General features: G+C 41.4%; 1 long non-coding RNA gene across 1 annotated transcript; it reads left to right on the top strand.

Annotated features, from left to right (window-relative positions):
- Window positions 1-15974: 15974 nt before the first annotated feature.
- Window positions 15975-64504, top strand: LOC133047480 (uncharacterized). The gene is made up of 3 exons (XR_009690761.1): window positions 15975-16096; window positions 27570-27796; window positions 64097-64504. It is a non-coding gene; the product is annotated as an uncharacterized LOC133047480 (long non-coding RNA).
- Window positions 64505-72089: the final 7585 nt, after the last annotated feature.

Here is a 72089-nt window from a genome sequence, read left to right as displayed (position 1 = left end):
GCTTTAATTATATTGAAATAGGAAGAAGTGGCAGGTATCAGAAACTCAAAAGTGAGAGACAAAGACATGGCACCTTCAGTTCAGTTCAGTCGCTCAGTCGTGTCCGACTCTTTGCGACCCCATGGATCGCAGCACTCCAGGCCTCCCTGTCCATCACCAACTCCCAGAGTTTACTCAAACTCATGCACCTTGGCAAATTATTTATAAAGATAGATGTGAATGCCAAGAAAAGCAAGTAAAAATGAGAGAATGATATTTTAAGAAGAACTGGGGAAAGGTATGGCAAGTTTCTGCTGGTTTTTGTTAAAACTCATTTAGTTTATTATTGGATTAAAATTCATGACAATATCAATAGGTTTTTTGGACACTGAAAAAATGGTCATGAAAGTCTAAAAATATCAAGAAAATTTTAATTTGTGAAACTATGGAGAATTAAGTTTAAAAAATTAACAACTTAGATTTTTATCTCAAGCTGATCATATTTTTTTTTTTTTTTTTTGACTGCACTACAGTACATGGGCTTTCTCTAGTTGCAGCACGCAGGGGCTGTTGTTGGGGTACGCTCAGTAGTTGTGGGGCAAGGGCACTCTAGTTCCATGGTATGTGGGATCTTCATTCCCCGACTAGGGATCCAACCTGCGTTGGAAGGTGGATTCTTAACCACTGGACCATCAGGGAAGTCCCTGACCACATCCTTTTAATCTGGTGCATGATGAACAGTCTGATTATCCTGGCCACACATAACAGACTTGGGCCACATGAGAGACACACAAAAAAATCTATATTAACTAAAGCATGAGCATATTGAAATTTTTTCCCAAGCCCTACGTCTATGAGAATATTTTAAAGCCAAAGTCATGTCAAATGCTTTTACGTGCCTCCGGGCCGCCCTCCCCAGGCAGTTCCTGTTGCCTGAAGACCCTCACATTCAGCTACAACCCCTCTCCCTTGCTTACTCTGCTCCACTGACCTCTGCGGCTTCTTCAAAATGCTATGCCTGCTGCTGCCTCTGGACCTTGGCATCTGTGGTTTCCTTCTGCCTGGAACACTCTTTCCTTGAATATCCATGGAGCTTGCCACCTCACCTTGTCTAAGTGCCATTTTTGTGACCATCCTATTTAAAATCACAAGCCCCCCTCTCAGAGGCATTCCCATCCTCCTTTCCTGCTTTATTTTCTTGAAAACATTTACTACTTACTTTACTAGATTTTAATCTTTGTTGTTGCTATTTGTCCATCTCTTTCAACTGAAAATGTATGCTCCAATAGAGACACAGGCATAGGAAACAAACATATAGACACCAAGAGGAGAGGGAAAGGTGGGTAGGTTGAATTGGGAGGTTGGGACTGACATATCTACTCTGCCTGCCTGCCTGCTAAGTTGGCTCAGTCGTGTCCACTCTATGGACCATAGCCTACCAGGCTCCTCTGTCCGTAGGATTCTCCAGGCAACAGTACTAGAGTGGGTTGCCATGTCCTCCTCTAGGGGATCTTCCCAACCTAGGGATCAAACTTGCATCTCTGTAAGTCTCCTGCATTATCAGGGGGGTTCTTTACAACTAGCACCACCTGGGAAACCCCGAATATACACTACTATGTATAAGATAAATAATTAATGAGTACCTACTGTGTAGCACAGGGGACTCTACCAAATGCATGTATATTAGGGCTTCCCTGGTAGCTCAGATGGTAGAGAATCTGCCTTCAGTGTGGAAGACCCAGGTTCCTCCTCCCCTGGTGAAGGAAATGGCTACCCACTCCAGTATTCTTGACTAGAGAATTCCCATGGACAAAGGAGCCAAGCAGGCTACAGTCTTTGAGTTGCAAAGAGTTGGACATGACTGAAGCAACTTAGCACGCAGGCATACATATAGATGATTCACTTTTCCATACAACAGAAACTAATATAACAGCGTAAAGCAACTATACTCCACTAAAAACTTATAAAATAAAATAAATAAAATGTATGCTCCATATGGAGAGGTAATTTTTTTATCTGTTCATTAAGTATTATGTCCCTAAAACAGTGCCTGTCACATAATAGACACTCTGTACAGATCTGTTGAATGAATGATGATAAATTTTCTCTTTTCTATCAAAGAAGCAGTAGCAAAGCTACCACCCAAAGTTTCTGTTTGGCCTCTATTCAATTTCATATGAAGAGATTTGTGTTTGCTTGTCTGAGGAAATTGAAGAGAAAGATATGGAATGTTGCATGAATCTGTCCTTATAAAAGCTTCCACAAAATGGCTTCAGTTAAAAAGTGAAATTGACAAGTGATTAGTCTACATTATTTTTTTTTAGTTTACATCATTTTTTCCCCATTTTTGAGAAAGACATTGTGAAATTGGTTGAGACACTTCAGATTTGGCAAATATATCTAACAGTAATCACTATACATATGCGACTCTTTTCTACCTTTCTTCTTAAGCCAGAGTGCTGGCAATTTTTGATGTATTCTTTCAGTAAACCAATTGTATAGTTTAAGATATACACAAAATACTGAATCTTAGTATAACAGTAAGCTTTCTAATTAAAAGTGTCCCCATTAACATACATTTACTGTTTTATTTCTTTTCTTGTTATAGTTAAAATCTCTGATGTGCAACTTATTTTACCTTATTGTGTCTGACTCTTTGCGACCCTATGGACTGTAGCCCACCAGGCTCTCTGTCCATGGGATTCTCCAGGTATAACTCCTGGAGTGGGTTGCCATGCCCTCCTCCAGTGGATTTTCCTGATCCAGTGGTCAAACCCCCGTCTCTTGTGTCTTCTGCATTGGGAGGTGGATTCTTTACCTTTAGCACTACCTGGGAAGTCTAGTAGTTAGTATACTTAGGTTTTAATCTCTTATCTTAAAGAGAAAAGCATTTTATGCTCAGAATCATAGAGCAGAAAGATGGAAGGAATCTAGGTTCTAAGCACATTTCTGGGAAATATATATCATGATAGTTTAATATATCATGATAGTTTAATAAATACTAGGCAAAAATAGTGACACTTCTTTATGGGGATTTAACAAATATTAAATTGATGATGTTAAATTGGTTTTTCTAGCAACTTAATGGGCTATACAACTTCAAATGTAATAGTTCAATAACACAACACAACAAAAAAAGTCATAGAGTTGGTAAGGACATGTTATATCCCATACCCGGAGGTCCTAGGAAGAGCCCTTGTGGTTGAATCAGAAATGTGCTTAGAACCTAGATTCCTTCCATCTTTCTGCTCTATGATTCTGAGCATAAAATGCTTTTCTCTTTAAGATAAGAGATTAAAACCTAAGTATACTAACTACTAGACTTCCCAGGTAGTGCTAAAGGTAAAGAATCCACCTCCCAATGCAGAAGACACAAGAGACGGGGGTTTGACCACTGGATCAGGAAAATCCACTGGAGGAGGGCATGGCAACCCACTCCAGGAGTTATACCTGGAGAATCCCATGGACAGAGAGCCTGGTGGGCTACAGTCCATAGGGTCGCAAAGAGTCAGACACAATTAAAGTGACTTAGCATGCACGCACACACACACTAACCACCTCCCTTTAACCTTTGTAAGAAAGTTCTGTCTCATGTAGTTTCCTCCTGATTAGGGTTGGCCCTGGATAGGCAGCCCTTCCAAGTACTGATAGGTGAGCATCCCTAGATCAAAATTCACAAAGAGGCAGTTTACACAGAGGTGGGGAATATGTGTGATAGATTCAGTCTGTCAGAGTTCAAATACTGGACCCACTGCTCATTAACCACGTTATCTTGAGTAATTAACTTATTCATGTCTCAGGTTCCTTTATTTGTCAGGGAAGATAAGAGAATGTGGCTCAAATATATTTTAAGTGTTTAAAACTCTGCCTGGCATAGGATAAGTGCTCAATAAATGTGAGCACATTGTTATTTGCCAGTTATGATAGATCTCCCAAGTCCAATATCATATTGATAATTGGCCATTATGTGGACAACACGGACGATAGTTCAGGCCCAAATCATTACTTCCTCAATTATATGAAGCTTTTAGGGATTAGGTATGTCATTTGTTTAATTATTCTGAGTAGTACAATACACACTGCTATTGAATTAGCAATGAGGTTAAAACTAAGGAATAAAGATTAATAGGTATTTGGTAGACAAATGGATTGGGGTAATACCTGGAAGAGATACCTAATGAAACCATCAAATACTGTTCAACCCCACTACAAAGTTATGATACTTGTAGATCACATGGGCAGACTGACTTCAGAGGAAGTTTTATATTGTTTGGTATGTCATATATTACTTGAATTTAAATTTCTTGCATGTACACATATCTGAATATGTGTGTTTAAATATTCATGTACAAGTAGTAAAATGAATGAGAAAGAAAATAGTAGATCATGAGACAAAGATTATTGTTATTACATACTTTATCAGTTAAAGTTCTGGAGAGAACTACAGTAGGTTAATATATTTATACAAAACCTCTGAAGCAATGAATTTTTTTTTTTTAAGAAGCAATCCTGATCAAAGCAGCTTTGTCTTTTTAATTTATTTTTTCTGCTTAAAGTCCTCTACTTGCTATTCTTGTCCCTTGGACTCAGAAGTGGAGCTGATTTTACAAATGAGGATTGCCCACATGTTTTTTCAAAGCCACAAGACAATAAGTCAGCTTCTCTGCAGTTGACTCTAGAGCTTTCCTGAGAACAAACCCCACCTGACTATCTCTGATGAAGTAACTTTTCAAGCACTTTCTCTTCATTACAAAAGTGAAAGATGGTGTTATTATTACACATAATTATCAGGCTAGCTGCTTCCTTCTCCTATAAGAACAGAGAGCAGGGTATTCATCTTGCAAGTACCATTTGGGTTTTAATAAAAAGAAAAGTTTCTTTTTAAACGTGTTGGTAGATCCGATACGTACAGCCTTAAAACCATTCACTGGGAAATCCCCCGAAACCTAAGGCAGTGTGAAAATGGGAAGAAGGCAGTATTTTTTAAAGCAGGTGGTTGACTGTTTTGGCCACCTTTGTGCTGTGATCAAGGGGAGAGAATGCCCCTCCCCCTACCCTATCTCCCCAAAAGATTCTAAGAAAATGGTCTGGGGTCAGTTTTCAGGGGACAGTGGCACCAAGCCCTATTCATTCTTACAAGAAGGATAGCAATCTAGAAGGTTGTGAAAGTGTGTTTGCTTTCATCCCGGGGCAAAGAGATAGCCTTGCAGAATCTGTGTATGTGTGTGTGCATGTACATGGATTCAGGCAACCTGTGTGTGTGTGTGTGTGTGTGTGTGTGTGTGTGTGTGTGTGTGTGTGTAGAGATCAGATACAGAATTTGCCATGGCCTTTGTTAATCAGCAAATAAGCTGTGCCCATTTCGACATTCTATCAGAATTCTGAATTTCTGGCTAAAAATCTCTCTGCCTGAACGTGTCTGTCGGATATCAGGACCGTTGCTATTGCCAGGGGTCATTAAATGTACAGGGAAGGAGGCCAGGCCGAGATGCTCTTTCTTGTCTTAAATGAGCAAGGGTTAGTGCAGAACGCTGGCGGATGAGCAAGTTATATACAATCCCAGCCACTCCAGTCCCCCTCCTGGGGACTGCGAAATTCTCTGCCACTGTGAAGCGGCTTAGAAATGAGCCGACAAAGAAGTCCATTGACTTTAACACGAATAGGCTCGAATCACACAGAAGACGAGAATAAATCACCTTACCAATGTGTCTGGTGTAATTTTCTCGGATCCTTCCAGTTCCCCCACCCCCACCCCCTTTTGTTCTTTGTGGCTGTTTTTGTTATCAGCCGCATCTCTGCGAAGTCGCCTTTTCCTTCGCGGATTTTTCTAAGGGTGACTAGGAAGGGAGTTAGGTAGGGTAGGAAGCTGCGGCTGTATGAATCTTTTAAAAGCCGCCTAAGAAATATTTAAGACCTGGTCTAGGAGGAACGGTTCTCCCAGGCATAATTTTTGGTGCTGGTTGCAGCAGGGAGCGTATGCTGGGAGGAAAGTATTATTTTTCTAAATGGAAGGTGTCAGATGGTCACGCAATGTGACTGCATGTTCGAGATCACTGCCTCCCATCTGCAATTTGTGACGTGTGAAAGAGTCTGCCCAAATGTGCTCACCAACTGGAAATCCCCGGCACTTTTTTTCCTTATCAGGAGAGACCAAGATAACCAATGGTTTACAGATCAGGGATCCTATCAAATTAATATCACTGTAGGATAAAATCTGTTTTAAATACAACTCCTAAACTCCAGCAAAGTTAACTAGTACAAACAAGTTCATTCATCTGATTAAGAACGGATGCTCAGGAAACAACAACAAAATGAAATCTGCTTATCACTGTACCCCACTTCAAAAATAGGCTGGATCGCCAAACAGGATATGTTTTTCCTTACTAATTAATGCCGGCCATTCCCAGGATGGAAGGAAAGCGTGTTTGAGTCAGGATTGGCTTTTCCTGATCTTACACGCCTGGGAGTCTCTTTCCAATTAACCACAGCTAAACTCGGGGAGGACAGGCTGTTTAGCCTTTGCCTAAACTGGGGTTCCACCTTTGGAACTGAACTTGAACCTTTGAGATCTATTTATTCTTGGTTAGGCATCATTCCCTGCTTCTCAGATAAAAGGGTCGTAAAAAGGCTCATAAGGTGCTCTGGACATCAAATAGCTCATACAAAACAATATCTTGATGAGTTAAGTGCAAATGAATCAGAAATGTAATAGGCTAAAATTCCCTTGCCATGCAGCGGGAGCAAAGTGCTCGATTTTGCAAAGCACATCTTGGCTTTCATTCCCACCAGACAGTTGGGTGGGGAGTTTCCACGTTTGGCCGTCAGAGGTGGGTTTCATTTGCTTTGCCGAACTCTCACCTGATGGACTGTGAAATGGGAAGTTTCCTGGGTTTAGTTTCTCAGCCACGTCCCATGGGGAAGGAGCAAGGGCTAGAGGAAAGAAGCCTTCAGGTGAGTATGAAAGCCCTGTTCACCCCCACATCATTTTATACTGTGCACTGATACTTTGCATCACAAAGTGCTTCACAATCAGTGACAAAATATAGAAGGATTACAAATTCAAGAAATGGATCACTATCACCTTTTTGTGTGAAGCTGCTGCTGCAGAGATGGCATGAAGGTCTGAAATCCCCTGAATCCTCTGTGCTCAGCACCAGTAGGAGCTCCAGAGGCATCTGCTGTGACACTGGTTCCCAGAAGAGCCTTGGACCCTACTTCAGGGTCAGAGGACAACGTGGTCTGATGGTTCCTCATGCAAACCATCTCCCACACTGAATCCTGCCAGGCTTTTTACGGGGTAGCCCCTATGTCCCCCATAGGGTTAAAGACCACTGAGGCACCATGTGGGAGACATCACAGGTGAATTAACAGAACTAACAGAGGAGAAATTAGTACTGCTGAAAGAAACCCTTCTGACAGCCCCAACTTTTCTTACCCGGGATAGCCACTGCTGCGTACGCTGGCTCCCTCTACCCAGTGATCCTAGTTGATCCTGGATCACCTGGTCTGGAGACTCTCTCTGGTCTGGAGAGAGTGTTTCTGTGCAGTAAGAGCTTAGACAGTTGTTTCTCCTTTCATGCTATATTGCTTTGGGAAGCCTACTGGTGATGAAAGTGTGATTTGAGGCTGAACTTATGATAAAAACAATGGAGCAACACACCAGATATGAGTCTACATCTTGGCCTGAATCTATTTCAGATTTTTCAGGGCCCAGTGCAACAATGGGAGCTGTTACATCTTCCTACCTGTAGTCTCAGAGACACTGTGCTTGCAGGAACCTTCCACCCCCCGTGCCTCCTGGGCCCCATGATTCTCCAACCAACATTTCCAAACTCTCAGAAACTCAACACAGAGGAGGGTAAGCTGATGTTTCATGTGGAAGCCACCTCTATAAGCTTAACACCCTCTTGTCTATAAAATGGATACTTTTGAACTGTGGTGCTGGAGAAGACTTGAGAATCCTTTGGACAGCAAGGAGATCAAACCAGTCAATTCTAAAGGAAAACAAACCTGAATATTCATTGGAAGATGCTGAGGCTGAAGCTCCAATACTTTGGTCGCCTGATGTGAAGAGCTGCCTCATTGGAAAAGACCCTAATGCTGGGAAAGATTGAGGGCAGGAAAAGGGGGTGACAGGATGAGATGGTTGGATGGTGTCATTGATACAATGGACATGAGTTTGAGCAAACTCTGAGAGATTGTAAAGGACAGGGAAGCCTGGAATGCTGCAGTCCATGGGGTCGCAAACAGTTGGACACGACTGAGTGACTGAACAACTCTTGTCTATAGAAGTCTTGATCCATGATAGACCTGTATGATAGGGAAGGCTTTCAGGGCAGCTCACCTCCCTGCTAATGGGGACTTCCAGAACTTTTTATTTGACCCTTCTCGTCTCCTTTTGATAGCTTTTAATGGTTTCAACAAAGAGGAAGGTGTTGAGGTAAGAGGAAAGGTTTCTCCACTCTAGAATCTGCACCCAGCCCATCAACTGTTGCATGTGATTCTTCTGAACAGTTATTGTTTTGCTTGCTTTCTTCTCTCCTTGGAGATGCCAGTGACTCTCAACAAGAGTATTGGTAGTGGCACTAATTGGAGGTCATGCAGAATCAGTTCTTTTTTAAAGATCAGAAACAGGCTGAGTAGTTACTTAGTCCAAGCCATGGGGCAAAGACAAAGAAAGGAATCAGGAGAGAAATAATGGGGGTCAGTAGAATAAAAAAAGATATTTCCCCTGTTTCTTTAGAATCTTCAAAGCTTTGCCTGAACTTAAAACATTGATTTTCCTTTGTCCTTGGGCCTTATCTCATCTCATTTTCCATACCCTTCCTGGCAGATTTCATATACCTTTTAGTTCACAGTACCTTTCCTGAGCTGCAGACGTGTATATTCACCAGGCAGTTGACAGACTCACTTGGATTTCTCTGAGGCATCTCAAAATCAGCGTGTCAGAAATTGACCTCATTATCCTCCTCCAGCCAAATCTGCTTCCCTGCAGTATCCTTTCACAGAAAATGGACAGTTGAAAAGCTGGTAGTGTTAAAAAGCATGAGGTTTGGGACTTCCCTGGTGGTCCAGTGGTTAAGAATCTACCTTGCAGTGCAACGGATGCTGGTTTAATCCCTGGTCTGGCAACATTCCACATGCAGAGCAACTAAGCCCATGTGCCACAACTACTGAATCTGTATCCTAGAGCTCGGAAATCACAACTACTGAGCTTGTACACCTACAGCCTGTGTGCCACAGTAAGAGAAGACTCTGCAATGAGAAGTCTGTGCATCACAATTAGAGAGAAAGCCCCACTCCCTGAAATTGGAGAAAGGCATACAGCAGCGAAGACCCAATGCAGCCATAAATAAATAAACTAATCCTTTAAAAAAAAAAAAAAGAAAGAAAAAAGCATGAGGTTTTGTTCTCAGACTTCTCTATTTTCCAATATCCATAATCAACCAGTCACCAAATCCTAATTCCACACCTTGACTATCTCCCCAATCCACCTACTTCTTCCAAGTCTCTTTTGGCTGCACATTTTAAAGGACAACATAACTCCACTCACAAAGATGTCCACGTCTTCATCCTCAGAACCTATGAACATGTCACCTGACACAACCAAAGGGACTTTGCAGATGTGATTAAATATCTGGGTATTCACAAGTCTTTATAAAAGGGAGGTAGGAGGGCCAGAGAGAGAAAAGGAGACGTGATGATAGAAGCAGATGGGAGTGAGGTGAGATAATGAGCCAAAGACTGCAGGAAGCTTCTAGAAGCTGGGAAAGGCAAGGAAATGGGTTCTCCCCATAGGACCTCCAGAAGAAATGCAGTCTTCCTCATTTAATTTGTTTCTGAAATTCAGAACTGTACAAGAGTAAATTTATGCTGCTTTCAGTTACTAAGTTTGTGATCATTTGTTACAGCAACAACAGAAACCTAAAACTGGCATCAATGGTTTTCCTTTTCTCCAGTTATGCCTCTTCTAACCAGAGGACGTTTTCTAAGGCACAGATCTGATCATAGCCATTCCAAGCACAGGAATGCCCCGTGTTAGAATAAATCTCTTTTTCTTTCTTTCTTTTTTTTTGGCTGTACCATGCCACATGTGGGGTCTTAGTTCCCCAACCAGGAATCTAACCTGTGCCCCCTGCATTGGAAGCATGGAGACTTAACCACTGGGTAGCCAGGGAAGTCCCCCTCTTTTTCTTACTTTTTGCTCCTCCTCATCCACATTCTGGGGCATACCACAACCCCAAATGCAGCAGCATGGGTTGTTTTCCTTTAACCATAAACATCTTCAGAAAGCATGAAACATGCACTCCCTTTTAGGACTAAACCTACAGGGATCACACAATGGTGTCTCTGCTGAAGCCTCTGTAAGGACAGAGAAGGAGCAAAGGAACTCATAGCTCAATCACATTCATGGTGCTGCTGTGACAATTTTCAGGATTTATGCCTTGTTTGGGGCCAGACCTTTGAAGATTGCTTTCTTCTCTGCTCCTCTTTTATCCATGAAGTAGAAGAGGTGGCTGAAGGAATCTAAGAGCTCCAGAAAACCTTAGATCTGGTGTCCTCATAGGAGTAGGACCAGGAGATAAGTAATTGGGAAGATAGTCCCTGTATAGTTGAGAAGCTGGTGGGGAAGATAAACAGACATCAGAAGCTAAGATAGACTCTGTAGACTGCACGGAATATTAGAGCCTAAAATGAATTCTTTTCTTGAACATTTCTCTAACAACCTGTAAGACACTGTGGTGATGACTATTTAAGTCCATCCCTCTCCCTTTGATGGTAAAGAGAGGATTAAGAAGAATCTTGCTTTATATTCCCTCCTCCCCCAATTTTATTTTTTTTAATCATGTAAGATCAGCACACAAGGCATTTCTCGTCTGGCTCCTGCTTATCATTCTCAAGCATTTTCTCACCACTCCTCAATTTTATTCATCCTCAAAAATCAATCAAATATACAATTCTCTCTATTCCATGGTTTCAGATGAGACATCATGTCTTCTAATGCCAAGTTTGGCTGGTTTATTATTTAGCAGCACATGCCCACCCCTATCAAGGGGGAGTTGTGATTCTGTATTTTAATCATCTTTTTCTTTTCTGTCATTCTCACTAGACTTCAAACACTCTCAAGGGTAGGGAATGTGGCTTTCTCATTGATATATCAAACATAGCCCTATTACCTGGGGAATATTCACCAAATATTTGCAGAATAAATAAATGCATGAATGCATGGAAGTAGGTCAGGGTCTGGGAGGTAGGGAGAATGACAGCAGACCAGGGACAGGGCTCTATATGGTGAACAGGTGAGTGGAAAGGAAGCCTGGACTAACCAAGTTCCTAGAGGAAGACCCTCTATACTTTGCACAAAGGTTGAGATCTTGCTTTCCAAGGTTATGTGTTTTGTTAGTCTTCACTGAAATAATTTGACCCTCACTTGCATGCCCTTGATTCATGTGTGTCCTGTTTCTCCTTTTAGTCAATAAAGGACTCAACGACAGGAATGTATACTTTATGCTGTCTTTGAGAGTCTACTGCTCTGTTAGTCTGATTTCCTGGCTGGATATAGACAGTGGGTGGCTCACGATGAATGTGCTTAAGACCCAGTGGAAACCCTTCAACCATCTCCTGTGGTTTGGAAGATCATCCATGGCTAGTTCCTTGTTAACCTTGGTTTTTTTTTTTTTTTTAATACAGACCATTTTTAAAGTATTTATTGGATTTGTTAAAATATTGCTTCTGTTTTATGTTTTTGGTGTTTTGGCTTCAAGGCATGTGGGATCTTAGCTACCCAACTAGGGGTCAAACTTGTACCTCCTGCACTGGAAGGCAAAGTCTTAACCACTGGACCACCCAGGGAAGCCAGTCCTTGTCCTGATGTTTCTTTGTGACTGTCACATGTGGAGGACTTCCTGGTGGCTCAGTCAGTAAAGAATCTGTCTGCAATGTGGGAAGATTCTGATCCCTGAGTTGGGAAGATCCCCTGGAGAAGAAAATGGAAACCCACTCCAGTATTCTTGCTTGGAGAATGCATGGATAGAGGAGCCTCGTGGGCTATAGTCCATGGGGTCACAAAGAGTTGGACACAACTGAGCAATTAACACATATAGCAGGTCACACGTGGACCTTGTCTATACCTTGGAGTCACCCTATAGATCATACACACTATGGTTTCCATTTACAGAATTCCTTTATTTCTTTCATCGTTGTTAGATACAATTTCAACAAACCATATGTAGTCTTTCTGATGTCTCTTTTGAAATGAAATGGTCTTTATATCTTTTTTTCTGGTGCCCTAAACACTGAGATTTTCAAGAAGTATTACTAATGCTAGTGCTATACTATTTGTGACTATAGTGCCTCGTTCTTCTGAGGGCCTAAATACACTGTTCCTGTTTCGATTATATTTAATTGATATAGATTGAGAGCTCTGACATGATTTATAAAGACTAATAATAGCCAGTTCCTGCTTCCTTGGTATTGTTTACAAGAGGAATCAGGATAAAGGATTGGGTTTTATTCTTTATTCAATATAATATCGTCAAGAGAAAAGAATATCATGGCTAGAAAAACTCTGTCCTGGGAGTGCTGAGTTTTAGAATAGTTTCTACCACCATTCAGCTGTGCAATGTTGGGATAACTATCACTTCATTTCTCTTGGATTCTATTTCCTCAGTAAAAATTAAAGTACTAACCCTCTTCCGGTTCTAACAATTTATGATGAAGATAATTATAATGCAATATATGTAATACTAACCTTTTTCCGGTTCTAATAGTTTATGATAAAAATAATTGTAATGCAATTTATGTAATATTGCCCTGTATTAAAAAAATACAGGAAACTGAATTACATTGCAATGCCCATTGATGCCCTCTGAATAGATGACCTTATATAGTAAAATATAGGAACCCTAAAACAATACTGGAGCTATAACACTCTCATGATAAAAACTGAAGCTATAATCCAACTAAGTTCCTGTAAATAAGAGAGGGGCATCTACTCAGAGAATAGAGGAAAGCCAATTTCTCAGAACTATTTCCTGCAAGATTAGAACATGCTGAACTCAATTTGCTCTTGAGAACAGACTTTTAAATCAACACAATGGATTCCCACATGAATGAATGTGCATCTTCTGACCTAACATGAACACTGCAAGGGCCACTGTATGCTAGTTTCTCCCTAAGGTCCTGACTCCTTTAAACATTATTGAGTAGATGAAAGCTGGTAATCTTATAACAATCTTGAACCTACATCTGCCAGGATTCTCTCGTTCTTAACCTTTGGGCATTTGGCATTGTTGTTGATCCCAGAAGAAGACATTTTTACAGCTTTAAATCAAGATAGAGATTGAAGGCGCCCTCAATACGCAGGGCAGATGGTGAGATGTCATGGTGAAGTCAATTCAGCCTCCACATGGATTAGGTTGGATGCCACTGAAGCTGTGTCAGAGCTTCCCAGAAGATAAGGGTACTTGAAAACTGCTCAGTGAGAGAGAAAATGTCAACACACATTGAAGAGAGCATTTCAAGGTCTTGGGTGGAAATTATTTTATCAGTGGGAGTGTTTTCAACTCCATCCCACACTCCCAGTCAGTGGCAATCTCAAAATCCCTCCAACTCTTTATGAGGTGAGGAGAGCCATCAAGCAGATGAAAAACAACAAGGCATCTGGAGCTGATGGAATCCCTGCTGAAATCTTCAAATCGGCTGAGGAAAGCGCACACTATGGCTCCGCGCTCTCATCTTGAAGCTCGAGAATGATGAAGAAATTCCAGATGACATCAGTGATGCTGCAAGTTGTGACCATTTTGAGTCAAGGACACAAAGATAATTGGAAAAAGAACACCCTCACTGTTCTCTCTCAGGAAAGTTCTTGCTGAGAATGTCTTGCCTTCTTGCCACTTTTTGAAAGGCAGTCACTAGCTGAAAAAATGTTCATTGCTTGGCTTCAGTTGTTTGGTAGGGAATTTTCTTATCTCTTGCTTCATTTTTAAAAATTATTTTGAATTGCACTGATACCAAACAGTGAGAGCCATTGTAGATGCCCATTGCATCGTTCTTATTTTTTTTCACGAATCTGATGATCCCTGTATGCTGTGCTCAGTTGCTTTGGTCATGTCCAACTCTATGTGACCCCATGGACTGTAGCCCTCCAGGCGCCTCTGTCCACGGAATTCTCCAGCTGAGAATACTGGAGTGGGTTGCCATTCCCTTCTCCAGAGGATCTTCGCAACTCAGCGACTGAACCTGAGTCTCCTGCATTGCAGGGGGATTCTTCACCTGCTGAGCCATCGAGGATACCCCTGAACATCTTTTATTTATTTATTTAGTAAAATTTTTAAAAAATTTATTTATTTGACTATGGAAAGTCTTAGTTGGGTACATGGAAACTTTGTTGTGGATCCCTAGACATTTTTTAAGGCAATGATTGCCTTAAATATCTGTATCCATAGAACCTACACAGAGTAGGTGTTTGATGAATGCTAAATAAATGAATGAATTCATTGGAGGTAATGAGGAGTAAGGTTAACATAATAGTTAACCAATGAATGAGGACAATGTTATCAAACTGCCTCAGGCTCCTCTGGCCACGGTGTTGGAATGGTCACATAGAGGATAAGGACAGATAACACATGGGCATTCATGGCTATTTTCCTTGATGACCTTCATGAATGAAGGCAGGTGGTAGAAAAGCCTGGAGAGACTAGAGAGCTTGAGATTTGTAAAGGATGGGAAACCTTGAATGTCAACCTTTGCTTTGGCTGCTGCTGCCCTAGTTTCTAATCAGAATGGAGCAGTGAGTTTCTTCTGGACCATAATGAGCAGGATTAATATTCCCATCCTGCTGATGACTGAGCTGAAGCCACCGGTTAATTGGTCATTCCAAAATTCTGAGCCAAGCTCCCCTTTGGCTGAAAAGTTTGTATCTCTGTGTCCTACACCGAGGCCAGAGGCCAGACCAAACTGTCCCATGGATGCTACATAGGGACTGGGGTGAGGACAATGTGGGTCCTCGCTCTGCTCCACAGACACAGATAATGCAATGCACTATGTTAATTAACACTTAAAGCTGATACAGACGAAAATAAACAAATGCGCACCCATTCTGGTTCCACTTCTAAGACCTCATCCTGAGACCGTAACACAGTTTGTTTTACGGCTTCCCCAGTCACGTGAGCGCCAGCATAATGAAACCTCTCTAATCTCTATTTTTCTAAAGTCTGTGTAGATACAGATGGCTCTGTTTTGGTCTCTGGGTTTTATTCTTATTTTGCCACAATTTTAACCTTTTATGTATCTCTTTCTGTGAGATATTCTCTCTGTTTCCTCACCGCCTAGAGGCTCTGAGAGGCCTTGGTTTTTCATGTTCCAAAGGTTGTATCATGTAGTTTTCTAGAATATTGGTGTTGTTTTTTTTTTTTAAGCCACAGAAGATATACTGCCATTGACCCTGCTAGATTTTGATCCAGAGGGATGCTGTTCTCTGATTCATGAGGAAGTTCCCATCAACTCCACTTTTTAACAAGAGAGGTTGAAAATTTGATGTTTAATTTTCCAAGTCTCCATTATCAGGTGTGCTTGAAAGGTTGCTAATAGAGACGGAGGACACAGGAGGATATAACCTCCAGTATGTTTGTGGGAAGAAAGGGAGAATATGAAGGGAGGAAAAGAGCCTGAAAATGTAGAGAGCTGGGGACTTCCCTGGTGGTCCAGTGGTTAAGACTTGGCCTTCGCATGCTGGGGGTGAGGGTTTGATCCCTGCTCAGGGAGTTAGGGTCACCCATGTCTCATGGCTGAAAAACCAAAGCATAAAAAACAGAGGCGATATTGTAAAAAATTCAATGAAGACTTTAAAAAAATGGTCTACATCAAAAATAGAAATCTTAAAAATAGTCAAGAGAGCTGGATTTTACACAGGTTCTGAAAGAGGGGAAAAAAAAATCAAGACCGTTGAGTTTCATATGCAGAGTCAAATTCAGGGAAAAAAGAATGACGTGTAGAGTCTGCGGAGCACAGTACTCAAGCCCATGGCTTCGGCATATTCTGAGCCCCAGCTTCCAGCTGCAGGAAGAGAACAGACACGGAAAGATGACCAAAGCAGACCCCCGGTTGCCTCCGCGAGGTAAGCAGCTCAGAGGAGGGATTTAAAAGAGGACTCTGCATTGTTCTTGGAGTCACTGAAGCGTAGAAAGGGTGGAATTCCATCTGTTCAGTTCAGTTTGGTTCAGTGAACTGGGTCACTTTTAATGGTTCACTAAATTCTGACTATCTAAAAATGACAGTTAATGTGTTTTAAAAAATCTCTAGCTGCATGAGAAGAACACCTTATTACTTGTTCTTCCTTGCCCTTGGGTGGATCACCTCTGAGAATGGGTAAACTGGAGCGACTTTCCCGAGATGGGGGAATTAGGTCTAGGAATTAGGACTGAATCCCAGATCAGGTCCCACCAATGGCTCGCCATGAAAAACAAGAAACAAAACCCTTTCTCTCTCCCTTCCTGGCCCTTCTCTCTGATTGGAGTTTGGAGGCTGGGGTGACTCTTTCTCACTCATGTGAGATCGAGCTGGGAACATCCTCTCTGAAGTAGAGAAAGGAGGCAAGCAGAGAAATAGAAAAGCAGAACCACTATTATAGAAAAATAATTACATGAGGGAGAAAAATCATAATTCATGTTTCAGGTGTAAGTTGGAAAGTCTCAAAGCATGGGATGCTGTCAGGAAGCATTCCCGGCTTGTGGCTTTTCAAGGAGGTGGTTTGTATCCAATTTCATAGGATGTAAAATTTTCCAGGCTGCTAAGGAGCTGTGTTGCTTCTGTGGGGTATACCTAGGAAAATAAAAGAACTGCGTCTCCTGGGTTTGTGATGAGGGTGTTGGTTTTTCTCTGCCTAACAAAACAGGCCTCCTATCCAGAAACCCAAGATTTTTTTTATCATGGGCATTATTGGGGTTGGGGGTGGGGTGGGGAGAGGACTGAGCTATGAAGGAAATACCTTTACAGAAAGGATGATGATATCAGGAATTAGAATGAGACAAAAAAGGGGAATAGATTTCTTTTTTCCTACCATTGGATTTGGGTAGCCTTGTTTTATTCTTCATGACATCTTGCGTATTAAAGATTTATCTTTCCCCTCCTGGCTATTGGTCTTGATGGCCTCTAGTTGTCAGAACCCGCTTGATCTGCCAGCATGAGATATCAGGATAAGAATGGCAAGAATTGAAAGCCACACCTGAAGTTTTCAAATAGGAAATGACACAAAACCAGACCAAGGACAGCTGCGAGTCTAAAAACAACCCTTTGTCCAAACACGTTTTTTATTTTAAATAAAAATACAGACCCTGAAACTGGGACCACAGCTACTGAATAATGAGGAAGATGAGCAATTACGTCTTTAATGCTGATGGTATGTTTACCTTCCTCCTCAAACATAACCAGCTTAGAGTTATTTGTTCATGATGAAATTCAATTTGGGGAGGGCTAGGTACACGTGGGATTAGAGGAAGCGTGCCTCATTTGATCTTAATGGCACAGGTGTCTTTCCGAGGCATGGCGAGTGGGATTCGTTTCTATCCGATAAGTGCCAATCACAGAGAGAGCCCTGAGCAGGTGAGGGCATTTCTCCTTCAGACTTGTGTCTGCACAGGGCGGAGGCAACAGTGATTTGAGGATGTAGGTTCAGTCTTTTGCGGAAGGGCCTGTCCCCACCTCTCGCCTTCCTTTGCCATAGTTTTCACACCTGCCAGCCTGGGAGGGCATGCCCAAGGCCCCTAGAGATGGCCCTTCGACCTCTGAGCAAGGGCTCTGTACAGCTGTGGTCTCTTGTATAACCCCCTACTTGGGCTAGTAGGAGTACAGAACCTGGCTTCCCAGGTGGCGCTAGTGGTAAAGAACCTGCCTGCCAATGCAGGAGACATAAGAGTCATGGGTTCGATCCCTGGGTCAGGAAGCTCCCCCGGAAAACAAAATGTCAGCCCACTCCAGTTTTCTTGCCTGGAGAATTCCATGGACAGAGGAGCCTGGTGGGCTACAGTCTATGGAGTCACAAAGAGTAGGACAAAACAGAAGCGACCTAGCACTGGGGCTACCAGGAGTAGAGAACATGGGTAAAGGGCCTCTCTCCTGTGACCTGATTACTTCTTTCCTCTTATTAATTTATTTGGCTGCACCGGGGCTTCATTGCTGCAAGTGGCTTTCTCCAGTTGCAGGGAGCCGGGGCTCCTCTCTAGTTTTGGTGTGTGGCTTCTCTTTTTTCGGCTCATGGGCTTTAGGGCACACAGCCTTCAGTAGATGTGGCACACGGGCTAGTTGCCCTGAGGCATATGGAATCTTCCCAAACCAAGGATTGAACCCATGTTCCCTGCATTGGCAGGTGAATTCTTAACCACGGGACCACCAGGGAAGTCCCCTAATTACTTCTTAACTCCTCTCCCTGACTCCTCTCCCTGATGGATCTAACCAATTTCCTGCACTTTCTTCATGGAGATCTTTCTCAAACATTCATGTCATGGAACCCCTCCTCTGCATACAAGTCACCGTAGCTCCCCATTGCCTGTGGGATAAAGTGTAATTTGCTTAGCAGATATGCATCTCTTCATAATAATGTTATTCCAACTTTCTTTCCAGACTCTTGGCCATTTGCTAAGCTTTTGGTTATCCTTCAAGACCTAGCTTCCAAGTCTCCTCTTTGGAAGATTTCTCTGATTACTCAGCCCTTCCAACCTCTTCCATGCCATGTATACCTTTAAGGAACAGCTATCTTAGTTCATTCCCATGATGTGACCATTAGTCTTCCTTTTTCTCCATCTAGACCATCACGATCAAAACCAAGAATGTCCTCATGCCTAGCACAGTGTTCAATGCTTGCTGAAAAAAAAATTAATTGAATGAGAATTTCTGATTTTTTAATATAGTTTGCTCTGTTTTCTATTCCAGCTATCCAATTTAATATCTTGTCCCAAGGTATTATTCCCATTTCTTTTATCCTCTTTTCTATTACTTTCATAATATTGATGAATATAAATTTATTTGACATGTATTTGTGTATTGATTTTCTGTGTCAGTAGGATAGGAAATCTCTAAAGGTGAGAATGTCATCTTTTCAGGAGTATACTGTGTGCCTGCTTGGTAAATATTTATTGAATAAAACAATTAATAATTTATTGAATAAAAGAATTAACAATTGATAAAAAAAAAATTAATGAATTTTCTAGCAAAGGCACTGCAGTTACAAATACCTCCCTTCAGTTTTTTTTTACATAATGACCAGACTTATTGTTTTTCCCTTTATTCACTTTCTTCTTGATTTTGATGATTGTTGTCTACAGTTTTCCCACTGTTGAAAAAATCTCATGACAAGGATAGAAAAAATGAGTGGGAAATTTACAAAGAGCCCCTTTTACATGTTGACTAGGGAATCCTTTTGTGAATGGCTGACTTCCCTCGATTCATGCACCACTGATTCCCCCTTCTCCTTCCTCTGGCTTCTTCTTTTTCCTACTCACAGGTCTGCCCAAAGCTGCTGGCTAAGCCGCCTCAAATACAAAAGGGAATTAATACTGTAGGATATTTAGAATTCAGTGCCCACTTCACTGTGACATCTTAGAAAATCAAGGCAGGGTTTTAACCCTAGTTGCAAGTGGAAATCTTAGCATCTGTGGACTTAAACTCATCAGAAGCAGAGCCTGTTTTATGAATTATTATTTGATACTGCTGTGCAAATTGAAACTTGAGCAAACAGGGGACCTGAATTTTTGCTTTCCACTCTAGCTCTCCATCAAATCAGTTTTAGCGGAGAGAGAGTTAGGGTACAACACTGAGGGATGTGTGTGTGTGTGTGTGTGTGACTGCCTGCCTGTCCAGGGTTGCACCTCAGGTAGGTGAGTGGCCACAGACACTCAAGTGTAAGAGTTAAGGGGCTCCTGTGAGTGAGTGTATCACCCACCATCATCACATCCCCAATGATTCTGTCCCCTCTAGTTTCACTAGTTTTCTCAAGGTTTGCTAGATACTGGAGTTGGCCATCAGCACACTGTCCCGTCTCAACCCAGATGCTAAAATGACCCCAAACCAGGAAATAGAAGGGAAAAGATATATTTCACTTAGTGTTGGTACAAATTTTTTAACTTTTTTATGAGCTTACAATTTCTTTGCTGAATTTAACTGGACAGTGACAGCTGTGTGGGCTGTTGAGAGGATTAGTGTGTTGGTGTTAGTCACTCAGCTGTGTCCAACTCTTTGCGACCCCGTGGATGGTAGCCTGCCAGGTTCCCCTGTCTGTGGAGTTCTCCAGGCAAGAATATTGGAGTGGAAAAAAAAAAAAAAAGAATATTGGAGTGGGTTCCATTCCCTTCTCCAGGGGATCTTCCCAATCCAGGGATCGAACCAGAGTCTCCTGCGCTGCAGGCAGATTCTTTTACCATCTGAACCATTAGGGAAGCCCAGTTGAGAGGACTGAGGACCCCGTAAAGTTCAGTAGGCTCCGTCGTGGCTCAGTGGTAAAGAGACTGGAGCCCATTATACAGAGTGAAGTAAGCCAGAAAGATAAAGACCAATACAGTATACTAACACATATATATGGAATTTAGAAAGATGGTAACGATAACCCTATATGCAGAACAGAAAAAGAGACACAGATGTACAGAACAGACTTTTGGACTCTGTGGGACAAGGCGAGGGTGGGATGTTTCAAGAGAACAGCATCGAAACATGTATATTATCTAGGGTGAAACAGATCACCAGCCCAGGTTGGATGCATGAGACAAGTGCTTGGGGCTGGTGCACTGGGAAGACCCAGAGGAGTCGGGTAGAGAGGGAGGTGGGAGGGGGGATCGGGATGGGGAATACATGTAAATCCATGGCTGATTCATGTCAATGTATGACAAAAACCACTACAATATTGTGAAGTAATTAGCCTCCAACTAATAAAAATAAATGGGAAAAAAAAAAAAAAAAAAGAATCTGCCTGCCGATGCAGGAGAGGAGGGTTCAATCCTTGGTTCCCTTCTCCAGGGGATCTCTCTGACCCAGGAATCAAACCTGGGTCTTCTGCATTGCAGGCAGATTCTTTACTGTTTGGGCCACCAGTGGATAACTTGAGGCAAATTAGTTCGCCTCTTTGTGATTCAGTCTCCTCACTTGCAAAATGAAGTAAAGACTGCACCTATTTCCTTGGTATGTGTTCAGGATGAACTTACGTGTTTGAAATAATAGTGTACATGGTAAACATGTAGTGTGTTGAACTCAAAGGGACTTTTGTGTTTTATGCTATCAGCACTGAGGGAAATGAAAACATCTGAAATTTATTGGAAACTCAGTGTCTCAGATCCTTTAAATGTGTTTAAATTTCAGTAACCACAAATATCCTTTATCAAATGTGGAAACTAGGTCTCAGAGAGGTTGAATGACTAGCCCAAAGTCACAGAGTGGTAGAGATCGTATTTAAACTTGAGTCTGTTTAACTGTCAAAAACTGTGCTTATTTCTTCCATTATACATTATAGTCCCATTATTTTTTAAAAAATGATGTTCTTGTTTAAAATTTTTAATTTTAATGAACAATTCTAGTTTAATTCTATATGACTTATATACTATTCTCCTGAAGGTAAAATTATAAATGGAATGGAAAGGATTAGTACTACCCTATATTGAGTATTTTTGAAGAAGGAATTCATAGGGCCTGGACTCCATCTCAGGCCTGTCTGTGCTGATCATGCGTGGCCACCTCTCCAGTGGACTCTGAACTCTGTGCTTAGCGCCTGTGGGAATGACAATGGAAGGATAAGACCCCCCTCTGAAAAAAAAAAAAAGAAAAAAAAAAAAAAAGACCCCCCTCTGGGCAGGGGAATCTTGAAGAGAAAACAGACACTAATCACCCCTGCCTCCGGACACTATCTATCAGAATGTAAGCGCAGGCTTATCAGTTATTAACTATTTGGAATGTAACTGCGGGCTTATTGATTATTGACTGTTTGAACACATAACACGTGAATGATGGGGTTATTGTAGTTGTATTTACCCTTCCTTTGTTTATGTCTCAAGGGAATTGGGGTAGTGGGTTTGGACACATGGGGTATAAAAGATTTTCACAAATGCTGGTCGGGGTCCTTGGCTAAGAGGAGACTCTGTCTTGAGCCCGCCAGTGTAATAAACTGCACTCCACTATCTGCATTGTCCTTCTGAGTGAGTTTGTTTCCCGGAAAGCGTGGCTATAACATTTTCTCTGTTTGTCTAGTTTTTTCTTTCGCTCTCTCTCTTTTCTCTATTAATCTATCACCTATCTGGGAAGCTTTCCTGGTGGCTCAGGGGTAAGGAAACTGCCTGCCAGTGCAGGAGATACAGGTTCAATTCCTAGGTTGAGAAGATCCCCTGGAGAAGGAAATGGCAAGCCACTCCAATATTCTTGCTGGGAAATCTCATGGACAGGGAAGTCTGAAGGGCTACAGTTCATGGGGTCGCAAAAGAGTCAGACACAAGTAAGTGACTAAAACAACAGCAACTGTAAAATCACAGCAGCCCAGTCAATGATAAAGCCACTATACTTCAAATTCCCAGTTTCCTCCAAAGGACTTTCTGCTTCTAACAGCCCCACCCAACTTCCTCTTCTCCTCTATGAGAGAGTTTTTCCCCTTGTTTTACTAGGCTTGTTGTAGCACACTATAGTTATGTATCCTGAATTGTACTTCTCTCCTGTTCCCAAATAAACTCATTGTGCTGGTTAAAATAACTGGCTGTTTCATTGTTTCAGCATAACACTAGCTAGCAGCTTCCAGAGGTATCTTTTTACTTTCTCAGTTCCCTATCTTACCAAGGGTAGATGAAGTCAGCCTGCAGGATATTTTACACTGAAATTCAGATCTATTGTCAAGATTCCATTCATCAGAAGGTTGTTTAGAGAACATTATCTGCTGTTGAACTAAAGTCAGAGCTTCATATTCCTTTTTTAGCAGATAAGCTGTTGGATCAGAAGTGACAAGGGCTTTATGGCAGTATTTATGTGTATGGGGAAAACATATACAGGCCAAAGTACCTGACCTCCTCATTGCTTGTTTCCTGAAACATTTTGGTATTCTTAAAGGTTCAAGAGAAGCCTATAGGTGTGTAAGTACATTTTTCCTTTAAGATGACATATATTCCACCTTGAGAAGTCAATACTATATCCAGAGCAACTATTTTGATCATTGCCTGCCCAAGTTTATGAAAGTTTGAGAATTTCTAAGACTTGGGTGGTATTCATTTACCTTTCCTGTTACTTCTCTACCTCAAGACATAGCATCCCCCTTCCTCCACTTTGATGGAGACAGAAACATCCCTTCCTGGGTGTAAAATGACAGGGATTTTAGACTTGTGAGTGTCTTGCCTATTGTGGTGTAAGCCATATAAAAAGTTGTTAGTAGGGAATACCCTGGTGATCCAGTGGTTAGGACGCTATGCTTCCAATGCAGGGGACATGGGTTCAATCCCTGGTCGGGGAGTTAAGTTCTCACAACCCACAAGGCAAGGCCAAATAAATGTTGTTAGTAATTAAATTTAGGCTTCCCTGGTGGACCTTTATTTTTCCATGGGGTCTCATGACTGGTCACGAATTAGAGACTAAACAAAAACAACATCATCTATCTATCTGTTTATGTTCACATAGTATATATGTATGTATTTATGCTATTTACTAGATATGACCTGATGTTAATTGAAAATTTATGTGAAGCTGATGAAAACGTCTTCTTTATGCTTTTTCATTGCAACAAGTGAAACTCAGAAGCTTTGTCTGTGCCTTGGAATAGGCCATGACCAACACTGAGAAGGACCAGCATTTGGCAAAGCCTCACTTTCATGCCTTCTTTCCTGGCTAGAACCCAAGCCTCAGTTGGCCTTGGAGTTGGTCCTTGTCTCCCTGAGAATGCTCCTACCATGCTCCCTCTGGGGCTGGTGGGAGGATATCACCTCTGTGCTCAACAACACATGCTCCCAGGTGGAATTCTCACTGAATTCCCTTTTAAGATTTGAGAGGTGATTGTAATCTCTGCAGTTTGCAGAACTGAGATGAACTGTGCTCTGTGCTCAGTTGCTTAGTCATGTCTGACTTTTTGCCACCCCATGGACTCTAGCCCATCAGGCTCCTCTGTCCATGGGTTTTCTAGGCAAGAATACTGGAGTGGGTTGCCATTCCCTTCTCCAGGGGATCTTCCAGCCCAGGGATGAAAGCCATGTCTTTTGTGTCACATGCATTGGCAGGTGAATTCTTTACCACTAGTGCCACCTGAGATGAACTGATGAATATTAAAATCCTTCTTCCCTGATATTAGTTATTTCTGCCAATTTTCTCATTGGTTAAACAAATTGCCCATTCAAGGACCCACTTATCCATAGATCTCAGATATCTGGCATGGCACCCTTCTCTCTATTGGAGTCATTTAGTTGCTTAAGGTGGTGTTTTTTCTTCTAAATATAGCTGAAAATTATAAAAAATTTTACACAAAAACAACATCAGTATGCTTTTTGGAAGGTTTGTACATGAACTGTGGTGTTGGAGAAGATTCTTGAGAGTCCCTTGGACTGCAAAGAGATCAAACCAGTCAACCCTAAAGGAAATCAGTCCTGAATATTTATTGGAAAGACTGATGCTGAAGCTGAAGCTCCAATACTTTGGCCACCTGATGCAAAGAACTGACTTCTTGGAAAAGACCCTGATTCTGGGAAAGATGGAAGGCATGAGGAGGGGACGACAGAGGATGATATGGTTGGATGGACATGAGTTTGAGCAAGCTCCGGGAGTTGGTGTTGGACAGGGAAGCCTGGCATGCTGCAGTCCATGGGGTCACAAAGAGTCGGACACAACTGAGCGACTGAACTGAACTGCATGAATGTGATGTATCAGTGTTAGTTGCTCCATTGTGTCTGACTCTTTGTGACCCATGGGCTGTAGCCTGCCAGGCTTCCCTGTCCATGGAATTCTCTAGGCAAAAATTCTCTAGGGAGTGGGTAGCCACTCCCTTCTCCAGGGAATCTTCCCACCCCAGGAATCGAACCCGGGTCTCCCCCGCTACAGGCATATTCTTTACTGTTTGATCCACCAGAGGAAGCCCCGAAATATCTGAGTACAGGTTAAAAACCCAAGAATCACTATGGGTCTGTTATGGTGTCTTGGAAGCCTGATTAAGGAAGGTCAAGTCTGGTGTTTGGAAATAGGCAATTCATTAGGGATCACTATTATCCTTACATCTTCTTTCAGACTGCAAATTTCCTAAAGTACTAGAACAAACATATGGCTGAAACCATACACTTCTGATTGGGACTGAACCACATCCTAGGATTCAAACCCAGCCTAAAACCACATTAGGACTTGAGCCTATAGACTTTTAATTACATTCACCTGGTGTCTGGGCTTACTGAGGTTCTGTTCTTTGTGTCTCGGTGCAGAAGGAGTTCAGCAAGAGGCAGTGATAGGCACAAAGCAGATTTATTAATGTAGGATGCTTGTGAGAGATACAAGTGGGCAAATGAGGGGTCTCTGCTCTGAAGATTAAGTGAAGATTAATCTGAAGATTACATTTTTATAATCAAAGGAAGTGGGGAAGACCACCTTCTTCCTCATTCTTTGAGTAGACATCAGGCTTACATTACTAGCTCCTCATTGCTATCAGGCAGGAGAGTGTTTGACCCTATGAGGTCAAACCAGGACTATCTTAGGGCTTATTCAAATCAGCAGAGGGTGGTAACATGTCCTAAAATATGCTGAATAATTTCAGGTTTCTGTGTAATAAGGGTCTCCTACTTTGGAATGTCACCTTTCCCTTAAATTCTGGTCCTTTATCCTGAGGATCATTATTTGTTGAACTTGAATGCAGGCCTCATTCTTTTCTCTCATATAATGACCTGGGGCATATCTCGTGATTTTATTTATGGCTTTATAGTTAAGCAAGTCTGCATCATTCCACAAAGTTTCAATAGTTTCTTGAGTGATTATTAACTTAACAGTGGTCTCCCAAAGTTCCCTAGGCTTCCCTCTCTATATATAATCCCCTACTGAGACTTCTACAACTACCTGTGGTGGTGGTGATGGTTTAGTCTCTAAGTCATGTCTGACTCTTTGCAACCCCATGGACTGTAGTCCCCCAGGCTCCTCTGTCCATGGGATTTCCCAGGCAAGAATACTGGAGTGGGTTGCCATTTACCTCTCCAACAACTATAACTATCCTATTCTATTCCAATCATGACTACCATGAAATGAATCTTAGCATAGTGAACAAAAATATGTGTGTGAGTGTGTTTGTGCATATATATATGAAGAAGATATCAAAGATGGAATGTCTATGATTGGTTGAAGTAGCCTTGAATGAGTAGAGTAGCTCCCCAGCCCCAACACACACTTTTTTGAAGTTATTAAAATAGAAAAAGCCACTGAGCAGGATATCACAATATAGTCAGCAATAAAGACAAGCAGGACTTCTGCAGTATTTCACTCTTCAATGAATATCCCTTGGTTCTATCCCCCACACCCAGGGATTGTCCAACCAGATGAGCAAAAACAAAGAGGGAGAGGAGAAGAGATCAGTGAAGACAAAGGGCTTTAGTATCCATCAGTTCATCTCAGTTCTGCAAATCGTTGAGATGAGAATCAACTCTCAAATCTGAAAAGATTTTGAGAATTCTACCTGGGAGCTTGTGCTGCTGAGCACAGAGGTGGTCTCCTCCTACAAGTCCCTGTAGGAACACAAGCTACTGTAGGAGAGATTCTCAAGGAGACAAGGGCCAACTCCAGGGCCAGCTGAGGTTTGGGTGCTAGCCAAGAAAGCAAGTGTGGAAGTGAGGCAAATGGTGGTGGTGTGGATAGTGGACAGTGAGCAAGGGCGAGATGCTCAAGGCAAACCAAAGGAGAAGCCCATACTGAAGTTGGATTAATCTAATCATATTTTACTAAAAGTTAAGATGCTGAGAGCAAACTCACATTTCAAGGATTGAAAAAAAAAAAAGAAAGGCTTTATACAGTTTAAAGTGCAGAAGGAAGATAATTAGAGCAAGTATCTGGCAAGGGAAATGGGAGGAGGGAAAAGGAGAGACGTGTCCAACATGGCCGCTTCATCTGTTAGTTTAATGTCAACTTTGTGTGTGCGTTTGAATGCATCAAGTAAAAAAGAAAACAGAAATCATATTTATCTAATTTATTGTTGGAGTTTAGCTTTGAGATCAAAAAGCACGCATATCTGTTGTTATTTGTTGTTGTTTAGTCACTAAGTCATGTCTGACTCTTTGCGACCCCACGGACAGTAGCCTGCCAAGCTTACTGTCAAAAGCCCTGCAAAGCCCTTAACTGAGGCAGAATCTTCTGTTTTTGTTTCTATGAGCACTGTTTGTTAACAATAACATCAACTTCACAGAACACTTTGGGAACAGGTGGGAAGTTTAACCCTTCAGCGACAAAGAACCACACCTATGTGCCGAGGTCCAGGCTACCATTCAAAGTCACACAAGGAGGAATATTGTCAGTGGTGGGGGTGTCATATCCTAGAAGCAGAGATGGGCTAATTTCCCTGTCAGTGTTTTTGAATATTCTGGAAGTGAAACATGATCAGGTCTGTCTATGTTTCTGTTTGTTTTTCACAGATTTCACTCTCTGCCCTTACAAAGAGGAGAAAGCTGTAGTCTTATCCTTCTCCCTGCAGCCACAATGTGACTTCCTAGGAAAAGCCAAAAGGACGATTCTTTTATAATTATGAAGAGGAAGTTAGACAGCTTCTGAAAGTAAATGCCCATATTCCATTTTCTAGCAGGCTGCTGTGGCTTGTCTTCTGTCTGGGAACTGGATAAAAACATCAACGAATACTCCAAAGGTCAGAATTTCAGAACTGCTGCCACAACTGTATTGTCACTGGGTATTAATGACTCTCTCCCTTGTTCTCTTTTTTTAAGAGGCCTGGTCATGTCCAGGGGAATGCCAGGTACATTTTTCTTAATGTATGAGCACAAGTTACATATAACAACCTAACAACACAATACTGCCTCTTTAATGCTAATCTATTCCTTGCAATCTACTAGATACATGTAGAGTCATTGGTGTGTATCAAGAGAGCAAAATCAGATTCTGAAAATATCTGAAAGGATGCACTAGAGTGTACATAATAATGTATTTTAATCTGCCAGGCCTTAAAATTAATCATGAATTCCCACAGAGATTTTAATAATTTTGAGATGATGTTTTTTTTTTTATTTTTTTTTTTATAGAGTAATATTCTTGGACAGAGTTTTCTAGATGCTGCATGGGAAAAAAACTAGGTGGGGGAGAGTAGAGGGGGCAATTTCTCACTTGCTACCATCAAGGAGATTTAAACATTAGGGAATGTGTTTTCTTTTGGTCCTAACTAAAAAGCAAGGTAAGTGCTTCAAAGAAAGCCTTTTTCACTCCATGAAAGCTGGCAAATCGCAGGAAGTTTATTAGGGGTAATAATGTGCATTTGTTAAGCGGTGGGAAGAGTCCTGAAGGGAAGATGTCCACTCTGGCGAGGGTGTGGATGCCTCCAAAACATTAGGAAACTTGGCTGTCAGCAGTTTTCAGAGTTGCATGGGAGGAAAATCTTGGAAGTCAAACTACACTAGATTCTAAAAAGGGTGATCATACATTTATTGTCCAGGCAGGGGCTTTTGAGGGGAGAAATAAAGGTCAGTCACCACCCTAGGGCATATGCTTGCTTGAATTTGTGGGCTTGTAACAGTGGTATCAAGATTTCTGATTTGGCATCTTTAGCATTGTCCTTGCCTTTCCAAGAGGGGAGATCTTGTGTGTTTCCCTCGGCTCATCAAATGCTGTAACGTACACCATTTAGGTTCTTTCACTTTTATCCAACAAAGTTTACTATGTAAACTTAACAATATAGAATATTTCTTTTCTGAAAAATGAACAACTAAAAATATTATTCTCTAGACTGATGACCATTCCCAAGATTTACAGGGTACTAGAAAGAAATAAGATCTTAGAGTGTATGCTGAGCTTTGTATATCTTTTTAACTCTCCATGAAATACCCCATTCCAGTGTCCAGGTATAGGGAGAAGTGAATTGCTTTGGTGGCTGACCAAGTACTGGGTAAGTCTCTCTGAAATGTGGTTATTAGGACATGTATTAGTTTTTCTTCCTCCCATCCTCTAAAACTTTCCCCTCTCTCCATCTGAAACACTCTCTAAGGACTGAAGTAGAGAGTGTAATTTATCAGAAGTAGTTGAATGCTGGAATTGACCTTATTGTTTTGGGGAGGTCCAACTCATTTTCTTTGGTCTATGTATTTATGGAGTGTGCTTAGAAATTTTAAGTAATGAAAATTATACAAAAGAGAAGGAGATAGAGATAAAACAAGGTCCAGGAAACATATGCGCAATAATAAAGTCAGAAAATAGGATTTTAACTGGACTATGTGCACTTAGTCACTCAGTCCTGTCTGACTCTTTGCGGCCCCATGGACTGTAGCCCACCAGGCTCTTCTGTCCATGGAATTTTCCAGGCAAGAATACTGGAGAGGATTGCCATTCTCTTCTCCAGGGGATCTTCCTGACCTGGGGATCGAACCTGGGTCTCCTGCATTGCTCTGCAATGCAGATACTTTGCAGGCAGATTCTTTATCATCTGAGGCACCAGAGAAGCCCCACCTCAAAAATCCTCTGGGAATGTTACCACCCCTCTAGGGAGAAAGGGAGTAAGACAATGCTGAGTTGACATCCAGCAGATTTCTTTAATTAAATGAATTGTGAGTTTCAAACTGGGATTTTAATGGACATGTAGAAAAAAGTGAAAAAACTTCACATTTTCCACACCTGAGTATTTCCTTGTAACATATCCAACCCACAGCACCAGAATTCTCATTACTCAGCATTTTGCTGATTGCTTAATAAGCACCATGAAGACACATTTTTGTTGCATGCATGCTTAGTTGCTAAGTTGTGTCCGGCTCTTTGCAGTGTCGTGGACTATAACCCTCTAGGATCCTCTGTCCATGATATTTTCCAACCCATGTCTACTGCTTGGCATGTGGATTCTTTACCACTGCACTACCGGGCAAGCCCCTGTCGTTGGATAAATGGGATGAAAACACTCCGTCTCTCAGAAATGAACACAACACAACGAAACAAAGGAAATCCTCAGTAACAAGTACTTGAATATCAAACTGCATACTTGGCTTAAAGATATAGAGAGCTTTCTAGGAAAGGGTTTATTAAACTACCATGCCAACTGTTACTGGCAACAGGAAAAACAGTAAAGGATCTTGAAGCCTGGCACAAACTGAACTCATCCTAAAGCTGAAGGTGCTCTTATGGGATGCTAACAGAAGGAGAGAGACTGGAATTGCTGAAGCTCTTTCAATATGGGATAGACTAGAGGCCATCTGAAAATCGCTTATATAGTCCTGCTTAGAAATAGGGGAATGATGATTCCTTGATTTGTTTTTCTCAAGAAATACAGCTTCAGCTCTAGGGTAGGATTTGAAATCTAATCAGAGATCAATTTATATTTTAGAACAAGAGCTACAACTTCCCCTGAAAATATTATATTAATTTTTGATCAATATTTTGTGTTTGCTAACCCATCTGGTATATAAAGCTAAAAAATGCCACATGCCCTATAGGGAACCCTTTATTTCTAGTGACATATATTGGAGTTATTCTTCTTTGTTCATATGATTTACCTTCAAAAATCTATTGAATGTGCCCCCAGAGAAGTGCAGATAGCTGTTTTAATGATCATATCAGTATTCGGGTGGAATGGAGTGGGGTGGAACTGAAAGAACTTGCAGGGAATATTGTTTCTAGAATCTTTCTCTGGTTTCACCAGCCTGCATTTAATATTTAAAGTGCAGCAGTACAGCTAGAGTTTGCAGAATAAAGTTAGCAACTCCATCCTTGTGAATATTGATCTCTTATCCTCCTTCCGAGAACCCTTAGATCGTATCAGAAGTGGTACAATATGCTGCTAGGTCAACAGATGGCAGGGTTACACTATCTCTGTCTCTCACCCACCATGGACAACAGGAATTTACCTGGACAATTTGACTGTCTAGCATCCAGCATAGAACTTAGTAGAGCTGGCACTCAGATCTCCAAATTCTGCTTCTGACCGCAGGTGTTCTGTGCCATCAGAAAATACCGGTGGACTTGGATGGCCCTTTGACTTGACCCTCACTGGCAACATATCCACCATCATCAAGTAGCAATGGAGGGCTGGATTCTTTAAGGACAGCATAATGGGGCTTTCCCGATGGCTCAGTGGGTCTGCAATGCAGGAGACACAGGAGACACTGGTCCAGTCCCTTAGTCTGGAAGATGCCTTGGAACAGGAAATGACAACCCACTTCAGTATTCTTGCCTGGAAAATTTCATGGACAGAGGAGCCTGGCGGTCCATGGGGTCACAAACAGACACGACTAAGCACATAGCAGTAATATATAAAGTGATAGAGTAACAGTCTGTTTTTATCTCTTGCTTATGATATTCTTCTTGGGATATTCATATCACTGATGACAAGATGGGTCCTATATTGTGCTTTTGGTAGACATGTACTCTCAATTTTTAACATGGTACAGGTATTATGCCCATTGCACAGGTGATAAAACTGAGATCTAGAATAGATCTCAATAAAGAGCAGGTCAGAGATTTGAAATCAGGTACGTTCATCCCCAGATCCTATGCTTTGCCTCTATGCGTGAAGCTTTCCCAGTGTAGGAGCTATGCATTGATATTTGCTAACTCTTAAGAGGTGGCAGAGTTTAGCTGTGGCTTGATTAATGTGACAGCTAACTTTTTGGTGTAGCATTAAAAGCTCTTGCCCTGTTTACTTTTATTGAGACCTTCCAGTTCCTGTGAGGAATAGTGTGGGGCTTTCTCCACTAAGACACAAGATGTCTCAGGAAGACTGAGGGCAGGTTTAGAAAAGGAACCCTGGCCCCAGAGTCCCCCATTTACTGTATCCTCTCCAGTTCACATGATCCGAAAGGCAATTTCCTTAAATTCACCTGTCAGCCCGGGTCATTGTGTGGGAACAGTGGGTTTTCCCAGGCACATCTCAGCATTTTCCAGGCACCTTCAGAAACCAACCTTGTGATATTTTAATTGAACCATATAACTTGTGTTTCTAACATTGATCTGGATTTTACACAGCTGTTTACACTAATATGTGCTAAAATGCCTAATTACTGCTACAAACACAGCCAGGTTCGATAGCGCTGCCAGCTCTTAAATATATAGCTGTGTCTTCATCAAACACAAAGGTCGGTGAATATCCCGAACTCCTGCAGTTTGTAAACTGGATTAAGGGCAATAAATGCAACCCTTCAAACAAGAACACAGAGTTTTGCATATTTCATGCTAATAGGCTCATCTGTTTGTTTTGTTGTTGTTTCCCATGTTTTCAAAAATGCTTGTTGATAAAATGAGGTCAGAATGTGTGATTAGGTGGATATTTAGAGTGGGACTGAGGCTTGAGAACACCTGTAAAAGGCTGTGTATTATGTCTATCTTAGCATTTTTATGCATGACAATAACAGTAAATCATTGGCTGATAATTCTTTAGCCGATTGAGCAAACTTGCTATTACTTATTTTTTAGCAAGTATTTGAGCACCTACCTAGGAACTATGATAAGAGCTGGTGACTGCAGTACAATGTCCACAGAGTTAGGGTTCCCCATGTGTAAGTTTCTCTGGGAACGTAGAGTAGAGAGTGGCGGTTTGCACTGAGAGTTCGGGGAAGACTTCATACATATGTTTGTGTTGGAGGATTTTCCAGGAGGAAGGACAAGGAGAGGAAAGACAGACAGGAAATTTTAAAAAAGCAGTTATGGTCACCAATCAAGTGGAAGTTCAGTTCAGCCACTCAGCTATGTCCAACTCTTTGTGACCCCATGGAGTGCAGCACTCTAGGCTTCCCTGTCCATCACCAACTCCCAGAGCTTATTCAAACTCATGTGCATCGAGTCTGTGATGCCATCCAACCATCTCATCCTTTGTCATCCCCTTCTCCTGCATTCAATCTTTCCCAGGGTCAGGGTCTTTTCAAATGAGTCAGTTTTTGCATCAGGTGGCCAAAGTATTGGAGTTTCAGCTTCAGCATCAGTCCTTCCAATGAATATTCAGGACTAATTTCCTTTAGGATGGACTGATTGGATCTCCTTGCAGTCCCAGAGACTCTCAAGAGTCTTCTCCAACACCACAGTTCAAAAGCATCAATTCTTCAGCGCTCAGCTTTCTTTATAGTCCAACTCTCACATCTATACATGACTAGTGGAAAAATGGTAGCTTTGACTCGATGGACCTTTGTTGGCAAAGTAATGTCTCTCCTTTTAATATGCTGTCTAGGTTGGTCATAACTTTTCCTCCAAGGAGCAAGTGTCTTTTAACTGCATGGCTGCAATCACAATCTACAGTGATTTTAGAGCCCAAGAAAATAAGTCTGTCACTTTTTCCACTGTTTCCCCATCTATTTGCCATGAAGTGATGGGACCAGATGCCATGCTCTTAGTTTTCTGAATGTTGAGCTTTAAGCCAACTTTTTCACTCTCCTCTTTCACTTTCATTAAGAGGCTCTTTAGTTCTTCACTTTCTGCCATAAGGGTGGTGTCATCTGCATATGTGATGTTATTGCTATTTCTCCAGGCAATCTTGATTCCAGCTTGTGCGTCATCCAGCCCAGCATTTCGCATGATGTACTCTGCATATAAGTTTAATAAACAGGGTGACAATATACAGTCTTGACATATTCCTTTCCCGATTTGGAACTAATCTGTAGTTCCGTGTCCAGTTCTAATTGTTGCTTCTTGACCAGATTCCTCAAAAGGCAGGTCAGGTGGTCTGGTATTCCCATCTCTTTAAGACTTTTCCATAGTTTGTTGTGATCCACACAGTCAAAGTGGAAGGGAACATGGCAATTCTGGAAACTACAGTTGTTCAATAGGATGGAGAGGAGAATGCTGCTGGTGGAAACCTAGGAGATGCGACTTTAGGGACATTGTAAATCCTGTATATGATGCATGAGTGAGGGAGTGAAGTTGCTAAGTCATGTCTGACTCTTTTGCAACCCTGTGGGTTGTAGCCCGCCAGGCTCCTCTGTCCATGGGATTTTCCAGGCAAGAATACTGGAGTGGGTTGCCATTTTCTTCTCCAGGTGATCTTCCCAACCCAGGGATTGAACTCACATCTCCCACATTGCAGGCAGACTCTTTACCCTCTGAGCCACAGGGGAATCTCATATGATGGTATAGCCTATAATAAATAATAATAATAATATATATATATATATACACACACACAGATACACACACACATATATATAGTATATACTATAATATACCAAGAAAGGAGAGCAAATTGGAGAGATGCTATTTGACTCTTGGGAGTTTTTCCAACAGTCACTCAATCCATCTTTAAAGAAATATGTGCCCCCAATGTCTAGCCAGCTTATACTGCAGAAGCTCCTCTGGAGAAGGGAATGGCAATCCACTCCACTATTCTTTCCTGGAGAGTCCCATGGACAGAGGAACCTGGTTGTCTACATTCTACAGGGTCATAAAGAGTCAGACACACCACTGAGCAACTAACATTACCACTATTAGGTTTGCGCTTCCCAGGTGGTGCTAGTGGTAAAGAACCTGCCTGCCAATGCAGGAGATGTGAGAGACCTGGGTTTGATCCCCAGGTTTGCAAGATCCCCTGGGGGAGAGTATGGCAACCCACTCCAGTATTCTTGCCTGGAGAACCCCATAGATAAAGGAATAAGGTGAGCTACAGTCCATGGAGTAGCAGAGTCAGACACCTGAGGCAACTTAGTGCACATGTGTTAGGCTGATTTATTGATTGAGTCATGTATTCATTCTTTCATTGATTCGATAAATGTCTACTTAGCCCCTACAATATTTGAGTTTTTGTGCTAGTCACTGAGGAAATGACAGGATGCTCTCTTCTGTCTGAGAATAAGAAACAATGGGAAAAAAGCATCAGGAGATTTGGTGAAGAATGAGAATGACTGAATCAGTCTCATTGATTTCATCAATAGAAACACGCCACTTTCCTGACTTTAAAGATTTCCTAATTTCACCTTCTACTCACCTCATTTAAGAGAATATTTATTTTTTTACATTGAATTCTCATATATTTAGAATGTAAATACAGGTTAAGACTAAAACAGCTAGACTTTTCAGAAGGGCTTCATTGTCTTGTGAAGGGGAGAAATGGTAAGGAATTGGGGATTTAGTCAAAATTGAAACTGAAAAGACATTATTACTGTATGGAATTATTGCACGTTCAATCAGTTTCTTCTATCTTCCTTATCTAAATATTGCACAATAAAAACATGCTAAGAATGGAGACTACTAACATACTTCAAGTGTATTTCAAAATCAACATAGGCTGAATTATGAATAATACAACTTTTGGACAGACAGTCACACAATACACTGGCTTCCTGGTGGCTCAGATGGTAAAGAATCTGCCTGCAATGCAGGAGACCTGGGTTCAATCCCTGGGTTGGGAAGATACACTGGAGAAGGGCATAGCAACCCACTCCAGTATTCTAGCCTAGAGAATCCTGATGGACAGAGGTGCCTAGGGGGCTACAGTCCATGGGGTTGCAGTCAGACAGGACTGAGCAACTAAGCAAAGCATACACATACACACACACACACACCTGTAACCCTCACTAAGGGCAGAGATTATGTTTGTCTTGCTTATAACTGAATTCCTAGTGTCTAGCATGTCATGTACTCGGTAAATAAGGTATCAAATGCATGATTGTTCATGATAGTTACCAATTGTGGAAGATTGTCTCATTGTCGACTTTTCTTCTCTCCCTCTATCCACACGCTTTGCCATATGCCCTTGCAACCCCTCCCACCGCAGTGATGTTGGTCTTTGACCACGTGATTTCCTTTGGCTGATGGAAACTGGTTGGGAGGGGAAGGGAGACAATGTCGTACTGCCCTCTTGGAGGCATTACTGCTTCCATTGAGCTTCATGCATTTCTGTCCTGGCCATGAGGTGCACCTCTGCTGGACCTGTAATGGACAGCTTACACCCTTCAGCAGATGGAGCATGCACTACCCTTTTCTTTTAACCACAAATATTCCCAGGTGGCTCAGCGGTAAAGAATCCATCTGCCAATGCAGGAGACTCAGGTTTGATCCCTGGGTCAGGAAGGATAAAAGAATGGAAACCCATTCCAATATTCTTGCCTGGAGAATTCCATAGACAGAGGAGCCTGACAGGCTACAGTCCACGAGGTTGCAAAAAGTCGGACACGGCTGAGTGACTAAGCACAGCACACACACACACACACACACACACACACACACACACCTGTAACCTTCATTAAGGGCAGAGATTAGCAATTGAGCATGCATGCTCGTAACTTGTACATGCCATGATGCTTAGGGATTCTATTCTAGTAGTTAAAACTACACAAGATAACCTAGTGAGGTTACCTGGAAGCAGATTCTAAGTCAAAGATCTGGATGCAGGTGATTATTGGGAAGTGATCCCTGGAAGCAATCTTGATGGAGCAGGAAGAAGACTGGGAATTAGGAAAAATAATACACACGCACTGTGGACTGGTTCTTGCTATGAGCGACTAGGTCTTAATCCCAATGGAGGGATGTAGAGAGGGCACACCTCAAAATGATCTCTCCGAAATGTGGGATGCTGGGGCATTTTTCCACTGATGCTGGTGTCTCCTTAGTTACAAGTTCTATCCTGCCCCGGGGTATTATTCCCCGAATCTACACCTATACTTCCTGATTGTGACTGTGTAGTATGGATTTAGAGAAAGTTCCCAGGCAGAGAAGGAGACAGAAGTTGCTGCTTAGGCTTGAGAAAGGAGGATGGCAGAACAAGTGCGTGGAAACACCTACTGCAGCTGCTCTGAAGTCATAGGTGGGCCAGGTAGATGTGATGTGGGTCAAAAAGAGGGTCTCTTGGAGATAATATTTTGCAAAGTGCTTTGTGGACCATCAAATTCTAAACAAAGGTTGTTAGTTATTAATAGTGAAAATTTTGAAACATTCTTATTTATAATAAAAGTTTATCAAATAATATGATTCATCCTAATTAATAATATCTGTGATACTATTGTGCAGGGTTATACCAGTCATTTTTTTGCAAAAGGCCAGAGATTGGGTGGATATTCATACACCCCTTGCTATTTCCACCCCTATTTTTCTTCTCTCCTAGTTACCACTGCAGTTAACACACACACACACACCAGTAATCAATGCACCCTCTGATGGCTCCCAGGTATCTTTATTCCAGTGAGCATGTGAAAAACACAGATGGGAGTACAGAAAGGGAATGGAGACTATTTAGTTCTTCTTTCCACCCTTCCTGTGGGTTGGAATTGAGAGGTGAAATGAATACAGTCTTTGTAGAACTGCTCTCTCAAGAGAATATCTAGGCATCCCCCACACTTTGCTGCTGCTGCTAAGTCACTTCAGTCGTGTCCGATTCTGTGCAACCCCATAGATGGCAGTCCACCAGGCTCCCCGTCCCTGGGATTCTCCAGGCAAGAACACTGGAGTGGGTTGCCATTTCCTTCTCCAATGCATGAAAGTGACAAGTGAAAGTGAAGTCACTCAGTCGTGTCCGACTCAGCGACTCCATGGACTGCAGCCTACCAGGATCCTCCGTCCATGGGATTTTCCAGGCAAGAGTACTGGAGTGGGGTGCCATATGCTACCAATGCGCAAACACATCCAGGCTGTACTCACCACAGTTCAGAATGGAGGCCTCTCATAGTCTAACACGTGTGATTATGTAATCATCGAGATATATTCAGTAATTCCTCAAAGAGTTCCGTGGTTCTCTCATCTCAGAGAAAGTTTTCTAAGAAGACTCCTGTGGCAAGGCCTCTAAGGGAGGGTGACTCTTAAGGAATGAATCCACACACATACTTCTCTGGAGAAAGACATCACTCAGCTGTGAAGATCAACCATGACTCCTGCTTTAAGTTTCATCAAAAAGCTGTTATGTTCATCAGTTTAGTTACCTTTAACCTTGTGTGAGTATTAATACAGAGCTTCTGAAAGATTAGTATATAAAATGTTTAGCTTCAGACTATCATTTCCCTCCAGGATTCCCTGGTGGCTCAGATGGTAAAGAATTTGCCTGCAATGTGGGACACCCAGGTTTGAGCCCTGGGTCAGGAAGATCACCTGGAGAAGGGGATGGCTACCCACTTCAGCATTTTTGCCTGGAGAATCCCCATGGACAGAGGAGCCTGGTGGGCTCCCATGGGGTCCATGGGGTCCCAAAGAGTCAGACATGACTGAATGACTAACACTTTCACTTTTCATCATTACCTTCAAATGAAAAAATCCTGAAACTCATTGGCAAAAAGGAACAAAACTCTCCGCTGCTACAAGTATTGTTAGAGTCAGTCTGATGTTCTACCAAATAACTTTTCAATATAAATGACTTGATAGAATGAAAGAATATTTCTTACCCAGGTCGGTCCGTTGGTTCTGTGGAGTTGTTGAGTTGCTTGTCTGCATAGTCACCCAAGGATCCAGGCTTTCCTCGTCATGAAATTCACTCTCATTTGGGTCCTCTGACTCTTTTCTTATTTCAGTTGATGGACAAGGAAAAGACACTAAGTTATTAGGTCCAGCTGGAAATAACTCATGGCACTTCCACTCATATACCTTTGGTGAGAAGCTAGGTATATGGCCACAAGTACCTGGAAAAGAGACTGGAAATTATAGTGTAACCGAATGCCAAGGAAGTAGAAGAGAACTCAGATATGGACGAGATTTTGCTGTCTCTGCTAAATAAAGTATAAAGATGTGGGGCCTAATTGAACAAATAAACGACAAGGAGGCTTCATTTTCTTTGTGGGCTATTAATGCATTGAATATTATCACTTCCAAAGACAGGCAATGCTGTAAGTTTCATCTCTTATATTAGACGGTCTGCTCTGGGCATGTGGACAGTTTCTGCTCATGTGAAGTTCTCTCTCATTTCTGGTTTTTCCTGTTGCCTCTGGTCCAGCTTTGGTACTGTGGATGGAAAAGAAGATGAAGATAACACTCTATTTTCACACAACAAAGGCTCATGGATGGCCTCCTGATCATCAGACAACTGCTGGCACCATCACCACCAAGGCAGTTAGATTTTCTAAGAATCCAAGGAGTTTGGTGATGAGTGTCTGAGCCAGAATGCAGGAGGGTGTCAGAGGGAGGGTGCTCATGTGTTAGAACCACTTAGGAGCATTTTCTGTATATTCATGCTGGACTCAAGGTGAAGCAGCATTAGATGTATGTTTCTGAAACAAAGGAAGTAAGACATAGATTTTTCAGAAGCCCCACCTTGTGGCTGGCCATGCCCTCCCCCTGGTGAAAATCACAACTTTGTGAATGAGTTGCTCTCTCTGTGGTTTTGTTCTCATAGTTGTGGAGGTTGGAAGTCCAAGATCAAGGTATTGGCAGGTTTGATTTCTTTTGAGGCCTCCCTCCTTGGCTCTCAGATGGCTATCTTCTTCTGGTGTCCTCACAAGACCTTTTCTCTTATCAAGAACATCTCTGGTGTCTCTTCCTCTTCTCAAAAGGACACCAGTTATATTGGACTAGGATCTTACTCTTAGGAACTCGTTTAACCTTAATTACAACTCTACAGGCCCTTTCTCCAAATGCTATCACATGGTGGGGGCTGGGGGGAGGGGGTGTGTCAGGGCTTCAGCATATGAATGGAGGAGGGCCGAAATTTAGTCGTTAACATTCAGAATGTGAAAATATCTCTGGTGACACATACTACCTTTTAGCTTCTTAAGACTCTGTGTTTCAAATTTTCTTGAGTCTTCTGAGTCACACAAAAAATCATGTGTCAATAACATACAAGATTCCAGTTAGAAAAGGAGGATTGGTAAACCAAAATTCATTGTGTAAAACTTAGACAAATTTAGTTTCAGGATGTTGAGTTATACCTAGTCCACCCTAAAGTACAATTTCATGTTTAGAACTAGACAATTTGGATGATTGGGCAAGATCTCCTCTGCCCTTCTAACTCCATTTCTAAATCCCATTGCTAAAGCACCTCCTTACTTTTTTTCAGTATCTTTCTCACAAATGGGCTCTTTGCATTGCTTGTTATCAGATCCCACTATTAGCCCCATCAAATCCTATGAATCCTTTTTCTCATTCTGTAAGGTAGCTACTCTGGGGAAATGTCAAAAATGTGGTGAACAATTCAGATAAATGTGCAGGGAAGAGATGAATATTTTTAAGCTGGAGAACGTTGTGAAAATTTTTTTATTGAAATATAAGTGATTTACAATGTGTTAGTTTTAGGTATACAGCGAAGTGATTCAGTTATATATACACACACATAAACATATACATGTATGTGTATATATACTCTTTTTCAGAATTTTTCCATTATAGTTTATTATAAGATATTGAATTTATTTGCTTGTGCTATACTGGAAATTCCTGCTGGAACTTATTGCTTATTTTGTATGTTGCAGTGTGTATCTGCTAATCCCAAACTCCTGATTTATTTCTTCTCCTGTTTCCCCTTTGGTAACCATAAGTATCTTTCTATGTCTGTTAATCTATTTCTGTTTCTTAAAAAACATTCATTTGTATATATATATATTTTTTTTAGATTCCACATATAAAAGATATCATATGATATTTATCTTTCTTTGACTTACTTCATTTGGTATGATAATCTCTGGGTTTATCCACAAATGGCATGATTTCATTCTTTTTTTAGGGCTCTTACATCTGCATGAATGAGGCGTCTTCTGACAACTTAAAGTCTTTATCCAAGGGGCAGTGACTTTCCTGGTAGGAACTACATTGTTCATAAGGCTTGCAATACCTGAGGCCAGCGAGTGAAGGCTCTCAGAGTACCCTCTCTGGACAGCTCTGCTCTCTGAGTGTAGAAAATCAGTCTTGCATCTTCCCTCCAAAGAGCTGACCCGTGCAGTTATGTTCTTAGGAATAGACCATGCTTTTCAAATGAGTACATTTCATTATGATCTACAGGGCATGGTTTTTCACAAATGCATTTAAGAAAATCTCCAAGTTCCCCCTTCTCTTAACTCTTTCATGATCTACCCATGATTTACAAGATCTGAGAGAGAGGGAAATGTGCTTTGTTTACCTTCATGTCTTGAATGCCTAACATAGTATGAATATAGTTGATGCTCAGAAAATTTTTGGTGAATTTTTATACCCTTGTACAATTTTGTGGGGTGGGGACAAACACTACCTTCATGACCACGGTTTTTAAAATGTGGCACCTAAACCGAGAAGAGAATGAGTCAGATTTTGGAAGCAGATTTAAATTATATATATTAATTTGACACCATAGTTTTTCCCAACTTCAGTGTCTAAACCATGAGGGTTAAACTCATGCTATTTGCCTCAGCATCCCCTTTGAATGGCATTGCTATGATTATTTATCATTGCCTCAGCTTTTACAATATGCTTGGTGCTGTGGAAGACATTAAAAAGACACAGTTCTTGCCTGGGGCGTGCACTCAGCTAGGCAAACAAACAAAATGTATTTAAGAAGACGTAGATTGATCGCAGAGATGCAATTTCTCAGGTGTTTGTATTTGTGCTTTGGCTTTGTTTGTGTTTTAACCAGCTGTGGGCTAAAGATATCTCAAAACTTTTCTTCAGAACAAGGACATAAATGACGTGGGTTTAGAAGAAAACAGCCTTGGAAGTGTAGAGCTCAGGGCTGAGCATCCAAACACCTGCATCTGGAGGAATCTGTGCACTTGAATTGCTCTCTCCCCTTCTGTCTCTCTCAGAGAAGGAAATGGCAACCCTTGCCAGTGTTCTTGCCTGGAGAATTCCATGCACAGAGGAGCCTGGCAGGCTACAGTCCATGGGGTCTCAAAGAATTGGACACGACTGGGCAACTATCACTCACTTCTGTCTCTCTCAACAATTCTAGCTGCCTGTGGCCTCCTCACTGGAAACCAAATCATTAATTTAAAAATGGAACAGCAAATGTTATGGCCCATTTTCAAGCATTAGGCCAGTTCTTGGCTATCAAATAGTCTTTACAAAATTGACTAGCTCTCTTTACAGCCTGAGACATTTATTTCCACGAAATTTAGGGAAACTTTGATTCCAAAGTGATATTATCCTCAAGTTAATTTCTGAATTTAGAAGTTGAAGGGAATCAAAATGGAGTTCATACTTTTTACCTTCTTTGGGGGTGAACATGTAAAAATTTTTTTTCATGTGGAATAGAGCAGAAACAAATATGTCTTTTTCACAAAAGTTCTTTGGTGTTTGTGGAAAATATGTGTATGCATGTGTATATGTAGAAAGCATCTTCGTTTTAGAAATCGAAATACTGTGTATGTTTGCTATCGTGAAATCCAATGCTTGCTTCTGGAAGTAAGCCAGGGTCAAACTTTAAGTTTCACATGTAAAATATGTGAGACACACAACCTGTGTGCTTGGTAAAGCTGTAGAGTTGTCCAGACTACAAGGTAAAGATTGCACAAGGGGTAGCAGTAATTCTCACTGCGCAGGGGAGGGTCGGGTTCTATTTGGTTTGGTCACCATCGTCTCCAGCAGCAGGAATGTGTTTCTCACCAGGGTCTTGATCCATGAAAAATATGTAAACACCCCCACCCATGCATATTTAGAGCTTGGTTTCCAAAGTTTCTGTTTAATTCCACTTTCTCATCACACGCAGGAGCGTGCTATGCCCTTCCAGATGGCCCACACAAATGCTTTGTCGTACTCCACTCACTCCTTGCATGTCAAGCATCTCTGGGACTACATACATCACCAATTAGCATCTTATATTCATTTGAAAGGAATGGTTCTGCAACACTTTATACGGTTTTCTTTGATAAAATTTGCATGTTGTGATGTTCTTCCCTAAGAATCAAGGATGAGATTGTGGAATTTTCCTCCCACGGTCTCCCTCCCTCTCAACATTTTTCTCTGTGCTGCACCATTTGATCTGTGTTTTAGGAGAAACATCTTCAGCTTAATATTTCTGGAACCTGGTGAAACCATTCTGGCATGTTTATCAAGGCATACTGTCTGCATTTACTATGTCACATCTCTCCAGGTGGCTGTTTTCCTGTTGGTCCATTCTCATTTATCAGATTCTAGATCATAAGACCCCTCATTGATTTATGGCTTTGGCACTTCCATCCCTTCTGCCTTTTGCAAAAGTCTGCCAGTCAGACATTCCTTATCTGAGCTCCGTGATGAGCATTTATCACAGTAGACTTTGTGTGGTGGCCCTTTGTGTGCTGGTCCTTTCATCAGGAACAATCCTGACATATTGAAGTCATGTTGAGCCAACACACCAAGGAGATGCTATTTACCAAAGGGATCAAACTGTCACCAAGAAAATGGCGGCAGTTACTTTCAAGTTTTCCAGAGTTAGTCACATGGACACATTGGTGCCCAGACAAGTGGAACATACAGATGCTGCTGGGTGGTACCTCCTTGACATTTCCACTTGGATATCTCCCAGGCATTTTACACTTTGCACACTTCCTCTCAGTCGCCAAACCTGTCCCTCCAAAGCCTCTCTCTTCTTCATAAACGATATGTCATCTTCTCATTTACTCAGTCCAGAAAACTGGAGTCATCAGGAATTTCTTCATTCCTTTCATCCTTCCCATCCTCTCCACCCCTTCTTTCCAAATCTGTTATTAGGTTCTTTGAATTCCACCACCATATACCCTAAATCAATGCTGCTGCTGCTAAGTCACTTCAGTCATGTCTGACTCTTGTGTGACCCCATAGACGGCAGCCCACCAGGCTCCTCCATCCATGGGATTTTCCAGTCAAGAGCACTGGAGTGGGTTGCCATTTCCTTCTCCAATGAATGAAAATGAAAAGGGAAAGTGAAGTCGCTCAGTCGTGTCCGACTCTTAGTGACCCAGTGGACTGCAGCCCTCCAGGCTCCTCTGTCCATGGGATTTTCCAGTCAAGAGCACTGGAGTGGGTTGCCATTTCCTTCTCCAATGCATGAAAATGAAAAGGGAAAGTGAAGTCGCTCAGTCGTGTCCGACTCTTCGTGACCCAGTGGACTGCAGCCCTCCAGGCTCCTCTGTCCAGTCTTTGCCAACTCCAGTGCTACCTCCTGCCCTGCCTCCAGTTCATACCCTAGTCTCTGGAACTCTTCCCCAGTCTCCAAATTGGTCACTGTGCCAGAAGTCTGATTTTTCTATATCCCCCTTTCCACTCAAATTTTAGAGTTCCTGATAAATCAGAGCAAGGCGCTCTGCTGTTTAATATTCTGTGTTTGTTCTCTGTCATGCTTAAAACATGACCCAATCCTCTCTCCACTCCCTCACCGCCTGCCTCTCACATGACTATAAGACTGTGCATGTTCTCGCTTTTGGCTACCTCTTTCCAACAGGTATGGCCTCACTAGGCTGTAGCTGATGCACTGATTTTTTTTTTTTTTTTTTCTTTTTTGGCAGGGTGCACATTTCTTGAAATTTTTCTGGTTCTTTCCTATACTTGAGAACTTTTCCAGCTTAGACAATTTTCGCCTCTGGTTCCTCATTTCCTTAGTTTCTCCTCAATTTTTGGATCTTTTGGTTTTTTTAATTTAATTTTATTTTACTAACACCGAAAACATTTTGTACTGGGATATAGCTGATTAACAATGTTGTGGTAGTTTCAGGTGAAGAGCAAAGGGACTCAGCCATATATGTGCATGTATCCATTGTCTCCCAAACCCTGCTCCCATTCAGGCTGCCACATAACACTGAGCAGAGCTCCGTGTGCGATACAACAAGTCTTTGTTGGTTATCCACTTTAAATACAGTGTGCACATGACCTTTCCAAAGTCCCTAACTATCCCTTCCCCCCAGCAACCAAACCATCCTAGATGGTAGAGGATTAATAGCAGACAAATAAATAAATAGGTAACCAAAATCTAAAAAGATTGTGATTAGTGCTTTGAAGGAGATAAACAACCATAGGTTGTTTTCTAAGTCTGTGAGTCTCTTTCTGTTTTGTAAGTAAGTTCGTTTGTATCATTTATTTTTAGATTCCACATATAAGGGATACCATATGATATTTCTCCTTCTCTGTCTGACTTAACTTCACTCAGTACTTTGGATCTTTTTTTGAATATCTTTTCTTCAGTGAGACCTTTTGTGTCCATGACATGAGGAGTAAATTCCCCTCTTTCTTTCTGCCTCAGCACCCTGTTTATCTCCTTCAAAGCACTAATCACAATCTTTTTAGATTTTTGTTACCTATTTATTTGTTTGTCTGCTATTAATCCTCTACCATCTAGGATAAACTCCATGTTCTCAAGGTCAAGTTCTTTATTTATATTCTTGGTGCCATGCACATAAAGGCACTCAACACATATTTGCTGAAGGAATGTCTGTACAGAGTTTTAATGACAAAGGTTGAGTGGTGTGTGGTAGGGGTTGGGGGGTAGTGAGGTAATGATTTAGTTAAAGACAGTGCTATTGGCAGAATCTGTCTCCCCGGTTTCATATGCTAAAACTAGGTCCCTAGTGTGATATTGATAGAAGGTACAGGTGTTCAGAGATGATTAGGACAAAAGGGTGGGACCTTCATGAATGGGATTAGTGCACTTATAAAGGAGGTCCCAGAGAGCTCCCTCACCAATTCTGCCATGTGAGGACAAGGTAAAAAGATTGCCAGGTTCTCACAAGGCTCTCAGTCTGGCTGGTGCCTTGATCTTGTACTTCCAGTCTCTAGAACTATGAGAAATGAATGTTGTTTAGAAGCCATTCTGTCTGTAGTATTTTGTTATAGCAGCGTGAGTGGACTAAAGACGCAAAGGAAGCATTTTCTAACTGGAAGGAGAAGAGACAGGAAGTCTTGACATCAGCACTGCAGGAAGTCAGATCAGCTCAGGGGGTCCCAGCACGGGACCCAGCGCCATGCAGAGCCTGGGTCAGTGCAGAGACCAGAGGCCTCAGCTCAGAACCCTGGCAGTTTGCCAGAGACCAGTCAATTGTGTACTGATTGGCGCCTAAGAAAACAGAACAATGTACTCATTTACATAGAAAAAATAAGAGAACCACAGCTCCAGGGGAAAGAAGAGCACAGATTGTCAAAGCAGCCACATGACCTAGCTGAAGCCACATTGCATTCAATAAATGGAATGAACTTCCATTTCTACATGTAAACAAATATGGGAATGCTTTTAATCAAATTCACCATCCCTGTGATCTGCAATGTAATTTTACAGACAGGGAGAGAGCAACATGGGCCAAAGGAACACATGTATCAGATGGAGAGACATGGGTGAGAACTCTACAAGAGCACTTGGACCAAACTCTGATCCAGCCAGAGGAAGACCCACATGCTGCAGTGAGAAGAAATTCACTGACCTCATCATCCTTGCCCAGCTCTACAACTACACAGTTCAGTTCAGTTCAGTCACTCATTTGTGTTCGACTCTAGGCAACCCCCACGGACTGCAGCACACCAGCCTCCCTGTCCATCACCAACTCCCAGAGTTTACTCAAACTCATGTTCACTGAGTTGGTGATGCCATCTAACCATTTCATCCTTTGTCATCCCCTTCTCTTCCCACCTTGAATCTTTCCCAGCATTAGGGTCTTTTCCAATGAGTCAGTTCTTCACAACACTCCAAAGAACTGGAGTTTCAGCTTCAGCATCAGTCCTTACAATGAATATTCAGGACTGATTTCCTTTAGGATGGACTGGTTGGATCTCCTAGCAGTCCAAGGGACTCTCAAAAGTTTTCTCCAACACCACAGTTCAAAAGCATCAATTTTTTGGTGCTCAGCTTTCTTCATAGTCCAACTCTCACAACCATCCATGACCACTGGAAAAACCATAGCCTTGAATAGATGAACCTTTGTTGGCAAAGTAATGTCTCTGCTTTTTAATATGCTGTCTAGGTTGGTCACAACTTTTCTTCCAATGAGCAAGTGTCTTTTAATTTCATGGCTGCAGTCACCACCTACAGTGATTTTGGAGCCCCCAAAATAAAGTCTGTCACTGTTTCCACTGTTTCCCCATCTATTTGCCAGGAAGTGATGGGACCAGATGCCATGATCTTAGTTTTCTGAATGTTGAGCTTTAAGCCAACTTTTTCACTCTCCTCTTTCACTTTCATCAGGAGGCTCTTTAGTTCTTCCCTTTCTGCCATAAGGGTGGTGTCATCTGCATATCTGAGGTTATTGATATTTCTCCAGGCAATCTTGATTCTAGCTTGTGCTTCTTCCAGCCCAGCGTTTCTCATGATGTACTCTGCATATAAGTTAAAAGCAGGGTGACAATATACAGCCTTGACGTACTCCTTTCCCAATTTGGAACCAGTCTGTTGTTCCATGTCCAGTTCTAACTGTTGCTTCTTGACTTGCATACAGATTTCTCAGGAGGCAGCTCATTCAAATATTCCCATCTCTTTTAGAATTTTCCACAGTTTGCTGTGATCCACACAGTCAAAGGCTTTGAAATAGTCAATAAAGCAGAGTAGATGTTTTACTGGAACTCTCTTGCTTTTTCGATGATCCAGCAGATGTTGGCAATTTGATCTCTGGTTCCTCTGTCTTTTCTAAATCCAACTTGAACATCTGGAAGTTCTCGATCCACATACAGTTGAAGCCTGGCTTGGAGAATTTTGAGCATTACTTTACTAGCGTGTGAGATGAGTGCAATTGTGTGGTAGTTTGAGCATTCTTTGGCATTGCCTTTCGTTGAGATTGGAATGAAAACTGACCTTTTCCAGTCCTGTGGCCACTGCTGAGTTTTCCAAATTTGCTGGCATATTGAGTGCAGCACTTTCACAGCATCATCTTTTAGGACTTGAAATAGCTCAGCTGGAATTACATCACCTCCACTAGTTTTGTTCATAGTGGTGCTTCCTAAGGCCCACTTGACTTCACATTCCAGTATGTCTGACTCTAGGTGAGTGATCAAACCATTGTGATTATCTGGGTCATGAAGATCTTTTTTGTACAGTCCTTCTGTGTGTTCTTGTTACCTCTTCTTAATATCTTCTGCTTCTGTTAGGTCCCTACCATTTCTACTGTTTATTGTGCTCATATTTGCATGAAAATTTCCCTTGGCATCTCTAATTTTCTTGAAGAGATCTCTAGTCCTTCCCATTCTATTGTTTTCCTCTATTTCTTTGCATTGATCACTGAGGAAGGCTTTCTTATCTCTCTTTGCTGTTCTTTGGAAACTTACTTTCAAATTGTATATCTTTTCTTTTCTCCTTTGCCTTTTCCTTCTCTTCTTTTCTCAGCTATTTGTAAGGCCTTCTCAGACAACCATTTTGCCTTTTTGCATTTCTTTTTCTTGGGGATGGCCTTGATCACTGCGTCCTGTACAGTGTCATTCACCTCCATTCATAGTTCTTCAGGCACTCTGTCTATCAGATCTAATCCCTTGAATCCATTTCTCACTTCCACTGTATGGTCATAAGGGATTTGATTTCGGTCATACCTGAATGGTCTAGTGGTTTTCCCTACTTTCTTCAATTTACATCTGAATTTGGCAATAAGGAGTTCATGATCTGAGCCACAGTCAGCTCCCAGTCTTGTTTTTGCTGACTGTATAGAGCTTCTCCATCTTTGGCTGCAAAGAATATAATCAATCTGGTTTTGGTGTTAATCATCTGGTGATGTTCATGTGTAGGGTCTTCTCCTGTGTTGTTGGAAGAGCATGTTTGCTATGACCAGTGCATTCTCTTGGCAAAACTCTGTTAGCATTTGCCCTGCTTCATTCTGTACTCCAATGCCAAATTTGTCCATTACTCCAGGTATTTTTTGGCTTCCTACTTTTGCATTCCAGGGTACACAGGTCAAGCACATAAGCACCTGGGTCTATGAGCAATAGTAGTCATATGGGCTTTCTTGGCGGCTCACGAAAAGAATCTGCCTTCAATGCAGGAGACCCAAGTTCAGTCTCTGGGTCAGGAAGATCCCCCGGAGAAGGGAATGGCTGCCCACTCCACTGTTCTTGCCTGGAGAACTCCATGGACACAGGAGCCTGGTGGGCTACAGTCCACGGGGTTGCAAAGAGTCAGACATGACTGAGCAACGAACACTTTCACTTTCAATCGCACTGCAGAGAGCATTTCCTGAGCACTTGCTTTGTGCCAGGTGCTGCTTTCAGCTGATCACCCAGAACAATAAGCCTATGAAGTACGTGTGAATATTACACCACTTTCACAGAAGGAAAACATAAAAAGAAGTTACTGATTTTGTTCTTGATACTCAGCAAGTATAGGAGGTGGGATTTAAAACCTCTATTTATTTACATTTGGGTTTCCCTGGTGGCTCAGCAGTAAAGAAATTGAAAGTGAAAGTTGCTCAGTCGTGAAGGCAGTAAAGAAAGTGAAGGTCGCAGCTGTAAAGAATCTGCCTGCAATGCAGGAGCCACAGGAGATGTGGGTTCGATCCAAGGGCCTGGAAGATCCCCTGGAGGAGGGCATGGCAACCCACTCCAGTATTCTTGCCTGGAGAATCCCATGGACAGGGGAGCCCAGTGGGCTACAGTCCATGAAGTCGCAGAGTCGGACAGGATTGAAGTGCTTAGCAGGCATGCATGCACTGTTTACATTTAAAACTTGAGTTCCATTATCCTCTGTTGATTTGTAAAGAAACCTGATTACTAGGTCAAGAGATTGTTTCTACTAAAGTGTAAAAGTACATGAAGTAGTTCTAGATCTTACTGATCTTCAGGAAAAATACACCCTCTGCTTATATATAGTGAAAACACTTAATATATAGTGCTGTAATTTTTTCACTTGCCCATTAGATTGCTACCCAGCTTCACGGCCTCACGTTGGTCTCCTCACCCATCCGACTCAACACATTTTCTGTAGTTCAGCAAAAGGCAAAGGTCTGGAGTATTTTCTGAAACCCTGGAAAGTTGTTTTTTATTTCATTGTTTCATATTTCTGTTTACATGAGCTAGTTAAATAAAAAAAGTTATAATAACTTGAGTTATAAAATAAGTATAATTCTTAAATTGCTGTACCTTATTTTATTAAACTAGCTCATGTAAATGGAAGGCTGAAATAACCAAAACTGAAGAGTAATATTTTAAACAAGAACTTACATTGTAGTTCTTAAACATTAGCCATAAATAATAAACCTAATGGAGAATGTTACTAATTAAGAATAGCTTAAAAAAATAGAATCACAAAAGGATACACAAAATTCCAAAGAGAATAATGTCAATTTTAAACATTTTTGACTTTAAAGTGTGGCCAATAAGGTAAAGATATCCCCAGAAACTGAGGAAAAAAGAAAATAAAAACAAAAGGAGAGGGAGAAATTGATTCCACTCTGGAACTGTTGCATCAAAGGAGTTTCAAAACAGAATATGAAGTTTTTACAAAATCCATCATTCTTATTATTCCCATATTCAGGTAAAATGCAAACTAGGTGTAAGCAGTTTTTTAAAACATGGTGTTATGTGTCTCATAGGCCAGAACTATTGAAGCAAATCAGATCTCTCATTTTAATATGCATTTTCACATTTAAAAATTTATATTATTGACTATGTTGAATGCCGTGACTTCTGGAGAACCATTACGGCTCACAGGATGGCTTTTTATTTGGCATTGTATCAATTTGAAGCCCAGAAAGGCATGATGTTAATGCAGACAGTGGATATGCATGTGTAAAATGGTATGAAGAGAAAGGTAAGGTTTGCAAGCAATAGGCAATTTCCAGATGTCATCTTTTTAGCCCTTACAAGAAGAAGAGAAACACACACATTGGAGGGAACATTTTGCTCCCTGATCTCTGGCTTCTGGCAGGCACTTTCTTTGCACACCTAGCATCTCCCTTCCAGGCCTGCCATGCGGTAGGACCATTTGCCCTTAAATATCACACATAGCTAATTTACATTATAGACTATGGGCCCAAGAGGGGGAAATGCTTAATTTTATTAATCAAATGGATTTTAAATCTCTCTACAGGACGCCACAGAACCCCCCAAAGGGCTAATTTATGTTATAGAGAGATGGCAAATCAGAGAAGCCCCAGTGCGTTTCCCCCCCAAACTTGGAACTTGTTCCCAGTGAAAGTTACCACCAGGCCGATTGGCTGTGAGTACTGTTTGAACACTGGAATTGTTCTCCACCTGATATAGAAATACCTAAGCCCCTGAAATTTACAATGGGGATGCGCATGCCTGGTGAAAGCCCTGCTGAAACAAACAAAGCTAGGCTAATAACTCTGTAACCTCTGTTGACATAACCCACCAGCCTGCTGAAGAGTCTCTTCATGTATAGGAAACAGAGAAACTATAATGATTTTCAGATACAGTTGACAAGAGACCATTTAGTAAACTTTTATTTTTTTTTAACTAACAGTATGCGGGGACGTTGTATTCTAGGCTGCTACTAATAATCTCATCAGAATGCAAAAGCAGCGACTGTGTTATAAAACCAATGATCTGTTATATTCTGCAAGAATTTACAAAAGCCTAATGTCATTTACTACACCATGAGAACCATACTTGGATAAAAAAAAATAAAACACAACAGAATTCAAAAACTGATTACAGCTGGCCAAAAAAAAAAAAAAAACCAACAAAAAACTGTTTGCCAATGCAATGTTTTAAAGGTAAAACATACGACAGTGAAAGACATGGTATCCAGTGATGACTTCAGAAGGGAAGAAGTACGTGTTTGGGTATGTATAGATGTCGTATGTCATTTAGGGCCATGTTGAATCAGGGCATTCATTCAAGGCCAGGATTCTCTGGTCTGCAGCTAACTGCTGAGTGTGTGTTGCCAGTTCAGGCTGCAAAAGAGTTTGCTTCTTTTTTTTTCTTTCTCAGCAGCATTTTGGACAAAAGCATGTCTCTGGCAGTCTTAAACTGCTGAAGTCCATGTTGCTGCAAATGGATGCTAAAAAAATCCAAGGGTCTACTAATTTGACAATTTAGCCTAAAAGAGATTGGAATTCATGGGAGATATTTGAGAAGAGAAATGACATTCAGATGTGAGTTTGTAAAACAGTGCTTTAGCAATTGTTCTGAGGAGAAGATGTTGGAGGAGGGTAAGCGTTAGTGTGGAAAGTGAAGAGGCAAAGAATGGTTCCCCTTGGTGTTGGTGGTAGTTGAAATAAGTAGAGGGAAATGGATGAATCAGAGGTAGATTTTAAAAGAATAATCAACAAATATGGGATGAGAGTAAGAGGAAGATGTCAAGAAGGATTGTGAGGTTTCTGTCCTGAACATGCAAGTAGATATTTGGCCAATTATTGAGGCAGAAAGGCATGAGGAGGAGAGGTTTGTGTAGGAAATATGGTAAGTTAAATTTCTGGAGCTCTGGTGTTCGAGGCACCTATGAAATATCCATAAAGTTTTAGGAATCCGAATAGGAGTCATCATGGAAACAAAAATTTAGGGATCAAAGAAGAAACATTGATTGAAGGCAGGAGGAGAAGGGGATGACAGAGGACAAGATGGTTGGATGGCATCATCAACTCGATGGACATGAGTTTGAGCAAGATCCTGGAGTTGGTGATGGACAGGGAAGCCTGGGGTGCTGCAGTCCATGGGGTCACACAGAGTCAGACACAACTGAGCGACTGAACTGAGAAGAAACCTGTGGACTATTGGTAAAGATTAGAGTAATATAGAGCTTCCCTTCTGGATTGCAATATAGGTGTAATATAGTGTAATATATTGTGTAGTATAATATTGTAATATAGTGTAATATAGGTCATGGGGAAGAAAAGAGTAACATCAGATGTACTCTAAGAAATGATAAAAGAATTTCTCTTTGCTTTTATACATTACCATATAATACTGTTGACTTTTTGTAGGAACTTTTTTGGGGGGCTTTTACTATCTATTGTTCATTACATTATATTGATATTTACTATGTGTTTTGCATCGTACTAGACTAGTATGTATGAGACCTTCCCCTATATTCTGAATATGATCCAATACAGAAATTATTAGAAAATTGTCAAAGCTCAATTAAAAATTTTAAATTGTCTGATATGCACAAACACATACCTACACATAATATATACACAATGTATTCCCAGTGAAATAGCCATTTAAAAGAGTTCAGAGAAGTGTCAGATTTATCTATTTATCTACCTCTATATACTTTATCTATTAAGACATGTACTTCTACAATGTGTGTATACACACAATACATGCACACACGTGTATATCACTAAAGTCATGTATTATCGTTTTATAGATACTGATAATGAAGATAAGAGAGGTTCCGTGATATCACAAAGTTAGCAAGTGGCTCAAGGCAGTTTGAAATCTCCACATTCAGAGGTCTTTCTCCTCTCACTCCTTATTGTAACAGCCGATAGTAACAAGCCCCTGTGCTCTTCACTAAACACTTTCATCCTCATCACAGCTCCGCTAGGTTAACAGGGGCATTAGTACATAAAGTGAAGTCTTCTGACTCCTTGATGTATTCCCATGAACTTGAGCTCTTGCTGAGCTAGACTTGCACTAAAACAATACAGGATAACCATGGAATTGACGATTCAGGGCGTGCCATCCATGAAGTGCGTTGTGATGATGGCAAACACAATCAGCAGGACCTGGGCCAAAAAGAATTAGTATGGAACCCATCCGAATGATAACCACCTTCTAAGGGCTCAACTTCCGGATGTTACATGCCTAAGTGAGGCTCATCTCCCTTTTCCCTTGGAGCTGAATTTTTAAGAGTACCACAAATGTGGATGCTCATGAGTCTGTCATATAGAGTGATATAAGTCAGAAAGAGAAAAGCAAATATCATATATTAATACATGTATGTGGAATTTAGAAAAATAGTACAGATAAACCTAGTTCCTGGGAGGAATAGAGACGTAGACATAGAGAATGGACATGGTGGACACAGGGGAGGAAGGGGAGGTGGGATTAACTGGGAGATTAGGCTTGATGTAAATACACTACCATGTGCTTTATAGATAGATAGTGGGAAGCTGCCATGCAGCTCGGGGAGTTCAGCTCAGTGCTCTGTGATGACTTAGAGGGGTGGGATGGGGGTAGGGTGGGAGGGACGCTCAAGAGGGAAGGGATACATGTATGCATACAGCTATCCACTCATTGCACAGCAGAAATTAATACAACATTGTAAAGCAATACTTATTAAATGTACAGTTTCTGCTACCCATGGGAATAGGAAAGTAAGACCAGAGGAAAAGGAAACAAACAGTATTCAAATCTCAGGAAGTTTGAAAGGTGAGACGGTAGGGCAGGTGAGGCAATAGTAATGATGATATTGATGGTGGGGATGATAGGGAAAATGTTTGTACATATGTTTCTCTTTTAAATCATCTGCTCATTTCTGATCTAGACTTTTTCCTCCAGTAGATAAGACCCATTTATTCATTTAATCAATTCATTTTTAAAATTAACTTTTATTGGAATATAGTTGTTTTACAGTGTTATGTTAGTTTCTACTCTACACCAAAATGAATCAGCCCTATACATACATGTATCCCCTCCTTTTCTGACTTCCTTCCAATTCAGGTCACCACAGTGCATCAAGTAGAGCTCCCTGTGCTATATAGTAGGTTCTTGTTAGTTATCTATATTATACATGGTATCAATAGTATATGTGTCAAAAGGATTAACCTTTCATTTCTACATGGTACATGGCTGGCCCTGTGTGATTGTGGGTGTTTGACTCACCAGGATGAGAACAGGCCAGAGTACCCCTCATCCTCTATTCCCCGAAGGCAAGTAGATCTCGCTATCTTCCACTGGAAAACACATCCCTTACAGAATGAGTTCATCTTAGCTGTCAGCTCTGGAGTATCTAAGGAGCTCTGAATGCATGCAACACTGCCAGCAAGAGGCTCACCCACCTCCACTGGGGATAAGAATCCCCAGTGGGGAGAAACAGGCTGCTTCCACGTGAGTGAAGCAGCTGTCGTTTAACATAGAAATGTCAGAAGCACAAGCAAATTTCTCATCACCAATTGGTGGTGTCATGGTCAGTGAAATACTTTGTGGTCTTAACGTGGTTTGGGGAGAAGAAGATTTTATGAAATTGAAGTTACAGACAAAAATTTTATCGAGAAAGTGATCTCGCTAAGAATCCTTGGCTAAGAATTCATTTTGTTGTGAATGATAGAACTGTGATGTGAAAGGTAGGATTAAATTAGTCGCACATCTCTGAAATGTAAAACATTATTTTGTTATCTTTGAGTACATTTTCTTAGTAATCAAATGAAGATGACTACATTAAACCAATCTGAAGAAGAACGTATCAAAATTTGTCATGACACAGTTCTACTACATAAAATATTGCCATTCCTCAAAATAAGACTCTAAAACTTAAACATTTATAAGTTTTCCAGTTGCAAAGAAATATAGACTATATACCATTGTATTTATATTGACTTTCTATTTATTTTTATGTTTATTTCTCCATCTATCTGTAATCTTTCCATCCATCTATGCATTCATCTGTTATCTAACAGCTTCTATAGCTAATATATACTATTTAGATGTTATAGGACACTTGAAAGTGATGTAATTTCTATTTCTGGTCTTCTAGAATTTTCAAACTAATTTGACATTTCTTCAATGGCTTGGAAGAAAGGTGAGACACCTCATCATCCCAGCTGTCATCTTTAAAACCAAGGAAAATGAAACAAACATGGTCCCCCTCTCAACTCAAGAGACACAGACACAAAGTCTTACCATGGATGTGGGGCCAGTCTTTAAATCCTTTTCAAGAAAAGCCCTGTTTATGCACCTGGTAAATGATAATATAATACATATGAGCTTGAGAGTATATGAAGACTTTAGTTGTAATTCAGGTTATGAGAAAATAGATTGTAGTTTAATATAAGGCAATCAAGTCTAACATAACATATGAATCACTGTGCAAATATCTCTGGCATTTGACTGATCAGCCTGGTTATGTGACTGAAGTAACACAGGAACTCAGTAGATGCCTTTGTCCATTTGGGACTTTTTTTTTTTTTTCTGCAGCAAAAACACTATAGACTGTGTGGCTTAAACAACAAACACTTATTTCTCACAATTCTGGATGCTGACAAGTTCAGGATCAAGGCTCCAGCAGATTTGTTGTCTGGTGAGGGTCCCTGTCTTAGTTCTTAGATGCTTGCCTTTTTGCATATGTCAGAATGGGTGAAAGAAAGTTCTTTGGGGCCTCTTTTATTTGGACTCTAATCCCATTAATGAGGGCTTTGCCCTCACCACCTAATCATCTTCCAAATACTCCGCCTACGAATATCATCACAATGTGGGTTAGTTTTCAGTTTCTGAATTTGGGGGGACTTCCCTGGTGGTCCAGTGGTTAAGAAGCTGCCTTGCAATGCAAGGGACACGGATTCCATCTCTGGTTGGGGAACAAAGACCCCGAAGCCTCTGAGCAACTAAGCCTGTGTGCCGCAATTACTCAGCCCACTCACCACAACTAGAGAGCTGCAATACAATCAAAGATCTCGCATGCAGCAATTAAGATTCAACACAGCCAAATAAATTAATTTTTTTAAATTTCTGAATTTGGGAAGGCATGCATTCAGTCTATAGTGGTAGTAAGCATGTGTCACTGTAGTCAGTTATTAAGAACTGTTCCTTGAAATTGTGCCTGGAGTTGGAATATTTTGAGTTAGAAGCTTTCTCTGTGATCATCTGCTTCAACAGCTCACTTTGCAGGTCAGGAAACTGAGGCCAAATAGATGATAGAACTTGCTGGGAGAAGACCCTCCTCCTCCCCGCCACCACCACTCAGGTCTTCAACCTCCAGGTCAGAACTCTTTTCCACCCTGTTTCTCAGGAGGCTTCTTTATGAGAGATAGCTCATTGCCAACAGCATATAATAGGACCAGGTTTAGCCTCAGCTGAGGCATAAGAATCTTGTTTTAAATTTATCTTTACACATTTTTTCCACAACCCTTTTCTACCCTTCCCATCCCTTATCCAGTTGCTTTTTGCTTCCGAACTCTTATTTCCCAAATGAGACATCTAACACCTTCATGGGCTTCCCTGGTAGCTTAGATGGTAAAGAATCTATCTGCAATAGAGGAGACCCAGGATCAATCCTTGGGTTGGGAAGATCCCCTGGAGGAGGGAATGGCAACCCACTCCAGTATTCTTGCCTGGAAAATTCCTTGGACAGAGGAGCCTGGTGGGCTACGGTCCTTGGGGTCTCAAAGAGTTAGACACGACTGAGTGACTAACACATACACACACAATGAATTCATATCAATTTTGCATTTCAAAACTCTCTCATCCTCCATTTTATTATGGTTAAACAGAATTTTTTAACCCCAAATAATACTTCTGATAGGACTCACAGCTTCTCTTGGGATAAAGCAACTGCGAGGTTTGACTAAGGGGATGGTGAACTTTTGGGGCTTGTTTTATTCTATCAGTTACATGTGTGTGATTTTTTTTTAATAATAAGATTATTTTTAATTTTCAGCTTCACTGAGTCTTCATTGCTTTGCATGGACTTCCTCCAGTTGCTGTGAGCGGGGGCTACTCTCTAGTTGCATTGCTCAGGGTTTTCATTGCTGTGCCTTCTCTTGTTGTGGGGCACAGTCTCTAGGTACAGGGGCTTCATTAGTTTCAGCACACGGGTTTGGTAATTGTTTCTCACAGGTTCTGGAGCTTAAGCTCAATAATTGTAGCACAAGGGGCTTAGTTGCTTCATGGCATATGGGATCTTCCCAGGCCAGGGATCGAACCCATGTTCCCGTCATTGGCAGGTGGATTCTTATCCACTGGGCCACCAGGGAAATCCATGTGTGGCTGTTTATTTTACCTAGTCCATAGCAGGCCTTGAACTTTGAGCATGTGTGCATAAGGGCCAATGATAAATAGATTGCACATCAGATTTGCCAGAGTTCTGGGGAAAATCTTTCACTCAGTTTCATACATTGTCAAAGCACTGACCGCCTTAGTCACAGAAACTCACACTCTGGACCCTGCACACACATAGATCGCAAAGTTCACACCTGTCTGTCTCTTCCCTGCCTTTTGGATCTTTCACCACCCTGATGCAGTCCTGCCATCCACAAGTATGCATGTCCTGCTTTGCTGTCCACTCCACCCAAGGACCACAATCAAAAGGAAGATACTTTCTCAAATAAACCCTCATGGTAATGCCATAAGATCTTCCCATTACACAACCACTGAGTGTTTTCCTTCTCTTAAAAAAAAAAAAAAAAAAGGCGGGGCTTTTAATAGCTCCTTTATGTTTATTTTCCCTTTATTCTTAATTATATTAAATACCCATATATCCCTTCCCTGAGTATTCATTTAGAAAGAAGATTTTGTAATAGTCACATTTAATTTATCAGGGTGCAATAATTTGTGTTTCCCAATCATCTTGCCGACTTTGGTTCATTATACTATTGTTTCACATGAGTAAGTTAGCAAAGTTTGGATTGATTGACTCTAATTAACTAAAACTGGTTCCAGGCTGTGCATCTATTGTCATGGTAGCTAGTTGCAAAGCCCTAAACCAAGCACAATGGTTCTATAAGGTAATATTGATTTGAAAACTGGAGATAATATATAACCTTGAACTTATCACTTTTTGGGAAACAGACTATAACCAAAAAGGTGAGGGGAAGAGAAGGGAACAGTATTAAGATAGTCTTTCAGGACACTTGGGAATATAAATTGGAGTTGTCAGTAGGTTTGCTTCATTTTTGTTTTTCTTGTCCAGATATAATCACAGATATGTTGAATTACAAAGTAATTCCAAGGTCAGCTGCCAGAAGAGTAAAGATCTCATGGTCTTTCAAACTGTGAAGACATGAAATACACTTGCTGACGAATAGTCTGAGATCCACCAAAAAATTATGTGGAGACCTCCATTTTGGTAGAAGAAAGCTTTACAGCCATTAGTCACAGAGAAGTAGAATTGTTTGAAATTTAATCTCTTCTCTGTTGCTGATTTCTATAGTCAATAATGACCTCTGCTTGAGATTACACGGGTTTTTTTGACAGTATGACCAACTGGAAAAAATGATCGCATTTACCTCTGATAAGCATGAACAAATACCACCCTTGCTCTTACTGCCAGACAGGAATCAAGTTAAAAAAAATTGCAGAGCAGAATGCCACAGTGAGCTCCATCAGTGGATTTTTAGCATCCCTGCATAATATGCTATGGCTTCTGTTTCTGCTCTTAAAATTCCAGTTAGGATAGAATTCGATTGCTGTTGCCCACATTTTCATTTCCATAGTCCTCATTTCAGAGCTTCAGGACCCCTGTCTTCCATGGCACCCTTATCAACTGAGCTGCTTCCTCCTTCACTCTTTCACTTCTCTCCAAGTTCCAGAGAACAGCATTTGTGTCTTGACAGACAGGCGATGTGAAAGTGTAGCTCCTGTGCTAAAAGAGCCTTGCTTGAGAAGTCTTCTGTCGGAATGTAGAAAATACCAGAAGCATTTCCGGTTTACCCAGATGCTTCCTTCCTTTGTCCTGTGTTGAAGTCTCTTTGGAAACTGTGGACAGGCAACTCTTATGTTGACCAGTATCTTCTCCATTTTATTACTTGAGTGTTTTTAAATGTTCTGTGGCTATTGTAGCCCTGTGAGAAAGGACCAATTTCCAAACGTCACAGTGAAAGGAGCCTATATTAGTGAGTGTTTTCCAGAGAAACCAAATCAATATTGTGCATGTAAATATGGGGAGATGGCTCAGGTGATTATGGAGGCTGGCAAGTTAAAAATCTACAATGCAAGGTCATCAGCTGGAAACCTGGGAAGAGCTGATGTTATAGTTCAAATCCACGGACTATTAGGCTGGAGAACCAGGAGAAGTTGACCTTGTAGTTCAAGCCCAAAGGCCTTCTGCAGCAGAGTTCTCTCTTGCTTGGGGGAGGTCAATCTTTTGTTCTAACCAGGGCTTCAACTGATTGGATGAGGCGCACCCTCATTATGGAGGATAATCTGCTTTACTCAAAGTTCACCAATTTAAAATGTAAATCTCACTCACAAACATTCTCACGGAAACATCCAGAATCATTTTTGACCAAATATCTGCACACAGTGGCCCAGCCAAGCGGACACAGCACGAGGCTCACCCAAAGTCACGGGCTGAGGAGCCAGAGAAGACAAAGGGGGGGGGAAGGAAAGTGACCCAAAGTTGTTTTTGAAGAGAAAAAGGACAAGACCACTGAGCCCTCACAGGTTTTGAAGCGGTTTAAATGGCCAACCACACGAACATGGTACACACAACACACACGAGTCTTTCTTCTTGAAAAGTTTAGTAACAAGAGGTCCTCACACCCTCTTGTTAGCGTGCTGTGAGGGACCATGGTCGTCCTGAAACAGCAGACACCAGCCCTAATCTAGTAAAACGACAGGCAGCAAAGGCCCTGCCCAGACTCCGTCCTCTGACTCCCTCTACTGGCTGAGCAGGTGGTTGCACACATCTACCCCAGAGAAGACCTGCTCCTCCCACCCCTTCTTTCCAGAATTCAAAACAATTCAAAAGGTCTCTGCCATATTTACAATTCCCACTGCCATAACACCAGTTACAGTGGACTCACTTCCTACCAAGAGGAAAGCAGGTATCACATCTCTTGCTGGTAAAATATCTATCTTAACATCTTCAAATCAAACAACAGTCGTTCTTTAAGTCTCTTCCTGTTGCCCATTACAGGGGAGCATGCAAAGAAAGGATTAAACATAGGCCTTGCATATGAGAGCTGAATGGAGAAGGGAATGGCAACCCACTCCAGTGTCCTTGCCCAGAGAATTTCATGGACAGAGCCTGGTGAGCTACAGTCCATGGGATCACAAAGAGTCAGACACAACTGAGTGACTAACACTGTCAAAGTTGAAGCTTTTGAATTGTGCTTATGAACTGTGGTGTTGGAGAAGACTCTTCAGAGTCCCTTGGACTGCAAGGAGATCCAACCCGTCCATCCTAAAGGAGATCAGTCCTGAATATTCATTGGAAGGACTGTTGTTGAAGCTGAAACTCCAATATTTTGGCCACCTGATGTGAAGAACTGACTCATTGGAAAAGACCCTGATGCTGGGAAAAATTAAAGGCAGGAGGAGAAGAGGATGACAGAGGATGAGATGGTTTGATGGCATCACCAACTCGATGGACATGAGTTTGAGCAGGCTCTGGAAATTGATGGACAGGGAAGCCTGGTGTGCTTCAGTCCATGGGGTTGCAAAGAGTTGGACATGACTGAGTGACTGAACTGAACTGAACTGATGAGAACTTGTAATTTTGTGCAGAAGTAAGTCTAATAATATGTAGCAAATAAATAAGGGGGAACGGTCTTCAGATAAGAAATTCTGTCAGAGTTCATAGGTGATGGCTGTTAAGTATGAAATGGAGTGGCCACTTTTCTACTTGTTGTTAAATGTTGCAAAATTTGTTTAGATTGATTGTGCCAAGAATTAGCTCATTCTAATTCAAATCATTTCAATTTCTCTCAATGATTGTATGTTTTCTTAGTGTCTATTTATTCAGTGTAGCTGTCATGTTTATCAAAACCATATGGAATTTGGGGTTGGTAGATCCAAGTTATTAGAATGCATAAACAAGGTCCTATTGTATAGCACAGTAAACTATATCCAGTCTCTTGGGATAAAGCATAATGGAAAAGAACATTAAAATATATATAAACATATATATTTGTGTATAACGGAGTCACTTGCTACATAATGGAGATTGGCACAATATTGTAAATCAGCAATACTTCAATAAAAAAATAAAATATTAATAGAAAGAATGGGGGAAAAAAAAACCTATGGCAACCCTAAGGAAGGATTTTTGATGAATAAGATGATTTGGAGTGTTTCCCTATAAAATGGAATGCATCTTTATACTTGTAAATTCTTAAGTTACCTCATGAGGAAGGAACCCATTTTACCCCCTGCCCCCAAAATTGTAAGTATCATTATTAGATGAATCTCTAATGTGGTTTTGGGACTTTCCAGGTGGCACTAGTGGTAAAGAATCTGCCTACCAATGCAGGAGATGCAAGAGATGAGGGTTTGATTCCTGGGTCAGGAAGATACCCTGGAGGAGGGCACAGCAACCCACTCCAGTATTCTTGCCTGAAAAATTCCATGGGCAGAGAAGCCTGGCAGGCTACAGTCCATGGGGCTGCAAAGAGTTGGATACGACTGAGCAACTGAGCACATAATATGATTTTATCAATATTCTCCTCTAACTCTTACTTACAGAAGAAAAATAGACCATGTTTAGAAATCATATTGGATGCTCTCTGCCCCTCTAATGATTTCTGGAAATCTGAAATGATGTTGGGTTACTTGGGATGGCAAACTGATCTCAGCAGCCTTGATTTGTCCACCCCCCTCTCAGCGCTGGAGGAATCTAGAAGCCAAAACAATTTCAGGGAGACAGATTCTGAGCCGAAGTGCAAGTGTGTTTACTGAGGAGCCTGGGTCCTCAGAATGAGGCTGGAAGCTCATCATCTCTGTACACTAGTGCCAAATCAAATCTCAGAGACAAGAGTTTTGGAAAGGACAGCTTTATTACTTTGCCAGGCAAAGGAGGGACAGAGTGAGCTTCTGCCTTGAGAGAGGAGGTGTTCCTATGTGGAGAGGATAGTGAGAAAGTTTATAGTATTGGTTCAAAGAGGGTGTGATCAGCTCTTGGACATTCTGAGGGGTTGGTGGTGAGGTAAGTAGGAGTCAGCATTAATCAATCATTAGGTTCTAACTGGTCTGGGGTCCACATGCTGTGGGCTGCATACCATTGTTAATCATTAACTTCTCCCACCTGGATGGGGTTTCAGTAACTGAAAAACAGTTCAAAGATATTGTGTGCATCTGTTGATGGGGAACCAGGACCTTGCCCCAAGGCTACACTATTGTTTTTCTTGTTTGTTTTCCCCTGGTCTCACATCCCCTCCCTTCCCTAATTAACATTGGCTTGAATTTGCCCACTGGAACTCAGGGAAGGTCATGAAGGTTGAATGAAGGCTGTTTCCTGTAATCAAAGAAATGGGGGACACAGAGAGGCTTTGAGCCCAGGAACCCCACAGGGCCCTGCTCAGTATTAAGAGTGAGCGGATGTAACTGGGAAGATGCCAAGATCGTTGCTGAAATACTTGAAAGTTGAACCTGGAGAAAAGCCCTAAATGTCATATCTGAAGGGCAAACTAAATAGTACTGAACAAAATCAGTGCTGGAGGATGAGCGTGTAGGAAGGGCTACAGCAGCATGGAATTCAGTGTGAAGGTAAGTCAAGGAGAGTAGGTCAGAACTAAAGATTTTGAATGAGGACTGCATGTTAGTGTATTCCTTTCATGCAGTTTGCTGTTTGTCCTAGCAGGATGGTCAAAGCAGCGTAATAGGAGGCAAAGCCAAACTCCAAGCCAGCCCCATGTTCTCACCCTTCCAGTGACAGATACCCATCAGACAAGCCTGTGGCTTCTAATTTTTTTCTTTCTCTGAAATGTGAGACACTGAATCTGAGATGACACAAAATAGATCTGTTGATTCTCATCAAAATTGGAGAATGTCTGAGAGGTAGTGAACTTAACGCTCTGCTAAGTGTGGCTCAAGCACCAGCAGCATCTGAATCACCTGGGAGCTTGTTGGAAAGGCAAGCTCTCAGTCCCCTTCCCATCTGCTGTATTAACATTTTATTAAGATTCCCAGGTAATTCATGTGTATATGGCGCTAGTTGTAAAGAACCTGCTTGCCAAGGCAGGAGATGTAAGAGATTTGGGTTCGATCCCCGGGCTGGGAAGATCCTTGGAGGAGGGTATGGCAACCCACTCCAGTATTCTTGCCTGGAGAATCCCATGGACAGAGGAGCCTGGCGGGCTACAGTCCAAAGAGCTGGACACTCCTGAAGCGACTTAGCACAGCATACATATTAAAGAACACAGACATTTTCTCTTCTAAAATACCAGTGGTCCTCAACCTTTTTGGCACCAGAGACTGGTTTTGTGGAAGACAATTTTTCCACAGACCGGGGGTGGAAGGATGGTTTGGGGATGATTCAAGAACATTACATTTATTGTATATCTTATTTTTATTATTATTACATCGGCACCACCCCAGATCATCAGGAATTAGATCCCAGAGGCTGGAACCCCTATATAATAGCACTCACAGATAGCCAACTAGCATCTAATTACAAATCCGCCAGTTCACAATTTTTAAAATCACGATGTTTGCTAATAAATTCTTATTCAACTTTCAGAGCCTAACACAGTAACAGAAGAGCTTCCCAGGTGGTGTCAGTGGTAAAGAACCCGCCTGCCAATGCAGGAGAAGTCAGAGACGCGGGTTCAACCCCCATGTTGGGAAGATCCCCTGGAGAAGGGCATGGCAACTCATTCCAGTATTCTTGCCTGGAAAAATCCCATGGACAGAGGAGCCTGGCCAGCTATGGTCCATAGGATCCCACAGAGTCTGACAAGACTAAAGTGACTTAGCACACACGAACAATAATAGAAAAATTATATTTGATCAGTAAATATTGAATGAATGAATGAATATGTTTCACCTTGAATTGAAAATGTTTGTCCACAAATTATTTGGACTAGCTAGATAATAAATCGATGTCTTCCACAGTCAGTCCTAATGTTAAATAAAAGCCTTTGGTATCATATAGGCCTCTGTTTTCTAGGCTAAACGTGTCCGGCTCCTTCAATGACTTCTCTTGTGTCGAGGTGTGTAACTTCCTCACCATCTGGGCACCTTCTTCTGGCCACAGGTTGGATTTGAAGACTGTGATCCAGGAGTAGGCTTGTCTCCAGATGAGCCTCTACGCACACAGTCCAGGGAACACGAGCTGGTGACATGTCTCTGCTTCTGCCCTAGGCTTTCCTAATTCAGTCAACTGGTTGTCACGTCACTAAAAATAGGAAGTTTGAACTTGGACTCCTTTTTTTTTTTCTATCTGAGGTTATTTTGCTTACCACAAATGAAGGCCACAGAAGCTAAATATATGTCTACTTGAATGATGACTTTATAGCAATAAAATGAGCCCACAGGGGCTAATGACTCTGTAATCAGCTTTTTCAACCACTTTTTATATTGGGCATAATTTTCTCTCTCTCTGAGAAATTCTACATCATTTATCACTAGACTAACGTGAGCGAAAAGGGAAAGGCATGAGCTGAGAGATTAGAGGCCACTGCCTGTCTGCTATTAAATCATAACAGTAAATCTGCCTGGAGGAGACTATTCGATTTTGGATACTAGTACAGTAGATCCGCGTGTCCTTTTTTAGCTCAGAATTCTTACTTTGGCATTGGTTTTAAAAATTAGGTTTTAAGAAGAATTTATTTTGTTTTTAGTTTAAAAATGATCAATACTATTCCAACTCAGGGCCATTTCTTCTTAAAAAATTTTTTACTGGAGTATAGCTGATTTATAATGCTGTGTTCATTTCAGGTATATAGCAAAGTGAATCAGTTGCACATATACATATATCCAGTCTTTTTTTAGATTCTTTTCCCATGCAGGACATTACAGAGTATTGAGTAGAGCCCCCTGTGCTATATAGGTGGTCCTTATTAGTTAACAACTTTTGATATAATAGACTGTGTGTTTCAATCCCAATCTTCCAATTTGTCCTTCCTCCTCCAACCCCTGGTAACTGTAAGTTTATCTTCCACACTGTAACTCTGTTTTGTAGATAAGTTCATGTGTGTGTGCATGCTAAGTTGTTTTAGTCATGTTCAACTCTTTGTGACCCTATGGATCTTAGCTTGCCAGGTTCTTCTGTCCATAGGATTCTCTAGGCAAGAATACTGGAATGGGTTGCATGCCCTCCTCCAAGGATCTTCATGATACAGGGATTGAACCCACATCTCTTACTTGTGCATTGGCAGGCAGGTCCTAGCTATTGTAAACAGTGCTGCGAGACTCAGGACCATTTCTAAAGCTCCTTTTCTTGTTCTCTACCACCTCCTGGTTGCCATCAAGGGAAACGGATCACACTCTCCCTGGTGACCTGCTTGCAAATTGGTCTTCGGTAAGTTTGAAGTCAGACATTCTTTTAGGGGGTGAGGTTATTATTTGACTGATGATGTACCTGTGCTCTAGATGACACCTTCTGAGTACCACTGCCTTTCCTACTTAGTAATATCATCTTATGTAGACGAAGCTCCACGGGCATTCTGGAGTTCATTGCTCTTGGGCCTGGTTTACAGACCGTTTTTACTCAATATCCTCTGCTTACTTCTCCAGATCTGCCGCCTCCCTTCCCTTCCCTGCTGTTTGCCTTGGGAGGTGGATATGCACGGATTACGACAATGGGCTTCCATGCTCTCTCCCTCTGCTTATCCCATCTGTCTAGCTCCACTTCTGTGAGCCAGGGATTGTTGCTCCATCCCTTGGTTCCTCTATGTCTTACTCATGTCTTTATCATCAGTAATTTGTATATCAACCCTCCTCGAATTATTCTAATTTGACAGTATCACCTCTTTCTTCGTACCCTTATCTGATTGCAACACCTATTCATTCATTCTGTCTTGTTTTTATTGTTTGTTATTATTTACTTATTTGTGTAGCGAGCACTAATGCATTATCTATGGTTTACCAATCATTCAACTACATTTCTTTAGAGTTCATTCTCTACAAAACAGTCAGTAAGCTTTAGATAAAGTTAACCCATGAGTTCTTTCTTTTAGTTATGCCATTTCCTTTTGGGATAAAGGCCAGTAATTGGGAGACAGGTATTACTTGTCATCTTAAGAGATGTTTGTTACCCTTGACACTGAATAAGAGCCTCTTTTCATATTGTGTGTGTGCTCAGTCATGTTTGACTCTTTGCAACCCCATGGACTGTAGCCCACCAGACTTCTCAATCCATGAAATTCTGCAGACAAGAAAAATGGAGTGGGTAGCCATTCCCTTCTCCAGTGGATATTCCTGACCCAGGGATCAAACCTGAGTCTCCTGCATTGCAGACAGATTCCTTACCATCTGAGCCACCAACTGAATTTCAAAGTATAAGTAACAAACTTAATTGTTTTAAATCAAAAGACTCATATAAACAGAAGATAAGACTTGTTCTGTTGGTGCCAATAACTGAGCTGTCCACTCCCTCCTAGCCTCATTTTTTCCCTAGATCTGGTCTTTGGCTAGTAACTTGGTTTTGATGGTGACATATAAAGGCAACCTCGACCACCTCTCAACAAAATATTGTCTGTACTCATATAAGTAATAGTTGCCAGCAAAAGGATAAGAGGATTTCACTCTTAGGCTTACCTTAAGAAGAGATATCCTTTACTAGGCCTAGAGCCCTTTTCCAGCACTCTTTCTACAACTCCATATTAGTCTTCCCTGGCCGTGCAGTTTCCCTCACTCTGGACAAGGACATGGCCAACCCAACTGAGAAAGGTAGAGGCTGACCCCAAGCTGGAACCTGGGTGTTGACTGTGGAGTGACCTGTGGTTCTGGGGTGACTGCATTGCCTGCAGCCATTGGGATCTGGACCTGCCTGGTCTGATTTGAGCAGACGTTCTGTCCCACAACCACAGAAGGCAGAGACCATAGTCACATCTCTGTCTCCCCCAGAGCAGTTTCTACACATTGTTCTTAGTAAATATCTGTCCATGTTTTTCCAGCTGGTTCAATTAAATTGCAAGGGTCCCTTCTCCCCATTTTTTCTCTTTTCATGAAGTATACATTTTCAGGTGGAAATAAATCAATAAAATGCAAAAACATCCTTGTCTATTGGGTAAAGCCAGAGCAAAGATTACTTTCAGGATTGGAAAGACAGGGTCCTTTCATCTGGGGCTTCCTCAGGCTTTGGTTGTACACAGTAACATGACTTTTCAGCAGTGATGGTGAAGTGTTTAGTTTCTATTAAAGACATCTTTAGCTGCTTTAATAAAAGTTAAGTGACATGACCAAGGAATGTAGAAGTTTTGCTGTTCAATAAAGTGACAAGAATATATGTCTAGGGTTGTACAAAATCACATAGGATCTACAAAAAATCTAAATAATAAATGAGTTTTGAAAGATTTCAGGATAAAAGGTTTATGTGCAAATGTATTTGTATATACTAACAATTGATTCTCTCAAATTAAAATTTAAAATACCTCATGTACTATAGTATACTATGAAAAATATAAAATACTTAAGAATAAACCTGAAAATATACACAAAAGACCTGTGCACTAAAAAATACAAAATTTTGCTGTGAGGAATTAAGGATAATAAGCAGGTGTACTGTTTTCATGGGTTGAAAGACAATATTATTTAGATATTAGTCCTAAAATTGATCTAGAGATTCAATTCAATTCCAATCAAAATTTCAACAGGTTTTTTCTTTTCTTCTTTTTTTGAGGAGTAAAAATTGACAAATTGATTTTGCTACTTACATGAGAAAAAGAACAAGCCTGGCCTAACACTTTTGAGTTTAAGATTTAATTAAGCAATTAAGACATTGTGGTATTCTTATCAAAACAGACAATAAGCAATGAAACAGAGAGTCTACGGACAACTGGTTTTTGACAAAGGTATAATTAAGGGCAATTCAGTGGATAAAATATGTTCTTATCAATAAGTGATACTGGAAAAATTAGATATCCATATATGAGAAAATGAACTTTGACCATATCTCAAAAATAAGTCAAATGGATGATGAAACCAACTATAAAACCTAAAAGAGTAAAACTTCTGGAAGAACACGGGAGAAAAATTTTGTAACCTTGGCTTAGGTGAAGACATCATAGACATGACCACAAAAAAGGAGGACCCATAAAAGGACAAACTGATAATTTACATTTCATGAAAATTAAAAACACCACCCCCCACCCCGACACCAAAAAACACTGTTATGTGAATGAAATGTCACAGGCTGGAAAAAATATTTTCAAAGCTTCTGTTTGTTATAGAGTTGTATGTAGGATAGCAAAAGAATTCTATAAAGCAACAATGAGAAAACAAACACCCCAATTAAAAATGGGCAAAAATTTAAACAGGAAGTTCACCAGGATATGTGGATGGCAAATAAGCAAATCAAAAGAGGTTCAGCATTAGACTTCAGGGAACTACAAGTTACAAAGACTGCAGGGTGCTGTTATACAACTATTAACATGGCCAAAAGTTGAAAGACTGACCACACAATGTAGACAAGGATATAGAGGAACTAGAACTTTCATACACTGAAGATGGGCACATAAAATGGTACACCCACTTAGGACAAGAGTTTGATTGAGTCCTTAAAAAGTTAAATGCATACCTATCATATGATCCAGCCATTCCACTTGCTTTGTAGATGAATATTCATTTGTAGCAGTCTTATTTGTAATAGCCCAAACTGGAAATAACCCAAATGCTCATGAACAGATGAACACATTTTTCATCTGTATGCTAAGTCACTTCAGTCGTGTCTGACCCTGTGCGACCCCATAGACGGCAGCCCAGGCTCCCAGGCTCCCCCGTCCCTGGGATTCTCAAAGCAAGAACACTGGAGTGGGTTGCCATTTCCTTCTCCAATGTGTGAAAGTGAAGTCGTTCAGTCATGTCCGACTCGTAGCAACCCAATGGACTGCAGCCTACCAGGCTCCTCCGTCCATGGGATTTTCCAGGCAAGAGTACTGGAGTGGGGTGCCATTGCTTTCTCCTTCATCTGTATAAAACACATCTATACAGGGGAATTCTGCAGTAAAGAAAAATAATGAACTCTTAATATACACAAAAACCCTGGATGGATCTCAAAATAATGCTGACTGCAAAGCTAGACAAGAAAAGAGTAAATGCTGCTTGATCTATTCTACTTAAAATTCTGAGAAATGCAAACTAATTTATGGTGACAAAACAGATGAGTGGGTTTCTAGGGACAGGGTAGGGGTAGGAGGTGGGGAGGGACTACTGAGTTTACGTAGGGGCTGAGGAAATGCTGGAATGATGGATGTATTCCTTAGGTTGATTGCGATGGTGGTTTCATGGGGGTATGCGCTGTGCTCAGTCATGTCTGGCTTCTTGTGACCGCATGGACTGTAGCCCACCAAGGCTCCTCTGTCCACGGAATTTTCCAGTCAAGAATCCTGGAGTGGGTTGCCATTGCCTCCTCCAGGGGATCTTCCCGACCCAGGGACTGAACCTGTGTTTCTTGTGTCTCCTGCACGGGCCCTGCAATGGCCTCTTGACCACTGTGCTACCTGGGAAGCCAGTTGATGGATATATATGTTATGTCAAAAAATTTTCTTGTGCACTTTGAATATGTGCTCTTCACATTTGACTATATGTCATTAAAAGGAAAGATGGGGGAAAAGAGGATGATGTAGTTCTGAGACAAATGCAATTTCTCCGCATTCTTATAAAATAGCCCTGGGCTGTGAGCAGCTTCCATACTGATTTCCTCTCGTCTCCCCCATTCTTTCCCTTCTTTCCTTCTCGTCTTCCTGTCTCACTCCCTTCTTTCTTTCTTTCCATTGTGATATTAAAAATTTATCTTAACAGTTATCTTCCTCATTTCTGAAAAGAATTCTTGAAATCCCTTAGGATGGCAGGGGATATCTTAGCACCTGGAGTAACAGGAGAAAAGGAAATGAAAGAAACACTTCGGTTGCTTTGCATCAGACTTGAGCACTTAGGAGTGGAGAGAACAGAGAATAGACAAGAGAGAACTGATAAGGGAAACATGGCAACACCATAGGAGGATTTTTCAGCCCTGGGGATGTCTGGGGCAGCAGGAAAAAATCTACCTGCCAATATAGGAGATGCAAGACATGCAGGTTCACTCCCTGGGTCAGGAAGATCCCCTGGAGAAGGATATGGCAACCCACTCCAGTAATCTTGCCTGGAAAATTCAATGGACAGAGGAGCCTGGTGGGCTACAGTTCATGGGGTCCCAGAGTCAGACACGACTGACCACACAGTAAGATAATAGCACATTTTAATTGTGTTGATGATAGAAAATCTCTCTGTGGAAAGGCTCTGTGAAAGATTTGGCTTTGTCCTCTCACAGCTTTCAGATATGTTAAATTTAAAAAAAATTCCAATATGATGTGACGAGTATGATGACAGTGGAAATACTTGAGGTTGGTGCGTGTCCTGGCTCCAGCATTTCCACATGGGGTAAGCTGGTGACACCCATGTGGCGGCAATGGTTGTGACCTTGAAGCAACCTCTCCCCCTTTGTCTCTCTCTAGCACTTTACCTAAGAGCTATATAAAAATCATAAAAAATAATAACATGAAAATAATAAAACAAAATGTCCATTATCGACATCAAATAATGTCAGACAGTGAGTTTTTGAGGATGCTGAAGCTCTGGCACTCCACACACACCTTGGTATCTCTATGCCCGATGTGGTATGCCACCAGGATGACTCCCCGAATGTCCCTTTCGTTAGGTTATGGAGATGTGCAGGAGCTCATGAGGCAGATATCATGGGGTGGGATCTTCTCTACAGTTGTTGTTCAGTCACTCAGCTGTGTCCGACTCTTTGTGACTCCATGGACTGCAGCACACCAGGCTTCCCTGTCCTTCACCATCTCCTGGAGTTTGCTCCAACTCATGTCTATGGAGTTGGTGATACCATCTAATTATATCATTCTCTATCACCTCCTTCTCCTCCTGCCCTCAGTCTTTCCCAGCATCAGGGTCTTTTCCAGTGAGTCAGCTAGCTCTTCACATCAGATGGCCAAAGTACTAGAGCTTCAGCTTTAGCATCAGTGCTTCCAATGAATAGTCAGGGTTGATTTCCTTCTGGTTTGATTGGTTTGATCTCCTTGTTGTCCAAGGGACTCTCAAGAGTCTTATTCAGCATCACAATTTGAAAGCATCAATTCTTCGGTGCTCAATCTTCTTCATAGTTCACCTCTCACATTTGTACATGACTACTGGAAGAACCACAGCTTTGATTGTATAGACCTTTGTCTGCAAAGTGATATCTCTGCTCTTTAATATGCTGTCTAGGTTTGTCATAGCTTTCCTTCCAAGGAGTAAGAAATTTCTTTTTTGACCCATCTCTACGGCTTTGGACCTCACGTGAATAATTCATTCACGGTCTCAGTTTTTAAAATCTCTAATATGAGGTAAAATAACACTTGGAAGAAATTGTAAGGTTCAGTTCAGCTCAGTCTCTCAGTCATGTCCAACTCTTTGTGACCCCATGGACTGCAGCATGCCAGGCCTCCCAGTCCATCGCCAACTCCTGGAGTTTACTCAAACTCATGCCCGTTGAGTCGGTGATGCCATCCAGCCATCTCATCCTCTGTTGTCCC

Source organism: Dama dama, chromosome 27 (assembly GCF_033118175.1).
Source record: "Dama dama isolate Ldn47 chromosome 27, ASM3311817v1, whole genome shotgun sequence".
Lineage (NCBI taxonomy): Eukaryota > Metazoa > Chordata > Mammalia > Artiodactyla > Cervidae > Dama > Dama dama.
The sequence above is the reverse complement of the archived record's forward strand: the minus strand, read 5'-3'. Positions and strand labels throughout refer to the sequence as shown.